The 72,089-nt window shown below is 46.3% G+C and overlaps 2 protein-coding genes across 2 annotated transcripts; both read right to left on the reverse strand.

Annotated features, from left to right (window-relative positions):
* Positions 1–10,345: 10,345 nt before the first annotated feature.
* On the reverse strand, positions 10,346–45,117 carry LOC146190373 (sialin-like). Its single transcript, XM_084600853.1, has 10 exons — positions 44,731–45,117; positions 37,088–37,344; positions 31,635–31,868; positions 30,570–30,753; positions 26,817–26,947; positions 25,069–25,218; positions 21,062–21,194; positions 20,255–20,413; positions 14,316–14,401; positions 10,346–12,477 (listed from the first exon to the last, which is right to left on the reverse strand). The coding sequence occupies exons 1-10, from the start codon at positions 44,900–44,902 to the stop codon at positions 12,232–12,234; spliced, it is 1,752 nt and encodes a 583-aa protein (XP_084456979.1). The 5' UTR covers positions 44,903–45,117; the 3' UTR covers positions 10,346–12,231.
* Positions 15,967–17,825, reverse strand: LOC146190374 (clathrin light chain-like). Its single transcript, XM_084599791.1, has 2 exons — positions 17,563–17,825; positions 15,967–16,333 (listed from the first exon to the last, which is right to left on the reverse strand). Exons 1-2 carry the CDS (start codon positions 17,823–17,825, stop codon positions 15,967–15,969), a joined length of 630 nt encoding a protein of 209 aa, XP_084455917.1.
* Positions 45,118–72,089: the final 26,972 nt, after the last annotated feature.

Consider the following 72,089-nt stretch of genomic DNA (forward strand, 5'->3'; position numbering starts at 1 on the left):
CCAAAACTAATCCCTAGATAACGCGTAAAATCTTGCATGTAAAACGAAAGCTAAAGCGATTAAAACGAACACGTGCCTTCCGATACGCTATTGAAGCTGTTCAAGGTGCTCTACAACAAGCTCTGCATCAATCAAAACGTTATTACTTTGAGCACACGCTACCAAGCTTCATTCAGAATGCTCCGCACAAGTTTTGGAAACACTTGTGCAGGAAAAACAAACGACCAAATTCTGCACAATGTTGTGAAGAGAATTTATTGGGTACATACATACATACATACAAAAACGCAAATTACTCACAGACCAAATCACTATACTCTATGATACATACTGTGCCGTACGCTGGAGCATCTAGATGGACGCCCATTGACTGAAATTAAGATTTTAGGTCCCTAGCCACGGCGATCGTCTGCGGTGAAGGCCTCCCAGGCACTGCTCCGCTTTATGAAAAGCACAGGCCTAATCGAAAGACTATGACTTTGCTTTTATGTTAAGTGATATGACTGTGACGTGATGTCATGTGGCATGTCTGTGATGTGACTGTACTAACTTCAACCACCCTCTCTCACAACTTTTATATCCACTCACCCCCTTCCCCCAGTACAGGGTAGCAAACCGGTTGCTGTAATGGGTTAACCTCCCTGCCTTTCCTCCTCATCTTACTCCTCCTCCTCCTCCTTTGATACATATACATAATAAACTGAAAAACATGATTTCCCAGAGAGGGGAAAACAATAGAAGGGGGGAGGGGGAGGGGTTTTAATAAAGGACGACAGGCATCTCAAGTCTGCTCCCCCGTACAACATAGAATCGCGTGTGCCAACGCCGCAGAAACCACGTCTCGCCGTCCGTTTCTAACTGTCCAGACAGATACTTCCAGACGACGAGGCGCAGCCTCTACAAGTCAGTCGATTAGGGTGACGTCGAGATGTTTCAAATACTAAATAGTTAATTAAATCAGTCAATTATGCTGACGTCGAGCAACCTGAAGTCGAGGCAAAAAAGCCATAGGAAGGGATTGGCGCGCAATTTGAAAGTACCAAATACTAAAATGAATGAGCAAGAAGTGAATTAATATGACGTAGAGGATGTGACGTCACGCAACCGGAAGTAGAGCCGAAAAAGGGCATATGAAGGGATTGGCGCGCAATTTGAAAGTACCAAAAACTAAAATGGGTAAACAAGAAGTGAATTAAGGAACAATAAGCAACCAAAAGCAACCAACAGCAGCATCCGTGCTTTCGCATTACTCCAATGCAGATATATATACTGCAGTGCACTTTAAATTTTTCCGTGGCGGCGGTGACGGCGTTCTTCGGTTGCCGAAGCACCGGCTCGGCATCAGCGAATTATGGCGCGTGCGTACTAAGCAGAAACGCAGGGCCACGTAGACTTGACTCGCTAGCGGCGTCAGCGGCATCAGTTGATCGCTGCCATCTCTTCGCCGCGCCACGTTCTTATGGGCTCACGCTCTGCCTCCCGTGATCTCCCGATAACTTAATTGCTCTCTTCGCTCCTCCTCCCATGTCACCCATGTGCGGCGGCAATCAAAGCGCCGGATCGGTGGCGGCAGAGGTCGATATGTGCACCACTCGAGCCGAAACGCACGGCCGCCGCCATTCGCTAGTCCGAACCGCCTGTATAAATGTTGTCAGTAATTGTACGTACATGTCTTGCTCGAATGCCTCAATCTATCGAAAAGCTGGAACAGCTGATGACCTGCGCTCAAATTTCGCATTAGGAAGTAAGGTAATCGTCGGCAATATAGGACCTCAGCGAAAAAGCAGTTGCACACTACATGAGAGTCCCGAGGTTCCCCGCATACATCAGCAGGAAAAAGTTCAGCAGGAAGCTACTTTACATGGGACACAATAAAGACATAAACACAGGCATAAAATTGCAAGTGTTACGCAGATGAGCAGCATCATAGGCAAAAAAAAAAAGAGACGCAAAATATACTTTATAAACGCCTGTCTTATTCTGAATCAAAGAGTGAAACGAGCCCTCCGCTACTCTCTGTGGGATCTCTTCACAAATACTCGCCCATTCCAGTTACTTGAGAGGACGCCAACTATAACGCTGCTAGATGCATCAGTGAGGCTTAGCACACCGGCCTACCACGCATTCAAGGGAAAAAACGATTACAGCGAATCCCAGCAGCATGCAGTACTGTCTGAAGAACGATAGCAGCTCGACAGGATGTGTCGCTGGAGCGGGCGGTTGCCTGTATTTGCAGTCTGGCCCGGCCTCCGTTTCGAGTGAACCCTCGCTCACCCTCAGCATCAGGTCCCTTAACGCCGCTCTCAGAGGCAGACCGTGACGGAGAGACACCGCAGTCAAGGTGGTGCTCAGGTGCTCCCGGAAGGGCAGCGCCTCAGGGCTCTCCTCTCGGACGACGCAAGGCGGCTGCAGGATCGTGATGCACACCCGGTCACTTCTGCGGGTGCAACGAAGACAGTGGCGAGTGTGCGGTGAGAGCAGAGATTGCTGCCCACCGTGGCGTCTGTAGGAGACCTGAAGCTTTCTCATGACAGAGCTGGACCTCTCATCCGGTCCGGAGAGGGCGGCAGCTTGCGATGTATCCCGGGCTGCGCAGGGTGCCACGGTACCGGAATCCAGAGCGCGTTCCAGCTCGTCTAGGGTGTCCAAGTGATTGGCCGGACGGATGACAGTGATCCATGAGGTCAATTCGCTGCGGACGTACACGGACAGCGGGAGGAGGGCCAGGAGTAAGGAGACGTACATCATCCGGCGGCTTCCAGCGCTTCTTCGATGGCGTGGTACAGGGGAACACTGGGCGAACAAGATGGCGACGAGAAAGGTCGCTTCGACGACGGCGCTTCTCAAGAAGATCGACAGAGCGCAGCCGCTGTTCATGATTGCTAACAGAGCAGCACAAAGGGCAACGGTGGTCACTGTGAGTGCAACGCCCGGAACGGAACTGGACAAGATCTCGAAGAAGGATATTACCCGCGTTCCATTCGCTCTCGCGTAGAAGATCTCGGACTGAACTTCTGCGTAAGCGAATACCAACGAACAGTCTTTACCAAGAGCCATGTGTGCAAGAAGCACATCCACGTGTCCGCGTAGCAACGACAGACAGCCCTCTCCAAGTGAGGCTAAGTGCGAAAATGACAAGGATACGTTTTTAAGTAACAAGAGTCTGATGAGAAATTTGTATTGGCGTTTTTCGCAGAAATTGGGCTTCTTTTGGTGTGACACGGCATGCAGACATCCAGCTTTCAATGACTGACCTGAAAGATGCTTCTGTGATACCGGGCTTAGCGGAAAGGTCTGATGGGTACGGTATTCATCCCTAATAGAAATGTTCTTGACGAAATTTATCAGATTTGAGGCTGCTTCACTCTCGCCCAACTTGCAGATTCGAATAACGGATACCTCGGCGAAAGACCTGATGTTCTCGTAGAGAATATTTCCGGACTTGATTTCTTCGTGTTCTTCTATAAGCAGCCAGTGCACGTCGCGGAAGACACCTATCCCGAATTCAACGAAATTTAGAAAAGATTGAATGTTCATTGGATAATTTGGAACAACAGCGACGAATTGCTTTCGAAGTTTCTTACTTAGTTGCAAGTAACGAGAAAGAGCGGGTGCAGTCGTAGTCCACGACAGCTCGGTCCGTAACGTCCTTGCCCAGAAGTTGTCTCGTTCGTTCCAGTATGCATTCAAGGACACGACCATAACTTCCGTGCTTTCGGGGATCAGCAAATGAAGCGCCACTCTTTGCTTTGGGCAACATACATGTTGCTCTACAGCTATCCCAATCACCAAGAGCACCAGCCCAATAACTATCATGGTGGTAACACGCGAAATTTAGGATAACGCTGAGATCTAACAAGGAAGAAGCTACAAGGCTGAATAAAGCGTCCAACGCGGAAAGAGAAACAAAGTGCAATTTCAGTAACGCTATGATTTGTTTACGAATAATGGCTGAGCTAGAAACACTCAGCACTCACTATATAGGAATTGTCGGAGCAGAAGCACCGCCTGGGGACGACGTTTACGTCGAAGAAACGCTACATGGAGATATTTTCACGTCGTGAACGATGTACAGGAGCGTTTTTAAGAGCTACCCTGCCGTAATGTCTGCTTTTAGTATGCCCGAGATGCAACGAAACAGCCTGTTTTTCACGAGCGACAAACGGAAAGGGAAAACGAGAGAGGTAAAAGGAACACCTCTAATATTTCTTTTCTTCGTCTTTTTATTCTGTTTTTTCATCGCAATGCCGACACATGTCACGGATCTTTCAAATCGAGCTGTTGAAAACAGCGCACCTAGAAAACGTGTGATCACTGAAAAGTGTTGCGACCTTAAGGGGAACCGCAAATGCAATCTAATTTACATAATTGAAAATGGAACGAGTGCGCATTCAACGGATCAATAAATCCGTGAGCCCATAAGGCCTCATCACATAGAGTGCACCTGAGGCTACTGTATCACGACAAGATAATTCCCTTAATGCGTGGGCAGCTGATACAGAGAATAGGCTGCTTGTTATATCACCCGCCAAGCATTCAGCGCATTCTCCACAGAAAATCAATAGTATTCGTTCATCAGTCAACTCGTTCGAGGCGCTCGCCGTTGTTTTCGCTGGATGTCCCTGCTAGAGTTCCGATCACACGACCGATTTAGTGACGAGCTTATGGTCTCGGTAACATTTCTTGGCGGCATCGTTGACCTCACGTGTAGCTTTCATTTAACTTTTGTTTCATATTCGGTTTCACGCCATCGCTCGAAAGTGTGGTTTTAAAAACGAACGAACGAGCGGAAGGAATAGATTGGAACGGAGCGAAACGAAACGAAACATATCGAAGTGAAGCGAAGCAAAACGAAAAGAAACGAAACGAGAAGGCAGCCAGGGGCCCTTTGGTTCCCAGCGGCCTCTTAGGATAGTTTGATTAGCTGTCTGGATTTCAAGGTTTGAATCAAGCAGGCTGATCTCCCAGGCTATTTTGTCTAATTCCGTCCCGTTTAGTTCTTTGCACGTTGACGGAAGGCGTCTCAAGTCCGCTGCTTCTTGGTATTCCCCTCCCCACGTGTAGGGTATACATTACTGAGATCGCTTAGTTAACCCCGCTGCTTTTCTATTCTATTCTCTCTCTGGAGCGCAGCTCTTTGGCGACCGTTCCTGTTGCCACGCAACCAGCTCAATAAATAAATAAATAAATAAATAAATAAATAAATAAATAAATAAATAAATAAATAAATAAATAAATAAATAAATAAATAAATAAATAAATAAATCGCGTCTCCTTCTGGAATCGAACCTCGATCTCTTGTATCCCTAACCGAGCGCCTTAACCAACAGCACCACTCTTTTTTTTTTCTTTATTGCATGGAAAAACTTCCGTAAAAGAACGAAAAACTCCACTTAAACTTGTCCATATCTGAAGTTACCGGGCTGCTTAATACAAACCCGCGCGGCTTTGCACCATGATCAAAACATCCAAATTCTGGGAGGCACACACATGCATCTAAGTACAGCATCCAGTTTGGAGGTTCTTCGCGTGAAGCCTATACACTCCTCACCAAAGCATACTGCTCCCGAAACACGGATTTGGATAATCTTGGTGGCTCAGCATGCCTGCCCATCATGCGGCTTTTCCGAAGACTGAGCAGTCCCATCAACACAAATAGATCATAAGGAACAACAGAGTTTTGTCAAGAGGCAAAAATCTAATATTATATGGTGTAATTTCAATGTCCTTTTTAAGAGTTCTTTTATTGCATTTAACATATACAATGTTTACACATGAACCGTCAGCCGTATTTGACTGACGTACCAGGGTTAAAATTATTTTAAATATTTCAAAATTTTAATGTGCGGGAGCCAGTCAGGTGCTGGATGCACAAGTTTTCTAAGTTCGCAATATCTTGCAACACTTTCCTTAAAGTGTTCTATAACTGGCCGTGAGTCAAGATCTGCATGACGCACTGCCATCCTGCTTCTCCTTATACTGTGCATTCCCAACTGCGCCACGTCCGCGATTGTGAAACGCACATCATAATTCCCCTTGTCTACATGATTGTAGCGATGGAAATGAGGCTGTAGTTAATGATAATGACAATGATGACATTAGCAATGTTAATGAAGGTGCATTTAGTTGATAATGATAATGAAAGAAATGTGATGCACCCTGTGCACCATCAACGCTTAAGGCTTTCACATTTCTGCAGTGTAGATTCCATAATTCTGTAGGAATTTTAGAGCGCAGCTCTTTGGCACCCGTTTGCTGTTTCTGCATTTCGCAGTAACTAGTAACTAGTAAAGTAACAGCCACGCCGGGCACGTACGTGAGAAACGTATCTTAGTTCTTCTCGTTCTCAGGCCGATCGAGAAGGAGAACTAAGATACGTTTTTCACGTGCCCGGCGTCCTAGACGGTGAATCGATCTCAGCGTTGACAAAATACATGGGTGAAGTATGGGAAACCGGAAGCCTTACACAAGCATGGAAGAGAGCGAATGAAGTTCTTATACCCAAGCCATGTAAACCACCGAAATTGAAAAGCCTGAGACCCATCTCGCTAACCTCGTGCGTGGGTAAACTAATGGAACACGTGGTGCAGACAAGACTCACCAAATACATGGAACAACAGAACCTCCGGCCACATGAAATGGTGGGCTTTAGGCCGGGCCTCAGCACACAGGACGTTATGCTCAGACTTAAGTATGACATTCTAAACCAACATACTCTGGACACGAAGGCTATCCTCGGTCTGGGCCTAACCAAAGCTTTTGACAATTTCAAACACGGAGCAATGCTGACTGGACATCAAGAAATCGGAGTTAGCGAGAAAACATACAACTACATTAGAGACTTTCTCTAGCTAGTCTTGAACTTCCAAAACATCAAATCCCCTACAAACACACTTGGGAGAAAGGGACCTCCTCAAGGCTCTGTCCTGTCCCCAATTTTGTTCAACATAGCAATGAGAGGACTTACCCTATATTTAACCAAATCCAAGACCTTAAATTTAGCATGTACGCGAATGACATACATCTCTGGATAAATAGGGGCAGTGACGCGGAGATAGAGTGGAAGCTGCAGACTGCCGCAGATGCGGTAGTCAAATACGAAGCCGACAGAGGCCTATAATGCTCTCCACAGAAATCAGAGCTGTTTATCTACAACTCAAGAAACAGGAAAAAGAAAGAGGCAGAGATAAAAATCAAATTCGCAGATTCTCTTGTCCCTCGAGTAGATGAAATCAGAATAAAACGAATGGCCAAAATACAAACACCTTAAGGAAACTGGAAAATTACGCGGCGCAGGTTACGGGCTTTTTTTAGGAGAGTTGTGCTCAGAGGCCGCGGCCTCAAAAAACGCAGCCTCTTAAAGATGACGCAGGCTTACATCATCAGCCGCATATGTTACGCTACACCCTTCCTCGATATTAAGAAAGTTGAACGCGACAGAATCGACACCATAACTAGAAAATGCACCAAGCGGGCCCTAGGACTCCTTATATCTTCTTCGACAGAGAAGCTGGAAAAGATGGGGATTCACAATGCATGGCAGGAACTTACTGAGGCGGTCCGAATCGCGCAGCTAGAAAGATTAAGCCTGACAAAAACGGGGAGAGCCATCTTAGAGTGGATAGGCCTCCAACCAGATAGAGTTCTCAGTTCAGGCGTTCAGTCGTGTCCGACTCTTCGTGACCCTATGGACCATGTCACGCCACGCTTTGCGGTCTCTCACTATCTTCTTAACATCACATAGCTTCATCTGCAATGCCTCTAGAATGCCATCTAACCATCGCGTTCGCTGCCTACCCCTTCTCCGGCGACCCTCAACCAGATAGAGGCCTACAAGAAAAAAACAGACATTCCTTTCGACACGCAGAAATACTTATTTGTCCCACCCTTTCCGAGGAACATGCACCCAGTACATAATATAGAACGCAGAGAACACAGAGTAAAAACCGTTGCAAAGAGAATGAGAAACAAGATAGCCGAAGACATTCCATGCAAGCACTGAGGGCGTATGCAACTTCACATATTATTCAGCAGGCACCTGCGCCTGTTTTCCCTCCCTGGAAGTTTGTAACAGTTAGGCGACAATAAGCCAACAGATAACCGCAGACCAACGTCTGGCAACTCGGCATCGTCCCTTCGCCAGAGATTTCTAGAGCAAGACGCTCACCTGCTTCAAGGATCCATTGTAATGTACGTGGATGCAAGCATACAAGGCTGTGAAGCAAAGACAGCAATCTACTGTCCGTTGCGACCTATACCTGAATCAGACATCTACGTTTAAACTTTCGGAACAATCTACATCTTTCTGCGCTGAGCTCGTAGCGATTCAGGAGGCGCTCTGCTCCGTGGCCACCATTACTATGCTCCCTACGGCCCAAGTTCTGATCCGCACTGACGCACTTCAAGCGGTACGTTTGCTCCGACGTGTCAGCCGTTGCCCAAAAATATGTCAAGACATTCACCAGCTTGCGGCGCGCATCCGGCAATCAGTACGTATTGAGCTGCGGCCTTGAAGAAACAATGTAACGTCACTGGTCCTTAGTCCGCGGGGTATTTCCTGAACCGCGCCTCCGGCCTGCATGCCGGGGCCGGAGAATAGGAGGCCCCTTTTCGGTGGAAGTTTTCATACATACATTAGTTCTCCTTGTCTAGCGTCATGCCAGCGCGGTTGCTATGGAGACCGCCACTGCTAGTTAGTGGTAGATAGTGACCGATAATGATAGTTAGTGATAGTGATAGCGATGATAATGACAGAGATGAGTGACTATATGACGCCATCACCTGATGACGTCATAATCAGATATAACGTCATCATGACGTCACATACGACCATGTCTAATAACCGGAACTGTCGTCATGATGACGTCACATCCGGTCATGAAATCACTACTGGCCATGACGTCACCAGGTTATTCACGCATATACGAGCAGAAGCAGACACAATACAGCAGGCATCAGCGACGTTTCGGATTGGTTTACAGCAGCAACTATCTAGTAAAGTTGGTTTACAGGAAAGAAAAGGCACAGTATATGTCACAATTCACCGAGCCGTAAGGAAAAGGAGGAAGGTGGGAGTGAAAAAAAGAGACAAAGAGGCGCCGGACCACCACGCAATAGCGGCTTTCGCTTGGTACAATATGCCCCCTAGATTTTTGTTTTACATAATCAATATGGCCGTGGTCTTTATCCCTGCCCATCTAAAGGCCTCTCAAAAATGGAGGAGTGGCTTCTGCTCCTCCTTTACACTAATACTTTGCTGTACTCGGCAGCTCTCAAACATTTTACCATTCTCGGCCGCGGCAGCTGTCCGCACTGTGCGAAGAAGTCCTCGAACGTCTACCACATGGTGTGGGCCTGCCCATCCAACTCTGCTATACCCCCAAACCCCAACCACATCCGGGAGGACCGGGAGGCGACCCTGCTCGGCTGTTCTGACCTACAAGCCCACAATGCCTTAGTCGAGCATGCCCGGGCAGCTACCGACGTCCACTGGTGTCGCGTACTAGGGACCCCACCTAGTGCTTGTGAGACCAGTCCCTCAAGGGTCGGTCCAATCATACCTCGATATGCATACTCCTTTCGAGTGATTAAGTCTTTCACCACCACCACCAACGTTGTATAGGTCTTTTCCAAGCGTTATTTGCAGCTCTGCTTGCGAGAAGCGGAGCTTCGCTTCAAACAAAAGCCCTGCTTCACGATCTCCGTTTATGCGCATCCGCCAGCCACCGTATATATATATATATATATATATATATATATATATATATATATATATATATATATATATATATATATATATATATATATATATATATATATTGTCGGAAAAAAGGGAGGGAGAAGAAAACTTACTGGATGTCGCCTTATTCCTCGATGAACTGTCGTGTGCACCTGACACAGTAGCAGATCCGGTTAGCAACAGTAAAGCGAGAAGAGGGACACCTATTTCGTCCGATAGAAGGACCCATATACGCACAAGCATTTATTCGTGTAAGTTTGTGCACCAGTGCTGGTGTTTCTCGATTCACCATGCATGGTGATATCTATGCTTCTTTGAGAAGCACATATCAATACTTGCGCCGACGAAATTGCGCCGCTGATTAAACGACGATTACTTTACGGAAATTATCACCTATGCCCTAATGAAAATTGATTTTGATTTTCAGTATATTTTGAAGTGGATCCGCCCTCTGTAGAACACAAGATGAACTATTGTCTCCCTGCAACAGGAAATGTTTAGGTTTATGTTTAAGGGGTTTCACATCTCAAAGCAACTCAGGTTATGAGAGACACTGTAATAATAATAATAACAATAATAATAATAATAATTGGTTCACAGGAAGGGAAAGGCGCAGAATTTGTCACACATACTCTGTGGACACCTGAACCGCGCCGTAAGGGAAGGGATGATAGTGGGAGTGAAAGTGGAGAGAAAGGGGAGCCGTAGTGGAGGGCTATGGAGTACTTTCGACCACCTGGGGATCTTTAACGTGCGCTGACATCGCACAGCACACTGGCGCCTTACTTTTCGCCTCCATCGAAAAGCGGCCGCCTCGGCATGGATACCATTCCGTATCCTTGGGCGTAGCAGTCGAACGCTCTAACCACTGAACCGCTGTGGCGGGGTTAAAAATCGAAAAGATGGAAATGCAGAAAAAATAACTTTCAAGCCCACAAAGTCAGACAAGCCATCATAGCATAAACACATATTTCCTTCTGTATTTGACAAAAATTGCTCGTAGTATCATGGTAAAAATTTAAACGCTCACCGCATACACATATGACTGTCGCGTCATGAACGCTTTGCGACATTGTTCCTTTTCTTCAACGCTTAATATGTCTATTTCCGCGCACGAGAAAATGCTTTGACTGTAAATAATAACTTGATCTTTGTTCATTTTTTATGGGCTCTACACGGCTATGCGCACACGAGGGGTACATCACATTGGCCCGAAAACCCTCTGGCGCGCCACGTACTGGCGGCGAGTACAGGTGACATGTTTGTCAACCTCTGCCTCACTCACAGGTTCAGCTGCACTGAATATTGTAACCAGTTTCGATACAAGCACACAGTACATGTTGTCCGTCGTGTCCAATGCGCGTCAACACCTTGGCTTAGCCGCATATGTATGGTACCTAAGGCATACATACGGCTACGCCTATATTCACGCGCACATTTTTTTCACAATGGCACCGTCTACCTCGCACACTTGCGTATGACGCCCAACAGTCTTCATGCGGTCACAACGGTCCGGAGTTCCGAAAGGAATACGACAGACATTTTGAGATTTCCATGGACAGGTGATCGCCCAATATACGCTGCGTAAACGTTGACGTGCTGTAGGTGGCGCCACGAGCCCAAGCCAAGCAGTGGACATTCTTCCGAAGCTTGCCGATTGCAGATTCGAGGGCAGACGTGCTGTAGGTGGCGCCACGATCACAAGCCAAGCAGTGGGCATTCTTCCGAAGCTTGCCGATTGCAGATTCGAGGGCAGACGTGCTGTAGGTGGCGCCACGATCACAAGCCAAGCAGTGGGCATTCTTCCGAAGCTTTCCGATTGCAGATTCGAGGGCAGACGTGCTGTAGGTGGCGCCACGATCACAAGCCAAGCAGTGGGCATTCTTCCGAAGCTTGCCGATTGCAGATTCAAGGGCAGACGTGCTGTAGGTGGCGCCACGATCACAAGCCAAGCAGTGGGCATTCTTCCGAAGCTTGTCGATTGCAGATTAAAGGGCAGACGTGCTGTAGGTGGCGCCACGATCACAAGCCAAGCAGTGGGCATTCTTCCGAAGCTTGCCGATTGCAGATTCGAGGGCAGACGTGCTGTAGGTGGCGCCACGATCACAAGCCAAGCAGTGGGCATTCTTCCGGCGCTTGCCGATTGCAGATTCGAGGGCAGAAGGACGTTGTTGCTGTTCACAGGTGATCGGTGGTCTTCAGAAACGCATTCAAAAGGTGAAAGAAGCTATACGATCATGATGCCCATGTGTGTAAGCGAAGTGGCCGCGCTTTCCTTTATGTGGTACAAGAACGGCACGTTAAAAAGATGCCTCCTTAGTGTCACAGATAAAGGCATCACTATCCGAAAAGCACTTCACACCAATCCTGTAGCACATGTGCACAAACCTCTCGTTGTTTCACCATGTCAATTTTTTCAGACTTGGGAGTAGACGGATGGTGACGGCGCTATGTACACTGGTATACCTTTTGGGCATGGTGCCTGTTTTTCGTCATAGCTCGGTCCGGACTTCCTTCCCATCACGGATTGACTCTACCGTGCCGTTTGTGCTCGATGCTGGCGCTCCTGGCGCGCTCTTTAGCGCCGTCTTCTCGTTGAAGGGCAACGGCTTATCCGCTGTTGCTGCGAGACCCCAACTCTGCACCTCGGCCGAGGCGAAGAGTTGGAAGAAGAGGCCTGTCACCAGACCCACGATGCCGGCCAGGTAGAAGGAGTAGCTCCACTGCTCCAGCGTGTTCTGCGTCATGGGCAATTAAAGATGACCGTATACAATCCAGGAAGCTTTGTTCTTATATAAAACTATAGGTAATATCGAGCAGTTACTACAGAAAGGCAATTCCAAGTCATGAGTTACGAGAGACGCAGTAGAAGAAAAGGAGGAACCTGCATAATTTAAACCCATTGGTTTGCGAAGCATGGTGACAAATCTCGGCACAGAGTTGTTTGCATAGTGATTTAAAAAAAAATGCGGCCCTCAAGGACCAGAGACAATTCTTGCTCAGAGAGTACGAAAACAAGCTACCCAACAAAACCGAGTTATCCACTTTGCGGTAAGAAAAAAAAAATAATTAACATTTTCACGAACGTGGGGTCAATAAATCTGCAAACTTCCAGAATCGAACACTTTGAGGTTTTCAGAAAGATTACAGCGATGCTCGTGCTGTACCTATGACGACTTACAGAAACCAGCTCGGGCAGAGTCGGCTGCCGCTTACTATAGGGAGCTGACCATTTCTGGTTGAATTTACCCAAGAGGCATTCGCATTTGCTTAAAATTCAGAGCCGCTCAGTTGTGTTAGGTTTAGGACAGTGCAGTGCTATGGAAAGCTGTAAAATCCTCGGGTCGCACCACGCAGTGCTACTGTCATGCAGTGACCGCGCTGAAATGAATGCATGGAAATATAATAAGAGATAATAGCCATTCTCTTTGGAAGCTCACGTATAAATTTAGCCCATGTATTTATATCTCGTATTACAGCTTATTATAGCGATATCTGTTAACTATCAGTCTCCTAGGTTTAGCGCCTTATGCAATGTATACATGAATTCGACAAAGTGCACATTGAGTCAATTAGTCAAGAGAAACAGTGAATTTTTCTCTTGACTAATTGACGCTTTAATTTCTCTCTCGATGTTCTAGCCGCTAAGATCAGAGACGCGCCCCTCTTGAAGACAATGCAACCTGAGCTCCACACTCGCCGTAGTACAGCCAATGTTAAGACCCCTCTGCGCCAATATAGCTCTGACTAAAATGCCCTATATATGTCGACGCAACAAAATGCCTGTGCAGCGATATGATGCCAGCCCCAACGGCTCAGTTAGGGTTTAGGGCTTTGTTCGGACATGAGCTCGAGCACGACGGCTTAGGAGACCGCCACAGCCGCAGCACTTGCTTTCGCAGATCACATGAACGCAGACGACGAACGCCACATCAGTCCAACATACACAATAATTGCAGATTCACAAGTTGTGCGCCATGCCTTTGCGAAAAATACGTTATCTCTGCAGGCTGCGCGCGTGCCCTCGCCAATATACTCTGATACATTCCCCGCCGTTCTTCACATATTTTTACACTTTCTTTTTTTCGAAAAGTGGACTTGACTCTACATTGATCCAGTTCATGTAAACGCTGCTGTAGTAGAAATTGATGTAATTTGAGGGTTGTAACGAATGAGAAGGTGGACGAGGACTGTTATACCACGGAAGGAGGAGTGTTTGGAAATAGCGGAGAAATGAACAACCGGTTACAGTCCGAAGTCGCCAAGCGACAAGGAGTAATAGTTAAACATTTATATATGCATGTGGAAACAAGTATGTGTAGAAATATACGCAGCGCTCTAAGCAAGAGCGGTCCATGGGCGTACATATAGTATTCATATCGCTATCAGTATCTTTACTTAATCTCGAAATAAAATCTTTCCACAGCGTAGTTCAATCTCGTGTTACACAGTGGTCATCGCACTGTGAGTTTTTTGAGCGATCGATGTGTACTTCATCATCAAAGCTCTTATTGCAAAGTTATTGCAAAGTTAAACTGTATTTGTAATGACTGTTGTGCGTTATAGACATACGTACCATGGTTTCTGTCAGAACACCAGTGATGTAGGGAACCAAGATGCCTGTCGTGTTGCCAATGCTGACGCAGATTCCGAGTATGGTTCCTAAAGAGAGCAAGAAGAAAACGAATAGAGAGAAGATGAAAGTAGGGCGTTACTTTCCCCCGCAATAGTTTTCAACATAAAATAATGACTGTGCCTTCCGTCAAAAAGGTTTTTAAAGCAACACGGCCAGTCAGTTTTGCCGTTATGCATCTGCTTTTCGGGGAATATAATTGATCATCACATGCGCACACGTACGACAGCTGCCAGAACTAGCTCCGCCAAGTTTAGTGGTTTTAAAATATCTCTAGTAAGAAGATGATTATTCATCGAAATTTTTTATAACCGTGCAGGACATGATTTCAATCAGAATTCAGTTATTCTGCTCGAATATTTGACGACTGCAAGCAGCAGCGGAAGTGAATTATTTATTAGTGAGCAAGTGTATGCCCCGCACGTCGGCGTTACACTCCTTGTGGGCTCTACAGCACTGTATGCTGTATGTATAGACTTCTGAAATAATGCCAAATAACAGGCACGACGGCCACGGAAACCATTTTTTTTTTTTACCATAATGCGTAAACCTCTGACCATAACCATCGTGGCTGGTTTAAATTTAAGGAACCAGCGCTTGCTTAGCCGGTGATGGCCTACGGCCTGCTTAAGAAAACGGAGCAATGTGACAAAGGAATTATACTAATCCGGGTGCAATACGTTACTATCTGGCCCTCGCTTTCCCTTATATAGGCCTCGTACTAATGGAAATAGGTTACGACGACAAAGTTAAACGTCCCCCCCCCCCCCCCCCTTCCTTTATCGGAGGTGCTAATAGTGCCTTTTCTGCTTGGCGCCTCTATAGTTCTCGACCCCTCCCAGCTTCCACCGTCGCTCTCATCCGCAGACAGCGTTCCGTGCTGTATACCCCACATAGCATTTTTGGAGTGCCTTGAGGCACTATATCGACAAGGTTTCTACAGTACGGTTCGCCAACAATTCCGGATGTTGGTGCTAGAGCTCTATGGCCCGCATATAGTTACACTTAATGGCGCTTCTTTGTAGTTATACAACTACACTGATACACTGATACAACTTAATTCGAATGCCCCTTTTTTATAGGCCTTACTTGATACAGCATATTCAAAGGAAGACTGCAGGCTACAGATACGAAATTGAAGGGATATCAGATGAGGCAGCGCCTTGGTAAACAAGCGTCGAATGCCGAGGAAGTGCAGTTCCCATGCCGCAGTTCAGCCACGTGTAATGTTAATGGATTGCTTCTTACAAGCTGTAGTTTCTTGACGCTGATATGTACGACTGGCGTTACAAACGTCAACAGGTTTTGTACTTGACATTCTCGTTTGGTTATCGTGTGCTTCGCTCAGTTAAACGGCAAATGATAACAGTTTGAACCGAAAGAAGACACCTCGTAACGTACGCCTCTAGAACACCTTTATTTCACCAAATGGCAATGACAAAAGAAAAAAAAAAACGAGAGAGCTGCCGCCACACCACTATCATCGAATGCAGCTGAAAGAAAACGGAAGAGTTGTTTCAAAAAGGGCCGGCTCAAGCTGTTGTGCTCGCTTCTTTCCCAGGGAGGCTGGTCGACACTGCTTTTTTTCTCCTCGTCACATGGAGATGGCCGGCGAGAGGACTCCGCCCAGCGTCCCGTGGTGCGTCGGGCTCTGCTGCTTGAGTTGCAAGATGATGGCACGCATACGCGACACGTCTTTGGCGTTGCGCGCCGCCTTGGCGTTGAAGTCGCAGAGGCGCGCGATGTTCTCCCACTCGGGCGTGCGGTCGGCGGGCGCGTCCCTCCCCGCCCAGTCGCTCATCACAGTCGATCGGTTGGCGGCGCGGCACTTGGCCACGGACTCGTTGTACCGCGCGTACCAGTCGGCCAACTCGCGCTGCGCGTTCTGGCGAAGCTCCTCTTTCTTCACCTCCTCCAGGGCGTCCTTCTCCTCTAGATGTCGTTGCATCTCCTCGCGCCACCTGCGCCAAACGTACAGAGGCATTCAGATGTGCACAGGTTTGCAGCAAGGGACGTTAATACATGGCAGTCGGGAACGAAAATAGCTGTAGATTGGTGAAAGTCAAGATTGCATGCATGCCATAAGTCTCACACACATGTGATGAGTCCACCAGTGTAACCATGCATGAAAAGACGTGTACAGAGTCATCTTTATTACTCCATTTAGAACCTATAGCGAGCCTGAAGAGTCCCCTTTATTGAGTAGTGTCGAAGGGGCAGTCTGTTCATCTGTGGAGTAAGCTGAAGTAGAATGATGCGGTTGCATAACAGCTTCCTCTAAGCACATCGCGTTTCTGTGAAGTGATTCCTGTGACGCCCGGGGCTGCCGTAACGGAGGAAACCGAGACTGAATTTGGAGTGACCATAATCAGGCTCGAGTATGACATTTATTCGACGAGCACAGGTATTTATAGCTTTGGGACACGACCGAAATTCACGATATACGAACAAAAAATTTGAAGACGTTGCGTATTGGCTTACTTTGCTATCTTTAGCGTGGCCACATTCTAGTGCACTTTGATCTGAAACCCAAATTTCGACCACACCTAATGGCTTGGCAGGATACGCTCAGTGCAAATATTTTGAAGCAAGCGCTTGAAATGGTCCTCTTGCGGCGTACTTTAGTGAATAAATACTCCCATGATGCATGCGGACGGTGCGAATGCATCAAGAGGAATGCATTTTACAGACCACAAGTGCAACGTGCCAAAACTCGATATTAGGCGCATTTTAGAATAGGGGGGCCCCTATCGGTTAAGGACGTTAATAGCCTGCAGCGAGTGAGCATACCCAGACAGGAAGCCGCATCCCTCACCCTTTCAGCGCAGCATTTTGCGCATGCGCACTCGCGCCCCGCTTTTTCCTTATCCACTTAACGAATGAGGCCCTTAACTTCGCTAATACTAAATTCACAACTCGTGCTCTTCAGCTCAACGTAGACGCAAAAATAATGCCGATCTAATATCTCGCGTTATGTCAGTGGCCTAAATTTTGCAGCGGTCTGTGTATGAGGGCCTACAGCTTACACAAATCACGCAGTGTCTGCCCATTAGTTCAGTCTCGTGACTTAGCGGAAAGGAGCAATCGAGGACACATTCCGCTTGACCACTATATACGCGCCTCGTTCCCCTCAGCTGGCCACCTCCAAATCGGCGAATTCTGGCAAAGGTGAATAAAATGGCGCCCTTACCTGCGAATCGTCTCCGGCTCCTCGCGAGGTACAGCCGGAGGCCTAGTCGGGGTTTCGGGGCCCAGAATCTCGTCCAGCGAGAAGCTGCTCTGCGGCAGATCAGCGGGGAACTGGCTCAAGTGCATATCTAAGACGCTGATATCCCCTTCGGTCGAGGTGGTGACGCCGCTTGTGTCCGGCCCGCTCATCAGCTCGTCCATGTTGCGGCTCAGCTGCTGCTGCTGCATGTCGTAGTGCGTCCCGAAAGGCGTGAACTCGTCCATCATAGTTGAGCAGAGGCGGCGGCGGCAGCGGCGGCGGGACTAGTGTAAACTAGTTAGCAATCTTCAGGAATCGTTTCCTGCGAGCTTCGTCGGAATTCGGCTCTGTCAACGACGCTTTGGAACTGAATATTGCTGCTGGGACCCTCAAGGTACGGCCCCTGCGCTGTCAGCGTTCGAGGCGGCGTCTCGCGCTCGTACGTGGGCCCGTTTCGCGAGGCGACTAGGAGCGCGAGGAGCCCACGCGTCTTCCCCGTAGGTTTTCGTCGTCTTCGAACTCAGATGATTGATTTTGAAGCGAAACCATTCACTACGCTACCTCGGGTCAAGATCAGCATGGGCTTCCATTTGACCTTCAAGGAGCAGTTGTTGTTGCGACTGTAGGAAGAAGGAAAAAAGCTGCACGGGCCTGCTACTGTAGCTGAGCCACTTCCGCTGCCTCGTGCCGATAGAAGAGAAAATAAAGATAGAAAAAGAAGACAAAGATGCGCGTCGCAACAGCCGTCGTCCACCACCGAAGCGGTGGCGGGTGCAATGACGGCCTACAACAAATAAATATTCGGTGGCTGGCTAGCCCCCGCCGCGAGCGGCGTTGGCCCACCGTCCCAGCCCCGTAGGGCCAGGTTAAAGATCCCCAGGTGGTCGAAATTACTCCGCAGTCCTCCACTATGGCTCCTATTTCTCGCTTTCCACTTTCTCTCCCGCCTTCCTCCCTTCCCTTACGGCGCGGTTCAGGTGCCCACAAAAACAAGTGTGACAGATACTGCGCCTTTCCCTTCCTGTTAACTAATAATATTTCACTCCCACAAGCTTCCTCCCTTCCCTTACGGCGCGGATCAGGTGTCCACAGAAACAAGTGTGACAGATACTGCGCGTTTCCCTTCCTGTGAGCCAACTATTATTATTATTATTATTATTATTATTATTATTATTATTATTATTATTATTATTATTATTATTATTATTATTATTATTATTGGAAAAATATGTGCCCAACCATGGTGGCGTGGCACAGGTTAAGAGACGCCAGACCACAGTTCCGGAGTAACCGGGTTTGAACGCGTCCATTGGCTCAGCTACAGAGCCAGTAGCAGGCCCGTGCATTTTTTTTTTCCTTCTTCCTACAGCCACAACAACAACCACCGGCGGCTGCTTGATGTATGGTTTGGTTAATGGAGTTTAACGTCCAAAAGTTACTCAGGCTATCAGACGCCGCAGTGGAGGGCTCCGGAAATGTCGACCACCTGGGGTTCTTTAACATGCACTGACATCGCACAGCACACGGGCGCCTTATTTATGGCCTGCACTGAAAAGCGGCCGCAGCGGCTATGGTTCGCTACCGCATCCTTGGACACAGCACTCGAGAACTCGAGATGAATGAACTTTATTTGTGTATGCAGAGTATGAACTGGAGCTTCACACAGCTATTTTTCCGTCTAGAGCGGCGTGGCAGTATCGAAGGTCGATCGCTGCAAAACTGCTTGCCGCTGCTTTTGCGGAGGTATAAGTCCTTTTCGACCAATTAAATATCGTTATAGGTGTTGCATATCATGCTCCACCTCGGAATTGTCAACCTCGCATCCGCACCTTTGTCTTCCTCGCTGCGCTGAGGCGATGGAAGCACTGCAGCGTCGCTATGCAGCTACTCCACAATCAAGGCAAGAGTTGCTCGGGGTAATAGCCACGGAATTAGTGCTTTCGCACCAAACGCGCTCTAGCAGGCGGCTTAGCTAGTTCAGAGGCCGAATGATGCTAGCGTCACATCACAAAAACTTTTACAAACCTTTCAATCAGCCCCCACTCTTATTGGTCGACAGGTCCAGTGGTCAGAATTGACCAATAAGAGCGAGGCTAGACGGTCGGTTTGGGACAGATTTGTGACAGTTTCGTTATGTGATAGTAGCTTAATTCGGGCCCTGACATTGGTGATGAACTGACTAATGTAATAGCCACCAAAAGCAGCCGTCAGATTGAGAAACAACAACTAATGCTGCTACGGTCACTATAGGCTGAAGGCGTTCGGCGCGTATTGGGAGTCGATCCAGCTCCTCTCTGCCTGAAGTAGCGCTAAACGCGCTCAAACACCGCTTTCGGACCGGCCGACCAAAGGAAACATTTCAACCTCAAGTCACGATCCCTCCGAAAAAAGTGGGTGTGAATGACGCACGAATGAAGGAGCCGTCCAATCTCATGCACTTCGTTCTGTAATCTTGCAAAACTCCAGTAGAGCTCTTTCTCTGGCTAGACTTGTCCTGAAGTGATCACCTTCGTACTGACTCCGACGAATTGCAATCGCGAACGTGGCGTACTGCGCTCAAGTGCCTTAAGCGAAGCTAATGGTAAATTAACGACACGCTTGTGAAGAGGGTATCGTTCAATAATCGGCAAATTTAAGAAACAGGCGGGAACGAGAGAAAAGGGAGATGCCTTGCCTGCGTAGTCTGGCGCCATGTCGACGGGGATAGCCATGTAGCCGGCCTCGCTGACTCCGCGCACTGTTCCGGCCACTACGAAGAGCACCAGGCTGAGAGGGCCGTTGCAGCCGCCCACCGCGGGCACGATCATCAGCATCACCGAGGGCACTAGGTGAGCTGCACCCCGGTGAGAGAAAGGAAAGCCTACATTTGCAGTAGTTTCCACTCAACTTACAGGGAATACGCAACACGCTGTACTGGGCAAGTTGGGAGTAGTTCATGTGAATACCAGCGAAAAACAGACAAAGGACAAAGGAAAGGGAAGACGCGCAAGCGTTGTCTTCCTTTCTTTGGCCATTTCTCTCTTTTGCGCTGGTCCTCAATATGCATGGTCCTCGCAAAAGCGAGAGCATGAGTACTCGACGAACGGAGAATGCACACTCAATATGAGTGTGCATTCTCCGTTCGTCGAGTACTCATGCTCTCGCTTTCTGATTATTCCACACAGTTCACAGAAGCATACGAACTCCTCTTTTTCGTTACTTAACTGAGTGCAAGAAGAGCGCAGAGTGATAAACTGGCTACTCTCGGCGCGGTCCGCAAACGCGGCGACGGATAGTTTTACGATGTTGACCGCTGTCACCCAATATAAACAAAAAAAGCCCCTAAATCTGCCCCTAAACCTCCAAATGGCTGCGAGGCGAGTTCTGCAGTTGGCAAGGTTCTGACCACTGTTATGTACGAGGGGTTCGACTGACAGTAGAAGCCTTTCACCGGCAGAACGCATATTAAAAAGCAAAAAGTGGCGGTACTACGGCCACTCACCGAGACCGTTGAAGAGCTTCCGGATATGGGTTGGCGTCATGAGTGCCCGGCTACGCAGAAGGTCGGCTACGATTCCAGACAGGGCGCCGGACACGATGGCGCCGATGTATGGCAGTGCCGAGTACAGGCCATTCTGCGTGAAGCACAAATGGGAGTTCTACGCGCATCGGGCAAACCGGCATTTTGTCGAGCCGCTGTACTCTAGTCAGATACAGGTAAAGAAAAAAGCGGCATCCCTATCAAAGGACCCCCCTCCAAACAATAGCTGCCGAGCAATACCATGACGTCACGGCCGACCGCCTTGCACAGCGCTTGAAAGGTGGTTTCTTCGAGTGAGTCCATGCTGGCAAATAGTTCCTAATTGCTTCGTGAGTTCCAGCAAAAATACATGCATTTACTCAATTCGATCAATAATCGTTTGCTCATCAGACTACAACAGGTAAAGACGAATTCTGATGGTGAATTTCAGCACTGTCGAGTTTTCACGAAACCGCTTCGTTATTCTGCGCTTCACTGCATCTCTTCTTCCACCATGGAGCCCTACGAGGTGACACCGCTGACGACACCGACCAGCGCCTGCACTAACGGACGGACGCGACTACCGGAGGCGGCCGTTTTGGTAAAAGTCCGCGAGCCCGTGAGCGCTGAAGAACATATTTTTCTGGTTTTTTTTTTTTCTTTTCCCGTGTGTGGCGCGACGTTAGACATTTGGAGCGATGCACTAGCTGGAGGGGGGTCTTTTTAGGGCTGTTTCCCGATTTTTTCTTGGCCTCTCCTTGTTAGCTTGTACACGAGGTGGGAGTTTCGAAAGTGACCTATCCGAGTATGCAGAGATGGTCGTCAAAATGCATGCGTTACGACAAATATGGAATTTTGATTAGCTGACAATGCTTTAGGTTTCTCTTAGCTTAAAGAAAAAAATTAATGTCGCACCAGTGTCAGAGTTAAATGAGAGACCGTTTCGAAAGAAAGGTCCACAATTCCTGCTGCTAAGTGAGCGTCATATGGTAGGCTGTTCTGGCTGATGTGAAGCAACCCCTGCCGATCACCGGCTGGAGGGGAGCGCCACGAAGAATCATGCATAGGTTACGCCCTGAGAAATTGCTACGGATTGTTTTTATCCGCTGGATATAGTGCTAATGATACGAAGAACACATTTGCGATGCACATCCGAGCATGCCCATAAAATATGTTACAACTGTTATACTTATCGAAAAACTAATTGCAGAAGACCCTCGGTATAGACGAAATAATTTAGTTATGAGGGAGTGATTGCTTATTAGCATCCGCGCAAGCTCAGATATATGTGAAATCTATACTGCTTTCACATATATTCATACAAATTTTTGCACAACAAGCATTCGTTCTTATAATGGGTTCGAACCTGGGATCACCCGAGATCGGGGCAGTCGTTCTGTCAACTAAACCAACCAGGAAGGCTAGCAGAACAGATAATGTTTCGAGACCAAAACTCGCAGTAGGAACGGGGTTGTTCCGAAGTTTAGAAGAATTCAGCAAGGTGGAGTAGATTTGTAATGAGGGAGTAAGTGATTAGCATTAATTGAAACGAACGCTCTGGGGACGCTACCAGCAAACGCAATCGAGGCCTATACCGTCGTGCTTGGAACGGTACCCGTTTGCACAAACCAATAGCCATAAGCACGCAGATGTAGCCGAAGGGAAATCTCTCAGATCTAGGCGGTAAAACATTCTTTGGGAAGGACCGCCAAGCCCACAACGCTCACTCTAGCAGCATGACCGATGAGCATATGCTCATTCCTTTTGATTTCCGCCCCACTCCGCTTCGGCACACCTACACTTCATTTTTTTTTTTTTATGGTTAGTAACTGCTGGGAATAGAAAGATGCGCTAACGCTGTTAGTCTTTGCATACGATAAAGCTTATAATGTAAGCCGAAGGAACATCTATTCAACTATGTAAACAAAATATGTTCGCAGTGCAGTCGCGCGCGTTCTATAAACATCTGCGATGAAATCACGGTGTCGTTAGAGTGTGGGTGTTAGCAGTCCCTACGCCCTTCTCTGTGTATGTTCTGAGAACATTAACAAAATGCTGTTTCGACCCATAGCGATATGCCATATATCTTTAGCTCCTTAGTGACAATTTGGAAAAAGCTGGCGGCAAAATCACTACGTAAGTGCAATCACTTGTGCACATCAAAAATTACGCGTGCCAAAACCCACATGGAGATCATCAGTAAGAAAATGATTTAGGAAATAGAACTAAAACTACAGTGCACTTTGCGCACCCATAAAAGAACGAAAAGGCCTTAGCTATAATAACAGATGCCCGAAAGTTATAATACTAAAATGCCTTCACAGAAATTATTTTGTGGAACTGACGTACATATATTAAGCCAGCTATAATAACATTACAATGATCAGAGTGAAGCTGGGCTATTTAGTTCGGAAACAAAATTTTTTATCTTTTAAGTGAAATCGAAATATTCGCCTCTTATAAGCACTGCTGATTACAGGTAAGTTAAAACTCTCTGACCAGATGCTTCGAGTCTGCCAGGAATACACTGATGCATCAGTCCATTCTTTTGGTGCATCAGTCTTCACATTAGTGAAGACTGATGCACCAAAAGGGATGGTTGTGCACAGGGGAGCGTTGTGCACAACGACAGCAGTCCATTGCGGGTACAGAAGGTTAAATGGCGGTATTTCCATTTTATGGAAGAGTGATTGATTAGGACACTCATTTTGCATTTTTTTTTTCTCAGCGCTTGGTTGTGCCGCTAATGATATTAATTACGTAGGTTCTGCGAGTCCATTCTCATGAACTGATACAATAAAACAAATTGCACTGAATGAACGCCAAGTAAAGAATACGTTATTATGAGTAAAGCAAACCCTGGCTTGCAGTAATATAGAGACACAAAAAGAAAATTTAGTGCATACAGAGTAGATTTGCTAACTAAAATGCTATAGCGCGAAAAAAAGCAGATAAGCACGCACAGACAGGGTGACGACGCACAACACACCCTGTCTTTGTGTGATTGTCCTTTCTTTCGCACTATAACGTTTTAGCCAAAAATTATACAGCAATTTACCGAATAAGAAATTTTAATCAAGTGTTTATTTGTTCTTGCCGCTGCAGTGTTTTCAGGGGCATCTAAATACAAACGCGTTTTCCAGCAAACACCCTGTCCTGATTGCCTTAAAAGACATTGGATTGACATGTTCGATAGGTAAAGTAAATATCGTACACTTGATTATTAGATACATATAAGGAAAATAAGCCTCGCTATGCATTTCACAACATATTCGTTGCGTTGACTTACGGCGTGTGAAAATATTAGGTCAACGTAAGAATTGTATAATTTGATCCAGAATTAATCATTTTACAGTCTATGCTAAAACTATGACTGCAGCCATGCTTTTTAAACATTCTACCATGTTCTTTGCGTACAGCGTTAGAACTCTGGAGCCATTCAGTCACCCTGACCTATAGATGTATTGAGAAATGCTGCGATCTTTTTGTCTTTTTCTACCTGTGTTGTAACGCAATGCTAAATTTCTTAGATAGCTAAGACCGCAGCGCTGCCCGCATTTATATCTATAGTGCATAAACGGTGCATTGATCGTAGTGATTAGGCTTCATTGAAAAACGTCCTGGAGCTCGACGGTATGATCAACCGTTAGTGGTACTTTCCAGGGGATTGGGGATTAATTTACCTGCCTCAGAAAGCTAGACTTAACTCATAATACTGCGGGAAATGTCACCATCGCGCTCCGGAGCATCTCGTTTGAGCACCGTATTCGAGCAGTTGTGCGCAAGGTTGTATTGAATTTGAACTGTAGTGGAAGAGGAACAGAGCCAACGCAGTTCTTCGGAGTAAGGCACGCGCTCCGGAGCGTGTCGCTTGTGCACCCTATTAGATCAAGTGTGCGCAGCCTTGCACTCAAATGCGAGCCACTGGCAGAGAGGCGCATGTATACCAACGCAGATCTTTGGAATCAGGCGCGCGTCCGACAACTCACATCGTCGATCTCGTAGTGCAGAACTGTGCCCAGGTAGGTCGGCAGCTCGCTGACCAGCACGTACTGAAGCCAGTGGGTGCCAAAGTGGGCCATCACCACGCCCAGCACGGCCGGCGAGGTGAACATCTTGCTCCACGGAGTCCTGCGAGCCTGCGGCGGCCGAATTTCGGAAGTTATCGCAGTATGCCACGGAAATCACCAGGGTTACACCGTACGGCTTGTTTAGCTACGACGAAGATGAAACGGCAATTCTTAAAAAAAAAAAAAAAAAAAAAAGAAATGAATTGCTTGCTTGGCATAGTTTTGTTTTCCTGAAAATTCGGACAGTTTTTTTTTTAATTATTTGAATCTAAACAAAAAACTCAAATGTGCCCAGGTTGCATTGTATATTACAACGTGAATTTTTATATTACTGCGAATGATGATTACTTAGTTCTAACGTTATTTCTGTGCGTGTAACCTTGTTTTTGTCATTGTATAATTCGTGACGCGATTATAACTATCATGGGGCACCCCGATCCTGCAACAGCCTCAAATGCAGCTGGCAGTGTGTTCGAAATAAATAAATTAAAAATACTTCGCCTGTTACGCATGCGATTGCATCTGTAAATAATAACCGTACGCACTGCTGCCACTGCTGGAAGGGACAAATACAACAAGCCTTGGACAATTGTGATTTCAAGCACTTAGGGCAGCAGGCACTTATATACGGGTATATGTCCCAGATGAATGTAACCAAGCTTCTTTAAATCTGACACTGTCATATCCTAATGTGTAGCCAATTGAAAACTTTGTGGCTAAAAATATCCAGTTACATTCAATGGCAGAAATATAATAGCTAAGAAATAAATTATTAGAGCTTAGTTCAACAGCCCTCCGGCCAGCATGATTCGATGGTTTTTCGATGTCAGCCAACATCAGCATTATAATAACTATGAAGCCATATCCATATTTTAAAAACCAATTTTTCAGAAAATTCTGTATAACTTCTTCCTGGGCTAGTTGGTGCATATTGTGCATTATAAAGTAGAACGCAAAAAAACAACCACACATAATCATACGTGCTGTGTCCTTAGTCTGTCTGTATGTGGTTGTTTTTTTGAGCTCTACTTTATAATGCATAAGAAAATTCTGCCTCACCTTCGCTGAAACTCCCGGTGTAGTGTGCACAAGTCGAGCCCACTTATAGAAACCTGGCGTTCACGAAATTAAATATTTCTATCCGGTGTTCGTATTAAACGAAGTTGCGCTATTACAGCTAAAAGATACAAAATCTAAAAAAAAAGCGTTTGTTTACCTAAAAAGCCACTACGTGCATCCGTTTCTTCAAAGCAGATTACTCGAAGCTCATTTTCAAGCTCTATAGCGCAGTCATGTGTTTCTGTCATACGGTGTGCGTCATGCTTGTGTCAAACGATCCAGGGCTCTAAATATAGCGGCACCTCATTGCGGCTACCAAGTTCCTGAAACAAAGTTTGCGAGGAAGTGCACCTACAAAACAGGTTACGAACAGCACTTTCCCCGGAAATGATCAGCTACTGGCTGATTTCATTCATTCCTGCGCTGCTCGACCACTCACACAATGTCGGCGCAAACTGCCTGCAGGTGGTGCAGCGCAGAAGGCCAAGTTCTGGCTCTGCAGGCGAAGGTTGCCACATTACAGGGCTTAATTCGTGACTGGTATATTGAAACTTCTCAAATCACGGCCATTTGGTGCCTGTGCACATTTTGGATAGAGGCAAACCTACCAGCGTGGGCTTCTGCTCTCCCAGGTCGGACTCGATCATATGCACCTCCCGAGCGCTGGCCCACCGGTGGTCGGCTGGCCGGTTAGACGTAAACAGGCCCCAAAACACGAACCACACGCAGGTCCACAGGCCTGCGTTGGACAAGAGGGCAGCCGCCACTCAGCGTGTGCAACGCCAGCGAGCGAACGCTGCTGTAGCGCAGGTGCGTATAGATACTGGACATGAAAGCACCCAGAGCGTCGTGCTATAGCTTTCGCCTCGTGCGCAGAATAGCATTGTGAGCTGGTGCAATTCTCGCACGCTTCTGCGGGTTATTATAAATGGAGCTGTGGTTACAGCCCTGTTCGGAGACACGGAGCCCACCAAAAAGCACTATGCAAAATGTGGCCCACTGGGGGCCACATTTTGCATGGATTCTCTTGCCGCTCCATTGTTGCGCCTCTTAGTTACCGGTCAGTGCCCCGCCTTTCATGCGGAAGAGGAAAATTACATTGCTGTCCCGAAACCTGATGCCGCAGGCGGCAGTTGCTAATGATAAAGAATGAGAAGAGTGGCGATGAAAACACGTCGTTACAAAGTGCAGAATATCCTGAATTGATTCTGAAGAAAGTCGTGCGTTGTAGCTCGTAATGCATCATCATGTCTGCGAATAAATATATCAAGCGTGAGATAGAACTATTGCCATCACTCCTCCATAGTTCAGTGGTTCTTGGGGGCCGCATAAGGGCCCCAATTCAGGACTCGGCAGGAAGATTCGTGGCATGCGTACTTTTTAAAGGGTTGCATGGGATTTTTAGTATATTGCTTCTGGGAGCAGTCATTCACAGCTAACGTTACCGCTTACTTAGAGTTTTGCTGCAGTAAAAACAGATTCATTGTAATATTTAATCAGGCTGCTGCCGTTCTGTCATCTATCCTACGCTGCGATGGCAGTAAAAGTAATCGCGCATGTAGAAATCAGCGAAAACACTCGGATTGCGTTTTACGTCTTGTTGTTTGAATCAAATGGGAAATTTCGGGCTACATGTGCAGAGGAAAGCACTGATTTGCACTTGAAATTGATTTTCAACCCTCGTGCCCCTCACGTCTGTGTCACGCATATGAGCTAAGGAACGCATTTGGGCTTGACTCAGAAGCTGTCTTAGGCGTGCCTCCTCTACTACGAATACCGTATTTATTAAAATCTAAGCCGCTAACTTTTTTTTTTGTTTTGTTTCTTGAGAACACGATGTACGAAACTCTTATAGGTTTACATTCGAGGATATACAAGCATAATTTTATATATACGACGAAATATTGAAATCTTGGAACGTGAAGCCCCAATGATACTTCACGAGAAGACAGCACTGCAGCCATTACGGCGCCTATCCTCAGCCGAAGGGAGCAGTTCAGATATGGTAGCTTGGTTGAGAGGGTGCTTCTCAATTCACGCATTAATTCCTCGGATCATAAGGCATCGCCCCACGAAAGATCATCGTACCCTGCACGCTGGATATGAAAATTCTGAGGGATTCTATACTTAGTTTATATGTAACTGCGATGTCGTTGGCATTTATCACTAATAATTGCTGATGGCACGCGCAGCGATAAATACTTTTCGCCCACGCCTCTCCTCGTCCTCGGTTCCTTGCGTAAGCAGCGGAGCAATAGAGCTGCGCTCGCCAAAGCTTGGTACGGACGTCGCGATCAAGACAGGCAAGCTACGGGTTTTCGGCGTTTGCATCTAACCGATTTTTAGAGACTGGCCGCGAAAGTTTTCTGCAGACTTACAGACTGAAGCGCGCGAGCTCACCCAAACGGACAACAATGGTCACTTTCAAGTTTCTTAATTATTTTTTGTCAGTCTACATTCGAAGAAAGGTGAGTTTGTGTAAGTCTATCTTTCGGGTTTGTATCTAGGCCGGCCTAAATTCGATTAAGTACAACATCTCAGAGTCCCAGTAGGACGAGCATTCGAGTGCAGATCCAGCAACTGGATAGAGAGTGGAGAAAGCCAACCCATGCCCGCCTCCCCTCCCCATCCCGTCACCAAAAATAGAACAACTTTCAAAACGGCGAGGAACTTCACAGGAATGGCGAATAAAACTTGCTTGTGTGCCTACATGATTTTGAAATGAGCACCGCGGGAACATGACCATAAACAAAGAAAGAAAAAGTACGAACGAAGCGTAGTTAGATAGAGGAAATGTACAGGTAAACTTTTGTCGCCTCCGATCCCGCAGGGCTGATGCAGGCGCTCGAACTATATAGGCACGCAGAAAGAGAATTAAAAGTCCACGGCACAACGATGAACTCTGAGTTCGATCAATGCGTCTTTGTATGGATCTGCTAAAAATGCAAGGGGACAGGATGCTGAAAATGGTTCGGAAACAAATCGTTGCATTGCGTTAATGCCTTCCTTTCGGTGTTTCCATTCGGCAAATCTCTTACAAATCTTTTTTCAACAACAGCAGCAAAAAAGGGCCGTATCATTTGGAAAAGAACGACAAACAAGTCTGTGAGGTTGACACGTGCTCCCGCCGTACTGAGTTTGCCGTATGTTCCCAGGTCTCCTTTCGAGCAGTTAGTCGCGCATTTACGACACTTTCGGAGCTCGAGAGATCTGTAAAATGAAGCAGAAGTGTCGTACGAGAGCCTTGCTAGCTTTATTAACGTATTGAAACCGGCGTATACACCTCTGAGGAGAAGATATCTTGTTGTATGGGAACTATTCAGCAAACCCGCAAATTATTTTCAATAATTATTCCGTATTCTATAGCCCGTTTACCTACGGCACAGTTCGATTTTGACTACAAGATAAATAGAATACTTTGCTTTATAGCGCATTCATATGGGTCCAAGCTTGAAAATGCAGCAGATAAATTTACCTTACGTTCTACTATGCATTGACTACCAGATATCATATATCGAGAGCAGTATGAACAGCTTGCAATAAAGCTTTTTTTTTTTTTTTAACGCGAAAGCGCTATTTCGTTATGTTCACAGATTTCTGTCCACAGACAGTGTCCGCAGACTGCGTCCGCAAAATCGTGTGCGCGGCAGTTGCGTGTAATTGAGAAGTGGTAGAGGTTAATGAGTGGTGTGAATCGATAGAATCTGACGTATTGTTGATGCAGAACAAATAATTAGGCCAATAAGTTATTTAGGTAATTAATTAGAATAACTGCTTCACAGGAAAGGAAAGACGCAGTATCTACCACATTTGTTCTGTGGACACTTGAACCGCGCCGTAAGGGAAGGGAGGAAAGTGGGAGTGAAAGCGGAAAGAGAGAAATAGGTGCCGTAGTGGATATGACGTCAAGGATGTGACGTCACGCAACCGGAAGTAGAGCCGAAAAAAGGGCATAGGAAGAGATTGGCGCGCAATGGAAAGCGCCAGACTAAAATGGGCAAGCAAGAAGTGAATTAAGCTACTAGAAGCAACCAGAAGCAATCAACAGCAGCATCCGTGCTTTCGCATTACCCCAATGTAGATTCTGCAATGCTCTTTAATTTTTGTTATCGCCAATTCATCATCAACATCCCCTTGACACATTGTCACCATCCTGCCACCTTTGCAGTAATATAATGTACATTCAGTACAACAGTGACGTCTTTATCGGATAATGAATGCCGCCTCGTCTCTTTCCGCAAACGTTTTCTCGGGAATGAAGACTTAATTCTGCGAAGTTCACAAAGAAACGGCATCTCTACGTTATCCACAGGAATAAACTAAGCGAGGAGGGAAGTATAGAGAAAAAGTGAGGTGCCCACCGAACACATAGAAGACCGACGGCCAGCCGCCCCAGAAACTCGAGCCGGCCAGCAAGCCAGAGATGTACATGCCCATGGCCACGCCGAAGAAGCCGCCTGTGTGGATCAACGACACGGCCGTGGCCCGCTGGTTGACAGGGATCCAGTGCGCCACCTGAGCCTCGATGGCGGGGTACGTCACGCCCTGCACCATGATGACAACCAAGTGGTAGAGGCTAAACACACGGAGTACTGAAAAGCCATCTAGGACCTAGCTCACGTGGCACTCCTAAAGATCTAGACACAAATAATAAAGTGTGCAAGCTTGGCATAGAAAGAAAACGCATCAAACGTAGTAAGCCGCTAATTATTGTTTAAAGTTAAACTTGTAGGGTGTTTTGGAGCTTTATTCTTGCTGCAAGCAACAGTGCAGAATGCCGCTACTTGGGGCACTTCTTCGGACAAAAACCGAAACTGTGCAGATGTTTTCGCCGGCCTAACTATTGTGCATGAGACGTGACAGTGGAAAGAATGGCGAACATGTGCATCCAACGTTGTCTACAATGTCTATATTAATCATTTGTGTCCAAGAAATGTCATACGAAATAGAATAAATGGCTAACGCGGGTGCTTTCGGAGCATTTTTTTTTTTTACTTCACGCGCTTAAGAACTCAAGCCCGTTGTATCTGTTCATTTTTGTTCTGTGTGCTAGAATATCCTTGGAGCCTCACTTTTATTGCCACGCATGTATCGAATGCCCATCGAGTTCTCTCCTTGAGTTATCCACGTCTGCGCTGACTTCCAAGCACCGCAGCAGAGCCCTGCGACTGCTCCTCAGATGTCTGCCTTGAATTCGGTGTTGCGGGCCCGGTCTGTGATCAAACTGGATGGCCTATTTCATAGTTTAGATCTACAGGCGCGCACGCCCAAGATACTGACCCTTTATTGCTCCACTTACAATTTGGTGTATCGCGTTCTACTATGTTTGCGCACCACAAGAATTTACTATGCAAGTTTCTCACTTTTACTTCTGCTTCCTATGAGCTCATTATGAACCCAAGTGGTGTTTCAGTGGATGAGCATACCTCTCCGATACCCTGGAGAACCCTGACGGCGACCAGGTAGGAGACGCCTGCGCGCGCCGCCACCGGAATGAGCAGCGAAAGAATGCCGGTGATCAGGGTGCCCAGGCCGAAGAGCCACTTTGCGCCGCAGCGCTCGGCTAGCCTTCCTCCGGGAATGGGCGTCACAATGTAGCCGTAGTAGAAGGCGCCCAGGATGACGCCCTGCGTCACCGGGTCCCACACGAACGGGCCGTCCTGAGTAAGAGGAAGAGATTGGTGAGAAAGGGTGCACAAAAGGGCTGTCATGAATAACTTCGCTCGCGGACCTCCGGCAAACAAACTGGCTGATCTCTAAAATCGAAGCCGATGCTCAAATCTTATCGTATAAGGTATAGATGAGCCTTCCGATGAAAACGAAGACACGTTAAGAAATGCAGCTATAGCTGGAATCTTTGAAGAAACAACTTGGCTTAAAATGCAGATCTGTTGCGCGTGTACATCGTCTTGGACGACAAGGCAGCCGAAGACCCGCGATCCCATATTTTCAAGATTTCGCGGAAAAACAGGCTGTGTTACAAAATTCAAAAAAAAAAAAAATCAAATGGTCGAATACTTATGTCCAAAATGAATACAGCCAATACACGCTGCGCAACCTAAATTGTTTTGGGAAAGTTCAGAGATAGAACGAGATGCCAAGAAACGCGTGAGCCTTGTTCATGATAATCGGAAAGTTGACGGCGTTTTGTATGTATGGGATGACGCAAATGGCAGCATAAAACGCCGAAAAGCGGCAGAATCGATTCCGACAACTCTAGCATCATTTTGTTAAGTGGGCCTGGTATCGGCGGCGCTCGACACGTTTCGCGGGCATCACGGGAGCTCGTTGCTCGGTTTGGTGTCAGTTGTTAAAGAAACGTAACGGAGGAAAAGGAGGACACAACATTTATTGACGCAAGGGTATTCAGAGCCCCTCGGCCACCTAGGTCCCCGCAAGGCCCCACCGCACTCAAACGTTCATGTTCAATCTGTCCATGACGTCGGCAGCCCGGCGAACTGCGACCGTTTGCTTCGCCGGGTCCTTGGAGCGTAGTGTGGCCTTCTAGTCTTCTTAAGTCCGGAGTGGCACCGATCCGCCGGGAGGAGGAGACGCCGGGCAGGTTAACAGGATGGTCAGTGTCGCTTTAGGGGCTTGGCAGAGGGGGCACGTTGGCGTGACTGATTGATAGTGAGATAATAGGGATGGAGTGGGCAGGGTCATCGTTAGTAATCGTCGCCAGCGATGCTGTTCCTCGGTGGAGGAGTGTGGTGGTGGGTATTGTTGCCGTTCGGCGTGGAAGTGTGCAGTGAGCTCAGCGAAGACATGCATGAGCTCCTTGGAGAATGGAGTAAATACGGTATTAGTCCGCCGATTGTGAAGCTCGTTCAACATTGCTCATTTCTCTGAAAGTTTGCTGCTTTCTCTTTCAGAACAGAAATGCAATCTATGATTCGCACGCCGACTTCTCGCTGCAATGCTGTAGCCTTAAACTCTATTTCGCATTTGTCACAAGCCCGACCAGCCAACGATTAATCATATTGACATCTCACTCATACATGACTGCACAAGTTGGAGGATATATTGTTCATTATAACCAAGCGAGGAGCTTGCAGTAACAGACACGCGAAAAATGTGGCGGAGTATAATAGAACAGAAGAAGGTAGTACCGATCGAACTTTAGTTTTTATAATCAGTTGTTAGGAATGCATTTCCATATCAAGCATTTTACTGCATATCTGCAATTCAGTTGCTCGGATTTGCTTGTTTTACTTGGCCGTAGCGTGTAAACTTCGAAACCTGGTTTTAGCTACATGTACGTCAACCTCCTACAAACGCAATGCTTTCTTTAATTCCCAATAGCCCGTGTCCTCCCACGCATAAATGAAAATAACGATTAAAAATTAAAATGCGGTTACCGCTCCTCTACGCGAAGTGCAACGTAGATACTTAACGATTATAAATATTATATCAAATATTCCTTATATTTGTGGCCTATTGTGTGCGGCGGCACAAATATGTTACTCACGGGGTAATATTGTTAGTACCAGTCACTGGGGCGTGGGAAACACCCCTTTATCAGCTATCACTATACTGTTCAGCCAACAGCCACCCTCCTTGGATGCTGGGTCAGGGAAGCACACTTGCCGGTGCATCATTTAATGGACTTTAGCATAACAGGCGCATCTCAGTGCTGCTTGATGCTGTAAAAGAAGAGACATCTGGGCGATTTGGTATGGTGACATGATAGAAAAACAGCGCAAAAGACGTGCACGGAGGTGAAGGACAGACACGGGTTATATATCTGTGTGTTTTTTGCAATAAACTTCAGTTGTGAGTCAGCGCCCGTCCTGTCTGTTCTTCACCTCCGTGCACGTCTTTTGGGCTGTTTTTCTATCATGGCTGCTTGATGCGCAGAGGGCTGTAACCTTTGGACCACCTGTCCCGGATATGCATCAGTAGCATCCAGCACATCGCCAGTGCCCCAAGAAAAAAATAAGACATCCGAAAGAAATAACGAGAATTTTCAAATCTCGCGTCTACAGCACCGCGTGCAGACGCACGCGATCAAAACACTGCTGCGCATTTGAAGTCAAGCGAATTCACCATTCTGTAGAACCACAGCTTTGGAGCGGTGTTTATCGGCACGCGCAGGCATTCGCATGGAATATAGAAACAGGAAAAAAATACCCTGCACTTGACGTCCAACATCGCATCTGCCGGATGCCGAGCTCTACAGCGAATTATTGCACATTCTCCCGCGAAACAGCTGTTGTTTTGGCTTTTGCACTGTCACGTGGTTTTCGGGAACGTTTATTGCAGTCTCTCGGAAAGAGGCCTTCAGCCCAAGTTTTGGCGAAGGCTTGTTACATACTCTGAAGCGAACGCCAATGAGAAACAACACTTAGCAAGAAACTGGCGCGTCCACATCGTTCAACTTTAACAATTTTAATTTGGAGAACAGACATCTATACAAGCAATATAAAGACTGTGAAAGGTTAAAATGATACTGGCACAAGAGATAAAAAAATGGGGCAAAGGGGTTAATACCTGTTCAAGAATGCCTTAACTCGCTCCCTATTATATCACATAAGGGGCGCTAACGCACGCACCACCGACGTAGAGGTAGTTATTTTCATATACCCTATTCTTTTCCGCACTAGCTGATTCTTATGAACTGCACTCTCTCAATGACAAAAAGCCGCGGAGGAACATACCACTCTTAAACTTAACGGCTTGGTGGGGCAGCGCTTGTGCTTCAAGAAGGAAGCTGGCTTCTCCAACTTCATCTTTAAATTCTAACGCGTCATCGCTTGTTCGGTTGAGCGGAGGTGTCGACGAAGGTGGAGGTAGGTGGTTGGCGGTCAGTGGCGGTTATGGAAAGTAGTGTTTGGCGGGTGGCTCGTGGATGGCGCCTCTCGACGCGGAGGACTGGGACTGAAGTTTTCACAAAGTGACATAAGCACTGCCTGCGCAGTAATAATTAAAGGCTTGCTTAGAATTAAAGGCATTTCTTCAGTTGTATTTTTATTACTACATGAACGCACCGTGAACCTGTCTGAGACATATATGTTTCACTCCAAACTATACCACGTTCCTTCACTCTCTCTCTGAGGCTATATAGCCCTGCAAGATCATATCTAAGCACCAACTATGAGCTACTTTCTTTGAATTATATTTCAAAATGGGCCAGAATAGAGTACACACTGTCCAGCAGCATTTTACATAGTCATCATCATCATCAGCAGCCTGACTATACCCACTGCAGGGCGAAGGCCTCTTCCATATTTCGCCAATTAACCCGGTTCTGTGCTAGCTGCATCCACTTGACCCCTGCGACCTTCTTAATCTCATCCGCCCACCTAACTTTCTGCCGCCCCCTGGCACGCTTTCCTTCCCTTGGAATCCAGTTTGTTATCCCAAGCGACCATCGGTTATACTCTCTTCGCAATTACATGTCCTGCCCATGCCCGTTTTTTCTTCTTGATTTCCACTAGAATGTCAGTAACTTGAGTTATTCATCTGACCCACTCTGCACGCTTCCTATCTCTTAATGGTACCCTTACCATTTTTCGTTCCATAGACCTCTGCATTGTCCTGAACTTTACACAGTAAATGCCAATAAACCTGAAGCCACTACTCACACGTGGAGACAAAATACCTTTTCATAACTATTAGGGACTTTTGCAACACCTTACGGATAGGTGATATGCATTTTCCCGGCCCTTACAGCGACACATTAGAAAGTGGCAAACAAAATGACACTCACTGTCTATAGGGCTGACACATAACTTGCATTTGGAAGACTGGTTTTCTCCACAGGCCGATAATACGAAATTATACGTTTCCTGAGCTGAAGTACCGCCAGAAGCAACGGCGAGTTGTATAAGAAGTGACAAAGCGCGGTGCTCCTAACAGAAGGACACACCCTCTTTAGCAGTCCACTTTGAAGGAAGGATAAAGTCCAAATGCAATAGGGATCACCACGTCGTTGATCGCGCACATGAAGCACCGCAGCCAGCAAGATCATAACGCTTGGAGCGCCGTACTTCGAGGAAAAATGTTTCCTTCCTTTATACCACCGCCGTTCCGTCGAATGAATAACAGAAGCCCGTTTACACCTATGGAACAATCTTCTGGAGTGGTCATAAAGCCGCGTTTGCCCCGCCATTGAAACTGCTGGTCTGCGGGCCGTTTCACCCCCAGAAAAAGCGAGGACGGCCCTGTCGTCATTTTCACTTTTGTCGCTGCCGCGAAATACGTGCCCGAATTCAGTTCCATGAGAGCGCCTTTGGCTGACGGCATCATTGTTAACCGCGAGGGCACGGAAGACGCCATGGGGTATTAGTCTCGTACAAAACGAAGCTTCCAATCTCAACAGCGGTGAATGTATTGATGAGAAGGCCAACCTAATATTATTCCATTAGTAAAGTTTTATTATTAAATGCGTTATCCGGGCAAACTAGTGTTTCAGTGCTACGTTACAACGTTGCCTATTGCGTCCTGTTCAGGTTAGTGCGCCTTTTAATATAAATTTAAATTTTTATCTCACAGCGCGAGCTCTGCAATAGAACTGTGCAGATACTGCAGTTTATGCACAGTGTCCTAAGATTAGTAACCAAAGAACTCATAATTTCTCTGTCTGCGTGCTTTCCCCTCCCTATCGTCCTCACTGCCAGGCGGACCAGTTCCCTTGCAAAACAAATATTGTTATGATCTCATCCCTGGACTTCGTGGAAAAGCAGGAAAGCACAATGATTTCAGCTAATTGTCTTCTCGTGGCTGGTATCGACATTGAACCCTTTTTCATGTCGCACACGCCCGTCGATGTGGCTGAGTCGTTACGAAACTCGTATGCTGAGGTATAGTTTTCTCAGCTTCTGGCCCAGTCGTTTGAAGAGAAGTGAGAGGAATACGCACTAGGGGGAGCAATGCTTACGCGGTTGTTTGGTTGCGTCGCGTTTGCAGGCGTCATGGCTCCTCCGCCGTGCAGGTGGCTGCTGGGCAGGGGACAGTCGCTTGGTTTCGTGATCTCTTGGACGGCCGTGTGGTTGACCATGGCGACCAGCGCCACGTTGAGGTTGACCCGCATGCCGTACACGTTGGCCAGCCCAAGGAAGCCCAGCACGATGAGTACGTAACGGCACTGCACCGAGCAGCCGTCTGGCCCATTGCAGCTGCTGGTCATGCTCGGCCCTGCAACCAGTCAAGAGCAAAGGTTTAGCATACATTCTGCACCAGGCGAAGGAGAGCGCTGCTTAATGCTGTATCATGCAGACTAGAATAAGCGAAACTCCTGATCGGCTTTGTATCATACCGATGAAAGTATGGGAGCCGGGATATCCTGTTTAGCTTCGTGTCATGTAGAGAACGCGGGAGAGCCTTGCTTAGCCTTGTGTGATGCGTACTATAGTGCACACAAAAATCTTATTACCTTTCTGCTGTGCTGAGGAGAGTGTAGGGGAGTCATTCTCAGCCTTGTGCGTCGCAGATTGAATAGAGTACAGGAAAATCCTGCTGAGCTTTGTGTCATGCAGACGAGAGAACGGGAGAGTCCTGCTTAGGCATGTGCGATGCAGACGATTAGTACGAAGAAGCCCTTCTTAGTGTTATATCCATGATTGACGAACTCTGATGTCCCTTCACAGCAATACGCGGAGAATCGGCAGGGCAGGGCCACTATTCCAGAAATCAAGGCCACACCCCTCCTTTCCCTCCCGCCAACATCAGTTCTCACACTACGGTTAGTAATGGGAAATTGACCAGAAAAGTAAATAGCGGAAAAGCGCAGGAAAAAGGCGAATAATACGGGTTTTAGAGATGCGATTTGATGCGCCGGTGTTGGCAATTCACCCAATTTGTGGTGGAAAGAAATATTTAATTGAAGCGTAAATAAATTAGCTAACTTAAACTAAATATCTCATTCCCTCGTAGATTTCACGTCGCTACCACGCTGGCGCATGCACTATTATTACTTGACTCTCGGCCGCTTGGATGTTTGTGTCATGAGCAGACTTGTCGTGAAATACAGGGCCGAAGCACGCTGTGCGCGGTTGTGGTTGTCCCTAGGAGGCGAAGGCAGGCCGTAAAAACGAGGCACGACACCGCAGAGAACATCGCACTATGGAGGCTACTCCTCTGTTCATCGACATCGAAGACATCATACTGTCCGTAATTCGCACTGTTTTAAGTGTTAGCTTTTTGGCCCTTCCAAATAGGAGGCAGTAGCACATCGGAGGTCCAAAAACCAATATACGAATTGACGGAAATGGGCGCTGTGCATTTTCATTTTTCTTCGGCAGCTGACCCTGGCCTTTCAAAGTGGGTCTTGCGTAGGACGCGTTTCTTTAGTTTTCTATCTTTAGTGCTTTTGAGTAGCCCTTCAAGTTAAAAAAAAAAAAGAAAATGAAAAGAAGAAACGTGTTCGGGACACGATTACGCCCTTCACGCTCCCTAGCGGATGCCGGCGTGAAGAAGCCACTGCGCAAGGAGAGTACTAATCAGCTGTCGTCGTTCAAACACCGCTGAGCAAAGCTGCTTGCGTCTTTCAACGAGAAGAAAAACTGAAGAAAAACGACCCTGCGCATGTAAACGGGCTCCTCAGACACTGAACCGAGGAAATGTGCTTTCTGGTACACATCGCTCAAAGTCAGGCCTATGGTAGAGGTTCCAATATGTAGAATTCGACAGGAGCCGGATAAAGCCTTTTCGAGGCCTACTAATAGGCCCAGACATTGTCACCACAAGGACCGTCGGCCTTCGCATCCCCGTTCCCGTCTGTGGCATCTTCACCGCTTTTATGCATTGGGGCACAAAGCAAAAGGACTCCGAATCGACTACTTTATGTTTCGGGAAGAACCGGAAGAGGGGTCGATAAAATGGATGCGCGAGAGTCACCGACGGAGAGCTCGGAAGGCTGGCTTGCGCAGGCGGCGCTGATCGATGATGGTGGACTTTTGCAGAGAGGTTAACCGTGTGTTGTGCAATGTCAATGCGCTTTGAAGACCTCCAGATGATTGCAATTTTCGGAGCTCTCTAACACGGGGCGCCTCATAGCCTGGGTAGGTTTGGGACGTTAAATTCTAGAAGTCAAACCAAATCAAATCATTTTAAAGCTATCGAAGTGGCAGAGGCGTTCAAGTTTATTCAAGAAGTTATAAAGATACTTTTTAAATGCAAACCATTTCTAATTCGAAAACATTTCTTGGCCTCACGGGTGGTGTGACCATGAGCTGTCGGTTATTAATAAGGAAAAAAATCGCTTCCACGAAAGCACTAGAAGCACCATCCTTCAGTGTCCTAGCCTAGCGTGCTAGCCACTACTCTACTCATAGTTCCTTTGAACGTGTCCATAATTCTTCTTGTCTAGGTTAGGGCTCGCTCGAGGGCGTGGAGTGAAATGAAAAAAAAAAAAAAAAAAAAAAAAAAGAAAAAGAGAGAGAGAGAGAGATAAAAAAAATAAAAGCAAGATATAAGTAAAAATAAAGAAATACAAATGCAAACTAAAATGAACAAATAGCATAAATAAAACAAAAGTCAAGAAGAAAAAAACTAAAATAAAAGCACTTACTAAACAGTAAAGTAAAAGTGAACTTGCACACGTCTGAAGCTTAATAATATGCTCTGGGGGGCTAGTTGGTGCATGATTTCAAAAAAATACAGTGCGCAAACCAGACGACACGGAGGGAAGAAAGACGAACACATTCGCATGACGAACACATGTCGGAAAACTAATGAAATGCAGAACGAGCTCATAACGGAAGTATAGGCCCGGAACTAACAATACTTCCGCATTTACGCACCTAAGGAGAATTAAGTACACGCCTGGAATTCTTACATGTATTTTAGAGGAAACACTTTGGATCGAATCACCTACGAGAAACCTAGCGCTGCAATGTGTCGACGCCCTCAGTCGCAAAGCACGCCCCCGAGCTTCATCGCGAGCTTCACACTGTACACATGCTGTTGAATATCTGATGAAATCATTAATGGAGATGGCGTAAAATTGTCACAAGTGAAGTATTATCGTAATTCATACAGGCCACGGGATCGAGACGTGAAAAATCTCTGCTTTGCGACTGGTTTTTAAGAGGAGGTGACATCCATCGTGCTACGCAAGGTGAATACGCGTCGAGCAAGCGAGCTGACAAGAAGCAATTGCTTCGGCAGTGAAAGGAAGATGAACGAACGCTGGGAAGAAGGTGGTGCACTTAGAAAAAACAAATGAAGAATAAGAAACCGAAGCCTGTCGTGAGCAGGACCAGTTGAAGACTGAGAAGCAAAGAGTGATGCATGAGTCACCGGACGGATACGGTAATGATCGCCTATAATCATCGCAGCTTCCAGGAGACGACGCTGTGAAAAGCCTGCTTACTGTGGGGCTTGAGGAAACATTACCACGGACGCGCCGAAATATATAGCAGACTAGGGCTGTGGATTAGGCAGGAGGTTCAAATTGACTGCAAATCATCCTGAGAAAACATGGAAATACCAGACTGCCTAACCTTCTGGGGAGTAGCAACCCGAAACGCGATGAGCGAACAGGGTTCTTCTCTGGTTTCTTTCATTTATGCTAACCAGTGCGTAGAAAATGTTACTCGGGCCAAAATTGTACAAGATCATTACCGGAAATATGAGCGATGATACCAGGAATGCGGATCACTCTTAAAAAACGGTGCTCATAGGAAAGGAAATGTCAAACCGTAAAGGGCAGAATCTTAAATGGAAACACACACGCTGCGTGCACTAGGCACATTTAATTTTTCAAGAAGTGCACGCTAGTCCTCTCCTCGCCCATGCCGGAAATAGAAGTAAATTGCCCATCTCTGAAAAAAAAGAAAGAAAATCATGTATGCGTGCCTGCATTGCGCAGCCTTGTTTCTGTCCTTTGTAATGACACATTAGCGGTAGGAAAATGTTTCCTCAGAAGAAATATTTTTATTACTCTGGAACACCGATACCGCTTTCGTTATCCCTCTTTTGTGACTCCGCTTTTGTGTCCTGGAACTAAAATAATTTCGTGGAAACAGCGTTTCCTACCTGCGCTGTCTCCGCACCTCGGTACTTTTTTCTTTCTTTGTCCCTCACTGCGTGTCATAATAGAATAAAACAAACTCTGGAGGCCGCGACTACGTTCTTCAATAAAGTATACCACAGTAAAAAACATAATACCTTCTGGTCAGAAGAAAGAGACAGCTCATTTTGCCTAGTAGAGCACATACACTCCGCTGTAAATGTGAGTGAACGTCATCGTCATCTACGCGTGTCGTTCACTGCTCTCCCTCACCTTCGTCTAACTCGTTATTCATGTAGCAGACAGAGAACGAACTGTCGAGCGTGTCTCCGCTGCCATTGTCTGGATGGCACTGGCTGGAAAGATGGGGTAGAGCGCATAGTATGATTGAGTTGCATTCTGAAAGGTTACAATCAGATGCCCGAAAAAGACACCTGATGTTCTGCCTGCATGCGTCCATTCTGTTTGTCTTCCAGGATTCAGACGTGCCCTGACTATATTCCTGTATGAGCGCACGTGTCGTCTCGCCATCACAGGATATCGCAAAGCGCACTGAACCTCCGACGGTTTCCGGCGGACCAGCACGCGTTTGTTTTGCAACTGCCTGGACGTCATGTCCTTACTGTTTTTCTTGTGCTGAACCCGCCGTGGCTTCTCGAACGAGCATAATGCGGTGTGGAAGAAAGTCGTGTGGATACTACGAAGAGTGAGCTACATAAGTGTGGCTGACTACTAGAACAAACCAGCATTGACTGCATCCCTGCACAGTCAGTGATGATAGCCTCTATAGCTACAGATAGGCCGTAGACTTCCATATGTATGTCCCAGAGGAAAATCAGATGATGTCTCCCGGCGTTTATTTACTTCTGGAAGGTCGGTTTTTTTTTTTTTTTTTTTGCCCATAATGACTTGCAAACTTTATAAGCGGTGATTATAGGCAAAACGAAACTCAGTTTTCGAAAGAATCAGCAGACACAAATTGAAGAGCGTCAACTTTTTAGGCTCGATGGTGCACACGCTATGCATAACTGGTGGCAGCAGCAGTATTTGCATGCTTGTAGCGACAGCCATGAACTTCAAACATGTTCATTCAGCGCAGCGCTTGAGGTGCTAAAAGGCGCTCGAGAAAATATCGGGCAATCACACACATTTAGGTTTCACATTAATAGAGCAATGTGATGGCAGAACTGACCCCATTACGGCGGCTATTGTTTCGACCTCCGGTTGGGAGCTCATCAAGCTGCATTCTCCCCTAGATGTGAGTGTTTGGGACTTTTCGTAGTGTGTAAAATCCTCTGGCAGCTCATTGTTCCACATTGATCAACAATTTGGGCATCTGTCTAGAGGTTCGTTGTGAGCTACAAGAGTCGAATCTCAGGAATGTTTTTTCATCTTCAGAACCAGAAATAACGATGCAGGCATTTCGTGCATAGGAAGGCCATTCTCGGAAATTTTTGCGAACATTCCAGTCTAGGCCAATGCATTGAGCTTCTGGCTCCAACATTGATAATGATCGCCGAAAAGGTTCATGTCACCGGCGATCGACCGACACGAAACCACAGCGGAGCTCTTTTCTTCAAGACGTAATAATGGACAGCACTCACCTTAAAGCAGCCGTTCCTGAAAGTTTTTCATAGAACAATGATCCCCGAATTCTCCTTATTGAAGAATATCAGGAGAGGTGTTTATGCGCTTATGTTATACTTTAGTTCCTTGAACTAGTGCATTTATTTGATTGCTCACCACATCAACGTCGAGAACCCACTTGTCTAGTGGTATAAAAATACTTGCACACGCCCAAAAAGGGCTGCTACAACGATGACAGTAAAATGACTGGTTTATCATTCATGTTATTTTACTAAACTGTATTTGGTTGAAAATTGCCACATACGCATTGCGAACGATGAAACATATTCGCATTTTATTGGCACAACCATCTAAATATCAACGGAGAAAGATATGCCTTTAGCTGTCGAGTGAAATGTATAGACGCTGAAATGTGTAACTACTGAACAATACGAACCAAATTATTCTACAACAAAGTAGGTAGTACCCGTTGTTTTACACAATCTCAATGGTTACTCTATCTGCAACCTCCTCTCGTAAACGCCCTTCAATGCGGTGTTGGTGTATAATAGTTTGAATAAAAGAAAAACCTGATTAGCTCTAATTCTCACCACATTGCCCCGCGAACTGTACGGCCCACTAGAGATATGAACTGTCCTCTTTTGGCTCAATTCATAGGGTGCAGGATCGCCTTTGTCAGAAATGCATTGACCTCAACGTTTGCTTCTGCCCAGCGCAAGTCGGCTAAGTTCGCATTGCTAGGACTCCACATCACTCAACGGAAAGGAGCAGCTTCCATCAAAATGTCCAGGAGCTCAGAAGCTCCAAAATACTTCTGGAGTCCCTCTGCAATGCGCAGTTGAACACGTGGCTATTTGTACGTTTTTAACAAAAATCATATGAGTGCTTTGATGTAGTCGTTTACACAGGCCTTGGCAATTTGTTAAACGATAAACAAATTTTGCGATTTTATCAGAGAACTAGACAAACCGATGCGTCAATGGTCTTATCTACGATTATGTAAATAACACTACGCAAGCCGACGCCAAATAAGGATCACTGTGTTTGCGCTTTCGCCTTCTTATTTCTTATTCGCGATTTTGTAAGGAATGCTAGGCAAGCCAATGCGCCAAATGAGGATCACGGTGCGTTTGCGCGTTCGAGCTCTTATTGCTTGACGGCCGCCATATTTGAAGCGGCCATTCACAAAGACAAATCCACTTGTCGAAACGTTGGCTCGACCTGTGAACTGAGGCTTCCCCCTTTACCCTTGTTCAGTGCTCTTTCATACCGTGTACCCCGCTGGGGTGGCGCAGTGGTTACGGCGCTCGACTACTGTTCCCAAGGACGCGGGATCGAATCCCGGCCTCGGCGGCCGCTTTTCGATGGAGGCGAAAAGCAAGGCGCCCGTGTGTTGTGCAATGTCAGTGCACGTTAAAGAACCCCACGTGGTCGAAATTTCCGGAGTCCTCCACTACGGCGTCTCTCATAGCCGGAGTTGCTTTGGGACGTTAAACCCACAAACCAACCACAAACCAAACCAACCTTTCATACCGTGTAGCCATCTTCTTCCTGTTGTTCTACACGAATATTTGAGGCACACGTAATGAAGCTCTGTGAACACAGGTGCCCTTGTCTAGACTGCGGTACTGTCCAGGCTTTATAAGGCGCAGGCTATAGACTTTTGCATCCGGCAAGGAGAAGGTTTGTTGTTAAGCTACCTTCGGTCAATGCAATTGAAGAGCAACACAGTGCGTATAATTGTTTTGTTTGTTTTAGCCACCGGTTCACATTGTATATTTAAATGCAGCGCATATTTTAAGCTCTAAAACGTGGTACGTTAAGGTCAAGCTACCGCACTGCAATCCCCGCGACAATTCAAAATTTAAGAAGTATATTTAGAGGTACGGACGTAAGTTATTCATCTCATTGTTTCGATCCTCTTCGTGAGTTCGCAGGCGTTTCAGCAAGCTGTATACAGAAAAAAAAAAAGTGCCACTCACGTCGATCATCATTCTTTAGGTTGTTTGCTGCTCTGTTTTCCGCCGCTCCAATCGTCAGGCCCTCCTTCGAGATGACCGCCACCGTCATGGCGCCGCTGCTACTTGGAGAGCAGACGACTTTGTCGCTTGGCGTCTGCTCCGGTCGGGTCCTGCCACCTGACGACAAAGACATTGTCCGTTGAGTAAAAGTCGGTTCTAACCTCAACGACTGAAATGTAGTCTAGTAATTAGACGGCGTCCTCCCTGCCGTTTTGCACGACACGAATGCAGCGCACAGGATCACTATGGAACGGAGCCGCAATTTGCTGCATTACAGAAACGAACATAAGTGAAAACGCGAACGGAGCAGACGATGCGTAACGGTTGGTGGTCGAATTGACTAGCGCGACTCATCCGTTCGACACTCGCCCAGAGAACGTTGGCGCAACCGATACTAGAGCTGCTTCCCGCGTCGCACGTGTTTTGTCGTCCCTGCTGTGACGTACGGAGCCCACATTTAGCTCTTGATGCAGTGCCGAACACCTGCTCCGATACTGATTTCCACCCTGCGAACAACGTTCGCAGAAACAAAAGAAGCCTCGACTAGGAGCTCGCATGCGAACATTCTCTCACAGACAGCTCTCGGCTGCATTAAAATGCACCAGATGTACTCGAAGGCAGATTAGATCCAGTGTTTTGTTTGCGTTGATTTCGTCACTGTTTCAACTGTTCGAGCAATGCCACAGCTGAACTTCCTGAAAAGTGGCGTTCGTACCGCATGTGCGACCTTGTTTCCATCAGTAAAATGTGATGCGTGATGAAGTAGCAGTAGACTATGTGCCGTGACGATCAATTAAACTAAACAATAGCAATTAATATGCGAACACAAAGCCAAATAAATAGAGTAACATTACCTGGTGAAGAGTATATGCGAGATGATTGATTAAATAAAAAAAAAAAGAGCCTTTTTAACCTTTTTCGAAGTCAATATCAACTGCACAAGTACTTAGTTCTTATATAGCAATGCAATTTCGATTTGATGTTCCCGTTTCTTTTCACTGATAGTTCGTCCCAAACTCGTACACCTCTCTCTAAAGATTTGTCTATCTCGCATTCGTTTTACAGGCAGCTCGTATATGAGTCACAATTAATAGCTCACACAGTCAGAGGCAACTAGACACACAGCTGCCGGTAACACATTCCTTTTCTCTTCGCGAGCATTCTGCAACCACTCATTACTGCGCTGCCGGCATTCTTTCATCCTGGAAAGTGCATACCTCCATCGTGACTGCAAGATACACCGAATAGCTCACAGCCACAGCCATCTGGTCGAGCAAGCGCTTTCACGTCAGTCGATGCTCCGTCACCAGTCAAAATCGCGCTCTGATCACCTGCGTTCACGCGGCCGCTGAAGCACTCTCCAACCGATACCAACCATGGGGGTTTCAGGACATGATCAGGGTTTAAATCTCACATAGAGCGGCAGCACGCGCCGTGAATTGTGCGGGACATGTAACCATGTGCAGGGTAGTGAGCACCTGAATGTGTGGCAGAGCTCTCTGGAGCGTCCGTCCGGACCACGCATCAAAGCGAAGTGGCAGATGACGCGATCCATTGCCTCCAAGTTCTTCTACACGTGTGAAACTCATCTCCGATGCGGGGCCTTATTTCCACTAAAAGTGGATCACCTTTTACCTTTCCCCTAATATGCTTTTTAAATATAGTCAGGCCTCGAGCCGCCGTCAGCTATCCCAATGAAATGTCTTGCTTTAGAGACGTTGATTAAACGTTTCTTTTTTTCGTTTATACTGTTGACATTTACAGAAATTTTGTCTTATGGTGATTATTTGGAGTAAAGAGCATTAAATGCAAAGCGGAAGGAAAACCAACGCGCCAATGGTGGGAGTCGAACCCACGGCCTCCGAATGTCGCGCTCAGTGCTCTGCAGTGCTTTTAAAAAACCAGTTAGTGAACATATATACCCAAGCAAGTGGAAGGGGGGACAGCCGTCGATGTAGCTTATATATATATATATATATATATATATATATATATATATCCTGTAAGAGCAGCGTAGTAAAGTCAGGGCCGCGCATAAGGCAGGTCACATCGCTACATTACAGAAATATATATGACAACGCCGTCGAAGGACGGCGGCTTGAAACGCTCAGTTAAAGCAACATAAATACTGTACACGGAAAGTACTCTCAAACAATCGCTTATCAAAGAGCATGCTCCAGAAACACGAACCGCACCTAACCCACAGTGATTATTTGTGCATTTGTGTGCTTTTGCGTTTTTACTGCTAACAGTACTTGGGTAGTGTAAGTGCTTTTATTTCGCGTAAAAAAAAAAGAAGAAAGAAAGAAAAAAAAAGGGGCCCGTCCGTATCCTGCTGAGGGCAGCAGTATGAAGTATAAAGACGCGCAAGCCTTCAATGAAGTTTTCAGATAAGCACGAAACCTAGCACCAAAGCAGTGACCCACAGTTTAGAATTTCTAGTTCGGTGAACGTTTTAAAGAGCCTTAACTCACCACTACTTTGTGTAAATACCTCATCTTGGCAGGAATGGTGATATTTTTTTTTCGGGTAACTGAGAATACTGATTTTTTGCAGGTGTACACTTTCTTAAACTTCGTGAAGCCATTTACCTGTTTTTTTTTTTTGTTGTTGTTTTCGATGCCTGAGTTTAGCTGTACGAAAGCTGACACGAGAGTTTAAGATAGTTGTGTACTGATGCGTGTCGAGAAGCTGAAATAATTTGGCACTCAGTCTTAAAAATGTACTGGTCAGAAAAAGTACTTGTGAGAGCCCCGATACGAAATTGTTCACTCCACGACGGTGGCATATTGAATGTCGAAGTTTAGCATGAATTTACTGCTTGCCATCAGAGAATTCAATATATTCTTTCCCTTATCAGGGCTGAGAATAAATGCCCCCCCCCCCCCCCCCCCTCCCCCTTCCGTTCGTGGCAATGATGCCGCTTAGACTTCCGGCTTGCGTCTGTGTTGAAATGTCTGACACCTAAAATGAAATTTAAATACTACTGAGACCAACCATGCCACGGATAACACGTGTTAAAACAGGTTGATAATCATCGGCAAGTTCAGAAACATTTTTAAAACAAGTACAATACACCAGGTGGTTTCCGTGCGGTGCCATCCGTTCAGTTAATTGAGGGTGAACTTTAGGGTAAGTATAGGGCCTAACCCGAAATCACACACACACACAAAAAAAAAAAAAAGGTTTCTGGGCGCAAGAATCGGCTGACGTTAAGTTTTGCTGTATTCTTACCAGGTTCCACGAGCATACTTTGCAAGTTCTGGGAGTAAGTGTGCGACAAAAGTGCCAAAAAATTTGCAGTCGCCCATTCGTAACCAATTAGTGTTGCTGGCTCTAGGCAGTGCCGGTTACAGTGGATGTCAATGTGTGTGCATGCCAGAAAGTGTCAGCTACAATTCGAGTGCCACTGAGCGTAGGAGCCTACGAGCGAAAGGCACATGAGAATAACTGAATTAGCTTGTGCTTGTGTGCCTAATCATAAATGGAGCAGGGAAACGAGTGGTTGTGACCAATTCCTTAAAAATTTCCTCCTTTAAGAATCAATGCGACTACCACAGGTCGCTGCTAAGTAAGTCTTGCTGCGTTTGTCTACGCACGTCGAAAATCTCCCATAGCTCACGCGTTTGGTTAAGTCAGTGAGCGAGCACTGAGTCGTATGTATTTATTGAGCGAGCACTAACCTCTCTTGCTATCCCCTCTCTCATCTCCTGTGCGTCGCTCAAGTCACGAAAGCTGCAGTGTCTCGTTTTATATTCTTTGCCGCGCGTTACTTTTACGCGCCTCCACTAACGCCTAAGTGGCGTCCTGTGCTGGTCACTGGCCGACTTCCAAGATGATGAACTGTAGGCCAGAATCCTGGTCGCCTAGAACGAATGACTTTCGGTTACAGCCTGATATTGAAAGCACACATCGTGCAATCTCTTTAAGCGAACAGCATAGCATAATCAATGCGAAACGCAGTGCCTCACACCGTAAGTGAATTCCGGCAGGGAAAATGCGGCATTTTCGCAGCTGCACGCGCAACCGACGCAACGAAACAAATCCAGCCCAGTGACTGACCTGCGAGTCAAGGACAGCTGTTCGTAACTGCCTGCTGTGATGCGTCTGCATCTGCGGTTCACGATGTATCCCTAATGGCAAGTTAGCGCTCTCGCCGCGGTGAGAGAACAGCTGCAATGTTCTCCTCTCTCAAACAATATAATTCTCCCTCTTCTCTGGTTATAAACCAAAAAATATGACTTAAAAGCTCGTGTATTGCAAAGGGCTGCATGGAGATGCCCATCCTTGGGAGCTGTTTTATTCTATGCGAAGAGAAAATTGCTTCTTTACTATGAAACATTAGTCAGGAGCACATGTCGGCCTACAGTCAACAATGTTAGTTGGCGAGTGTACAGTTTAATTAAAAGAGAGAAAACGCGCTCAGCGCGACGCTCTTCCGGAGGTCGAGTAGTTCTTGATGCAACAGGGAGCGAACCCAGGTGACTATTTCTCCTAATTCCTATGCAACGAATGGGCAGACAGCGCACCAAAACCAAAGTAGTCCTCGCCAAAGTACCATGTTAGATACGCTGCAGACTTACATGTCAGACTTACATGTCATCTGAATCGTCGGGCGTATACGGCTCCGACGGGAGAATTCGTACAGCTAAACCCATGGCGTACAAGCAAAGACATCAGCTGATCTAGCTGAAATATACCACGTATAGCGTACGCGTAGCGCAAAACTTCACAAATGCAACCTAACTGTCTTGCCAGCTTTGCAAGTAGAAGGAAGACATGCCACGAGCACCGAGAATGACATATCGGACTTTCTATAGCGTCTTCACGATTGAGAATCGATGTTTCATTTTTAAGTCAAATTTCGTGACGAACCAATCATGAATAACCGCTTTAATTATAGATCGTTTTTCTTTTTTATTGCAGCCATGACCACTGGACCAGCAGGGAATTTCACAGACAAAAGAGGGGTTATAGAGTGGGAACGTTAGCCGTTCATCATCATCATCATCATCAGCAGCCTGACTATACCCACTGCAGGGCGAAGGCCTCTCCCATATTAGCCGCTGGCTGGTTTTAAATTCATTTACCCAGAGTAGATAACTTTGCCGTGCAATCGCTTCCTCTGTTTGCATTCTCTGCAATCTGTTCATCGAAGTTATCGGGCGCCCGTTTGCCGTCACTGTGACGAGCATGAGACACGCCATCGTGTGTTGATCCTTTTGCTGTATGTGACGAAGAAGGCATGTGGCGTTGTAGAGGTAGGTCGCGAAGGTTGGAGCACAGGGGACGGCTGTGTAGGACAACAGCATTATAAGCAATAGAGAACATCAGTACATGGCAGGAGATAGACGTTTCACTGCGCAACCAAAAAGGAAAATAGCTGTAGGATTATGGATACTGGCTTGACCTTGGCACTTGAAACAGCGAAAGCCGTTGCAGCGTTGGTTTTGTCATTTCTTTGCGCTGAGTTCGCAACAGCATGTCTGCCGATGTATGTCGCGCTCCCCGTCTAGGTCGTTCAATGTGCTGATAAGAACCTCACCGTGCTTTGCTCAACGGTCGGTTCATGCATGTGGTCAGCGCAGTCAGAACCATGTATCCTACAGAGAGAAACTTCAATGCCACATTTCTGAATACCTTTAAGTAAAAATTCAGACATTAGAAATGAAGCACCAACCGCCGCGCATGTAGGTAGTAGGCAGTACGATAACATGAGTGTGTGACTCTTCCAATGCCTCCTGTCTTCGTCACGATGCATATACTGCTGTCGACATTAACCACAGACTTTACTGATATAAATCAAGGCATCGTCATTCCTGTAACGACCTCAAGTTTGTAATCTTGCACTCCAGGACCCCGATATCAGACAGGTGTCACAGCCCGGACATATCTTTACATCTTCCGCTCAAACTGACCAGGGGCCAGAAAGAGTCCATTTCGCCCAAAGGATATCGAAATATGCCATCCCACGAGAACCTACAACCTGCATTCGTATCAGTGACTGAGTAGAACGACGATAATTTTGCACTATATATCACTATATACGCCGCATACGCAAGCCAGTGCGTACATAGTGTGCGCATATGCAGTACTAAATGGTTCCATCGCAGCAGAGGTGTGACGCGCCATATTCTAACTAGCATGCGCCAATCTAAGTGAAAGCATTATATAGCGCGATCCGTGCGCTGCCCAAAAGATGGTTGAATGAGCGCCTCAAATGCGCGTGGCCAGTGCGGCTCTTGATAGAGATCTAGCCGCATCTCGAAGTATCAAATTACAAGCAGCTCTGCATTTTCAGCTTCCTGACACTTTGAGAGACGTTCGCGAACATCTAAGCAACCCGCATCTGAGAACTGCGGATGTACACATAGTGAATCACATATATATGATCAGTGAGATTCATGTAGCATATACACGACAGCGTTACGTTTGTACAGCATGCTACGTGATTGTTGTTATCGCGTATTTGAAGGAATTACAGGGAATTGCTGGCTCCTGAATCACTTATCACGGAGTAATAACTTCGTCTTAGACGACCAAGAGCATGTGTGATAACGACATTTCTTTCTCGTGGCGGAACTCAGGGGATCCATAATTTAATCATTTGGTATGAGAAGTGGACCCTCCCCTGCCAACTCCCGAAGGCATGCTCGTGATCTCTCAAGGCTGCCAGACTTTAAACGGGGTCTCATGCGTTCGATTACCAAAACAACCCGTCGACTAGCATGAACAAAAGAGAACTGAGCGCAGCGCGCCATCTCACCTCCGAAGTGTTACTGCTCCGCTTATGTCACCTGTCAGCTATAGTCTGCCAGAGGCGTGCTCATAACTCTTCTGAACTGCGATGCCTCAACCAGTCAACGCCAATGCTAACGTACGCGATAGCGTTAAAGGCCCCGTTAACCCGAAAATACGGCGTCGGCGTTGGCGTTGTGAGCTAAAAATGGAAAAAAAAAATAGCTTAGCTTTCCATGCCTGGATATAAGCAGCGAAAAGCAGTGACTACCTCGGGATCAGAAGTAGTTAATTTCTCTAGTCTTCTGCGCCGTTCGCCAGCAGCTAAACTCTCCTTGGCTTCCATGTCGAGCGCTTCTAAGTTCACCGGCGTTCTGTAATTCGTTTACAGGAAAGAAAAGGCGCAACAAGAAGCGCCACTCGGCGGCGTTGGAGCGCACTCTTTCCCGCTTGGTCCTCATAGCTGACGGCAGATGGGTGACGTCACATCCTTGACGTCACCCTAATTGAGTGACTTAACTATTTTTTAGTCCATTTCTATATATGCTCTGTAGTACGGCGTTCGAGGAAGCGCCAAATGAAAGACGTCGCACGGACACGGCGATGGAACGCCCGGCGGGGTCAGCTTCGTATTTGCGTTAATCTGCTGGCGACCTAGAATAGCAGCTTGGGCATGTTGGTTATGCATCTTGAGGTAACAGCGCGGAACACAGGACGGGAGCACAAGATTAGAGGACGACACAACGAAAATGGACGTCACCACCATTCATGAAGTCATGACCGGCTGTGAAGTCATTATCACTTCCGGTTATTATACATGACCGAATGTGACGTAATGATGACGTCACCATATAACGGCTATGGGCGTCTCGAAACGTCTAACCATTACTATTGATTATATATAGTTAACCATGACTTGCATTTTCTGAGTACTAGTTGATATCTGATTAGTCTTGAACACCCCTTAACTAGCAAGTGATGGTTAGTGATAGTTACGATGACCTCCAAATGCATGGGTTCCCATGGGCATCTGCAACGCCGGCGGAGCTTGGTGAAGGGGCTGCGCAGCTGGCCTTGGCTGTGACGTCACTCGATCGCGGCATTCCTCATACCGCACACGGCATACGCGAAGCGCGGCTCTGAGCCTCGTAGTGAAAATAATCGCTTCAAAAAACACGAACACGGCATTCGCAGGCGGTCGGTGACAGCTGACGTGACGGCGCACTGGATGTATAGAAGATTGCTTGACATTACATTTGACACGAGCTGCCAACTTGGACCTCTCATATTGGAGGATGATATCAGACCCTTCCATTCACGTTACTCATAGGCCACGCAGGAACATTCATACGGATTGGTTAAAGCGGGCTTTAGACGTCGGGTGGTCGGCAACGAAATAGCGTCATAGCGGGGTAATGTTACTTGCCGCATGCCTCCCAAGTCCAGCACATTTAAAGCCGTGGCCTTTCATGCATGCATCTGTCTGCTCTCTTCGATATGCGTTGCGACATTCCTGATAGTACTCAGCTCATTTAAATAAATAAATACATAACTACAATACCGTTAACAATGTGGCGGCACATTGTGCAAATAAACAGCCAGGGCCGTGGAACAATCCACTGCCACATTTTCGATGCTCTTAACAGCTGCCCGCCTCAGTTGTACCGTCGCCTTTTAGACCTAATTTCTGCGAGCTCTTCCGGTTCCGCGGTGGAGGCATTAGCATTGGTTGTTTGCTCAAGTTGCATTGAGCCACTCTTTTCAACAGCCCTGACTTTTCCATGTTTTCCTTAACTATATTAGGCAAAATACTTGATCGCTGGGAATCATTTCGCCTCATGGCATCGGACAGTATTAAATGATCCGTTTTGAAGTAAAAAATACACTCCTCAAACTATATACTCAAAATGTCAATGACGCATTAAAACCTGCTACGTTCGATTCCCACTTTACGAAGCTATTTCTGAAAATCCAGATTCAGGCAGAGAAGTATGAAACAACCACTTCTTTTTCTTGCGCTTTAAGGAGAGCCAGAGGACACATTCAGGTATACCTCAATAGAGTACCATGTTCTCATGATAACGAAGATATTTTCACTGGAAACGAAGATATTTTTATTCTCAATTATTCAATTCAATTTCTATTCAATTCAACTGAATTCAAAAATTCAACTTTTCAGAGAAAGAGTTTGGTGCTTCCGAAAAAGAAATTGACATAGCGGGTCCGTAGAATTGATTTTTAGTTGCCTTTGGTGTTTGTTTAATAACAGTGGCTACCTTTTTTTTTTCTTTTTTCAGCATCAGATATCTGTAGCCAGGATAAAAACCCGAAAGTTACTTTTGCTCACCGCATATTGGAAGGAAAGCTGGAAAGGGATGATTGCTTAATGCAATGAGCTGCATGAATAAAGCCGAAGAAAGAGTTCACACGTGCCCAAACAAAGCACACAAAAGCAATTCATCACACAAATCCTTGATATACACTTCTAAGACAGGTGTCCAGCAGACAGATCTTGAAAGAGCAAGTTTCCTTTGTTGGGTCATTTTATGCCGCACTGAACGGGTACGAGAGGAAACGCAAGAGCCCGTTGGTGGTATGCATCCCTGAACACCCGTCATAGAGGTTTGCAAAACAAAATGGTGGCGACAATTGTGTGAACACCACAAATAGTGCATAGCATTAATGCAACTGCGGCGAATGCGGAAGGCGAAGTGAATACGGCCACAGAAAATGGAGAGAAACAAAAAAAATAAAAGAACCGATTTCGAGGGTACTGGGCGAGAAGACCAGCTGCGTTTGCTTCGTTCCCGTCTCACAGCTGCGAGAGCCCGGGGCTTGGATGAGCGCAGCAGAGAAGAGTGGCCGAGGTGTCGAGGGCCGGTTTTGACGACGACTGCAAGCGCACACGCCTGCTGCACATATACCAAAACGCGCGCCTCTCTGTGGTGAAAATGAATGCTATGGGAACGGCTTTATGCGTCCGCACAGTTAGAGACACACGTCAACTCAGAGTGAATGAACTTCTCCGGCTGTCAACGCCTGCACGAGCCGACGTTACCACAGAGAGTCTACGCTCCAGGCTAGCTACGTCGGGCGATTTTCGCGGTCTTGCAAGCGTATATACTCCGGCCCGCCATGAAACCGTTCCGCGGAGCCCACCGCCATTTATGTCGCACAAAGTGGGCATGCTTTAAAATGTCGGTGTTGTCGCGTGTCACTCCAGTGTGAGTTGTGAGCTCCGAATCAAAGCGACTACGTCCCGCTTTTGAGAGTATAAGGTACGAATATTTCATATTGAAGCAAGAAGTAAGTGAAACGCAGTTTTGTAGCTGGCGATACAAGGAAGACCTTTTGTGACTGCAGCAGAGATAATGCCGTTGACCATGCTCCTTGATAATGATGGTAGTCGTACATATGCAGTGATGATAGTTTCGACGCAGATCATGATCTCTCTGTAGTGCCCAGCATAAAGCCGTCTACAAACATGTGAACAGTTTTCGTTCTCTCTTTTCTTTTTCACAGATTCGCATCACTTTTTCACATGAAGAAACGGCCTCATATTGAGCAATTAACACGGTCATAGTGCCAATCAACCAAAGAAGCAGGAGCACCGCCGGAAAACTAATGGATGTAAGAGTTACACCTTATGGCAAAAATGCCTGAAATTCCTATGGTTGTACTACTACATTGCCAAGCGATGAAACAGTTCGGGATTTCAGTTTTGGTTTAGAGTAAGTGCCTCAGTACGTATATGAAGTTTTGTGGTCAAAACTGACCGAATTTAACCATGTAAAATCAGAATTTTTATATTTTCTAATTTTATGAGATTTAGAGACAGCTAGCGACACAGCACATAAAATTCTTCATTTTACGTGTCATTTTTCAAATCACACTAAACTTAAGTGCTTACAAAATCAGATATAAGAGTATATATTACATGGACGAGTGGAACTAAGAGCAGATGGAATACAGCGAAGATTTCCAAGAGAACAGCATAAATAACAGGCAATAGAGTAATCGTATAAATTGCATGAATAACTTTAGCAAAAGACAACAAAAAAACCTACATGTGGTCACGATCAAGCAGGAAACCTTTAAGGGCATTTTTAAAACTGCACACGCGTCGAATGAAATTCAGATCTTAAAGAGAGTGGCATGAAAATTCAAAATAAAATGGCCACAAATGCCGTTTTACTATACTTGATGCGGGCTTTTGGAAGAGAGAGAGAGAGACAAACATTTATTCAGAGTAGGTGTGAAATATTCGCCCTGGGTATGGGCAGCCTCCTCAGTCCAGGAAGCCGTGGACCCGAGCCATCTCCCGAGTCCGGTCGACTAGACTACTCTTATAATCCAGGCTGGGACTTGACAGCTGAGTCTACCACTGCTCTTCGATTAAGTCCTTGGTGGTTATGGTACCATATGGTATCTTGCATCCCCACACCATATGTTGTATGTGTTTGGTACGTTACAAAATGCGCATTCATATTTGAAGGTGGTGAGCGAGATCCTATGTAGTAAGGTGCCGTGGGCGTGGCTGTTGGTTTAAATATTTCGGAGGATGACTGCTTCTTCTCTGGTTAGTTTCTTGTGTGGTGGGGAATGTTTTCTTCTGTCAAGTCTGTAATGCAGGAGGATGTCAGTATATTTCTTGGGCACATCCTGTGGTTTCCGAAATCTCCCTGGAAGTGGTGCCCGGTTAGCATATCCTCGGGCTGAGTCGTTGGCGGCCTCGTTTCCTTCCGAGTGGGTGTGCCCCGGAGTCGATATGATGTGGGTGTCTGGGAGGTGGTGAGCTTTGGTGCGGCTGAGCATTTGAAGTGCTATGCTGGAAATTCTTCACTTTTGGTAGTTTCTGCATGCAGACTGTGAATCAGTGAGAATGACGACGTGTTCTTTGCTCGTCGAGATTGCTAAGGCAATTGCGACCTCTTCGGCTGCGTCAGTGTCATTTGTTGGAATAGTTGCAGATGTCTTTTCTGTGTCTTTTCTGTAAATGTGGAATCCATGATGCTATGAAGTGAGCTTGTCTTCCCGGTTATTTTGGTGCATCAGTGTATCTAGTTTCCGGATTTGTTCCGTGAGCTTTGCTCAGGGCCCGAACTCTTGCCTGGCGCCGGTCTTTGTTGTATGCAGGATGCATATTTCGCGGAAAGGGGGCTACGGTGATGTATGAGCAGATTTCGTCCGGGACGCGTTGCTTGGTGTTTTTAGGTTCTAAGCCTTCTCTGTATCACAGAGTTGCATGTCCAGTTTCTGTTAATTTTAAGCGCTCCAATTGGTCTATAACGTTGTGGGCCTCGGCAAGCTCCTCCCACGTGTTGTGAAGGCCGATTTGGAGGAGGCGTTGCGCAGAGGCACGTTCGGATATAGCGGTGGTGATTTTGATGGCTTTGCGGATGAGAGTGTTAAGTTTTTCCACTTCTGCTTTTTTTAGACCCAAATATGTTATTCCGTATGTTATGCGGCTTATGATGAGAGCCTGGATGATGCGGACGGTATCTTGTTCTTTCGTACCGTGTCTTCTGCTGGCCACGCGGGGGACCAGGTGCGCCACTTGAGTAACAGCATAGCCTCCTTTATACACTCTATAAAGGAGGCTGTGGTAACAGTAGCCTGAAGTTTCGGGAGTGTTGTGGACCCTGAGCCATCTTTCTGGATGTTTAGGCCAAGAATGCGGAGAGGGTCGGCTTGAGGGATAGGGGTTCCGTCAAGAAAGATTTCCAGATCAGCAATGTCATGTTGTGGTGGGCTTTGTTGCGTTGGTACTGCTCCGGTAGCGGACCAACGGGTAGCGAAAAGCCGAGTCAGACGTCGGGCTGCATGCACTTCAATATTGGGCGGTGGTCACCCAAGCAGAGACTGGCCGAGAGTTAGAGAGAACTTAACGAAGGTTTATTTACATGGTGAATCTGAGAAGGTACACACTGGAGAGCACTCGTGCTCTCGTTTTTAACAACTTTTTTGTCCCCAAGTACCTAGTTGGGGAATTTTCTATTTTGTCAAAGTCCAATCACATTTGAGTTCCTGATCTGCTGGCATTCGGGAACCGCCCACTAGAACGTCCTCCCAGCGCACTCTTTCCACTTTAGCGGCACGATGGCGACTCCGCCGGGGGAAGTCAGGCATGGGGGTCCCAAGGAGGCTTGCTGGCTGTCCAAGGTCGGAACCGCGCGCCACCCACGCGGACCCCTCGCGCGGGAGCACTCCGCGGGAAAGGAATGCGGTGACCGTTCTTCTCCACGGGGGGGAGATGACCCGCTCTCTCTCCTCGGTGCTAACACGCAGGCGCCGCGGCTCTCTGTTTCCAAACACAGGCGCGCCCGCTCTTCGGCGAATTCGTTAGCGCCTCTGCGCACAGTCCTCCGGACACAAACTGGGGCAACTGCTGCCGTCGCTGCCGATATGCGACACCGTGTTGCTGCGTCCTGGGTGGTTCTGGTCCACGAACTCCGAGGTGGTCGCGTGCAGTCTTCTTAGAAAAACGGACGCCCATCTCGACACGTGCACCGTCTCGTTACTCGGGAAGTTCGAAACGTAACAGCTTCCTCGTGCTATGGCTTTAAGAATCAGGAGTGCAGATTTCTCTGGGGCGCAGATGAGTCCGCAATTTTTAGGTAGTTGTTGGTGCAGTCGACGGCTTCATGAAGGGCGTCTTGCTGCTCTCCTGGGCAGCCGCCTCGAATTTAGATTGTTATAACATCGGCATATAGAGCATGCCGTATGACGTTGATTTTATCTAGAACCTTCGGGAGTTTCGGCATAGCGATATTAAACAAGAGGGGCGATATATTAGAACCAATTGTGGGGTGCCTTTGTCCGCTACCAGGAATTTGTCCGTCTTGAGGTGGTGGCCGTACGATTCGTCAAGAATGTATGAACATAGTTATATGCTCACTGTCAGCAATTGGTGTCCTGTAAGTTGCGAAGAATTGCGGCGTGTGAGACGTTGTCAAGCGCTCCCTTAATATCCATCGCAAGAATGACACTCTTACCGTATTTGTCAAGATGGTCAATAATATCCTCTTTGAGTTGGAGTAGGATATCTTGTGCAGATAGGTGTTGTCTGAATCCATAGAACGTATTAACGATGTGCCCTTGATCTCCAAATGGTTGTGAGGCGGTTCAGGACCATGTGCTCGTAGAGCTTCCCTGCGCATGAAGTGAGAGATATAGGTCGCAGGTTCCTAAGTCTTGGTGGCTTGTTGGGCTTTGGAATCATGATCACCTCAGCGTGCTTCCACGTTTCTGGTATGTCCCCTGTCTCCCAGCTGCTGTTGACTTTCTCAAGGAGGTACGTAGTTGCTTCTTGGTTAAGGTTGCGTAAGATTTTGTTGGCTATTCGGTCCTTGCCAGGGATGGCATTCCGGGTGAGCTTCGCCAGGACCGTCAGTAGTTCCTTTACCGAGGCCAATATGTGTACACGATACTGTACGTTAGAAACTGGTGTTGTTTCCCTGAAGAGTGCAGTCATCTGCAAATAAGTGAATGTTAGAAAAAACACAGAAAGTTAAATCATTAATGTAAATAAGAAAAAGGAGAGGACCAAGCACGGACCCTTGAGACACGTCGGACTCTGCTTGACTGGGTTTTGAGTTTGAATTGTTAGCTGAAAGAAATTGTGAGCGGTTGAAGAGAAAACTCCTGAGCCATGCAAGCAGTTTCACATGAATGTTCAGTCTATGCGATTTAAAAATTAATGAATTATGGCATACTTTATCGAATGATTTCAAAAAACCTAAGAATATGCAGTCGGCGAATGAAGAACGGTAAAGGATGATATTTAGCTCATGCGTGAATGATACTAGCTGTGTTTCGCTCGAGTATGTTTTGCGAAAGCCATATTGCGATGCTGAACAAATGAATTGGCTTCAAGAAAGCTAGCAAGATTTGAGGCAAGTACACGTTCCTGAATTTTACACGTGATGCAAAGGACAGTAGTCTTATTTCTGTTACGGTATATCTCTTATGGTATAGTCCTATTTCTCTATTTCTAATGCCATCATTGTAATTATCACTAATTGCAGCGTCATATTGTCATCGCTATCCTCGCAGTAGACAAGGAGAATTATGATGTGTATTTCACGATCACGGGCGTGGCGTGGACAAAGACGAAGACATTATTCCAAGCGGTTACGAAGGCGTAGGGTGCCGACGGTTACCCTGTGCCGGTGCGCCGCGCGGAACGTTAGGGCACCGCTACGAGCAGAAGGCGTGATTCGGCTAAGTATTGGGCGGCTAGTCCTCTTTTTCTGTTTTCCCCTGCGCATTTGCGCTTTTCACCGTGTTGATAACGCTCGCAGAGAGATTGTAACTGTAAAGTGATGTCTACGCAGTCTCCCGGCCAGGGGCGCTCCCCCTGGTCGGCTTTCATTACTCCTCAAGATCTACCTCTGGAAGCGTTCCAACGATCTGGCGTTCCAAACATTCCTGTGGCGCTAGTGCCCAAGGATGGCGGGTTTATTAAAATGAATAACCCTGGGACTGTTCGAGCTGCTCTCCAGGCAGCCTCTACCCTGTATGACTCAATCACAGAAGTGAGGCAGTTTGGGCGCGGCGGGATACTGTGCCGATCTCCAGATCTCAATTGCGTGAAGGATCTGCTTAAATGCAATTCATTTGGATCGCTTCAGGTGAGCAGCTTTATCCCTACTCATCTTGCATGCACAAAGGGATTAGTCCGAGGAGTAGACTCTTCTTTAACTCCAGCTGAGACCCTCGACCTTCTTTCGGCGGCTGGTGTGGTAGCGGTGTATCGTTGCAGCCGGGAGGTTAATAATACGCGGGTACCAACAGAGTCGGTGATTGCCACATTTGCGGGAACTTCATGCCCGTCAGAGATAAAAGCATGGCCATTGATCTTCCGTGTGGATCCTCTTAAATCTAAGCCACTGCAGTGCACTAATTGCTGGCGATATGGTCACAGTGCTCGTGGTTGTAAGTCCTCCGTGCGGTGTTCCAAATGTGGCGATGGTCATCATTCGTCATCTTGTTCACAACAAAACGATAAATGCTGCCTTTGCGGTGGAGCCCACGCTGAAAACTCCTTGGAGTGTCCATCTCGAAAACAGGAGCTGCAAATTCTAGAGGTAATAGATAGAAAACGCTGTTCGCGTCGTGACGCTTTAACAGAGGTTAAGGAACGATTACACGGTTATGCAGGTGTATCAGCCCGATCAGGTGTGCCTCTGGATGCATCAATCTCAAAGGCGATAATGACTGCAGTGGAATCATCAATGACTAAAATGGTCGACCGAATAGTTTCTACTGTCACAGAGTGTTTTTCTAACGTTCTGGCAGTTCAGCTAACGCAAGCCCTGCAATCAGGAACAGCCCCTTTCATAGCAAATATGCCCTCTGAAAGCTCTCAACCGCTTGAAAGCACTGCTGTTGCTTCGCCTAACAGCGCTGCTCCTCCAGATGACGATGAAAACATTAATGACGCAGAGATGGTAGAATCAGATGTAAGAATTTTAAAACGGTGTGGGTCTCCCATGTCCAATCATTCTTCTCCGCGGTCCCAACCAAAATCAAAGAAACATCAGCATACATTAAAGCCAAAGGATAATATTTTGGGGCAGGCAGTTGCGGCTGCCAAGATTCCACAATCATAGGGGCACTAAGAGTTATCCAGTGGAACTGTCGTTCAATTCTAACAGCTTCAACAGATTTAGTTTACATTTCTTCTCAATATAATCCACATATAATTATTTTGCAAGAAACTTGGCTAACAGCTGAAAAGCATTTCTATTTACAAAATTATAATTCATTCAGACAAGATCGCCAATCAAAAGGAGGAGGTTTAATTATATTTGTCTGTACAAAATTCTGTCACAGGGCTAGGATTTCTTTCCAGTTATCTTCTATAGATTGTGAGTTATTGGCCCTAGACTTTGAAATTCCAGGGCACTGTCCGTTTTCATTAGTGAATGCTTATTTCCCTAGCGGTGTACAAGATACAAAACCTCTAGATCTGCTATTAGTTAATTGTCGAAACTCAGTTCTTCTGGCTGGTGATTTTAATTCGCATCATGTGTCATGGGGCTACAAGACAGATAGTTGTGGCAAGCGTCTTTGGGATTGGGTAACAAATAATAACTTTTCCTGTAGAAATTCGGGTTCGGCCACTTTTATAAGAAAACACAGTCATTCTGTGTTAGATTTAACTTTTACCTCTCCCAGTCTCTTCGTTAATAATTGGTCAACACTTGATTGTGGCACCTCTAGTGACCACATACCGATTGCGTTTGAGGTTAATCACCCTGTAACTCCAGCGACTTCTCAGTTGAGGTCATTTATCAACTATAATAACTTTCAGTCAACGTTACGCTCTAATCTTGAATCATTGACTAACACGGATAAAGAACAAAAATCAAAACGCTTATGCTCGGTGATTGAGGATTGCCGTAAGAAGTCTGAGATCTTGGTACGGAGCTCAAAGGTGAATACTTCAGCTGTTTGGTGGAATGCTGATTGTTCCCGAGATTACAGACGTAGAAAGGCGGCATGGAAAAAGCTTCTCCACAACCAGTGCCCGAAAAATTGGCAGGATTACAAGTTCATTGCAGCTACATTTAAACGTACAGTTGCAAAAGCGAAGGACGAGTATGATGCAAAGCATTTTGATTTCCTCTCTAAATCAGGCAATCGAACTGCACTTTTTGGTTTTTTACGCTCGCGGAAAAAGATTCCGCAAGCACAAAATCTACATTCCTTTATTTTGACTCCCCATGAAGCAATAGACACAATTGAAAAAATTGCCAAAGGACTGGAGAAACGTTTCTCGTCTGCACTACCTTCGGGCTCGATATCTGTAATGCCAATGGAACCTGTTAATTATGATCCTCAAATTTCCGTTTCTGAGCTTACTCCAATAGTTATGAGATTACCAGCCGCTGCTCCCGGTCCTGATAAAGTAACTTCAAAAATGTTAAAAATTCTTTTTGACGAGTCACCTCAGACGTTATTAGAGCTAGTAAATTATTCCATTAAACATGCTTGGATACACCCAGAATGGAAACTTGCCAAAATAATTCCTTTACTTAAGAATAAAGGCGGTGCCTTGTCTATTGATAATATAAGACCAATTGCATTAACATCAAACATTGTAAAATTAATTGAAAGAGTCATACTTATACGTGTTTCGGAATTCATGAATAAAGAAAATATCCTCAGTCCTTGCCAAATTGGTTTCCGTCAAAAGTGTTCCATCTGGAATGCGCATGCTGATCTCGAGAGTCGAGTTCTTCTAGCGCGGCGCCAAAAAATGCACGCTGCCTTGATAACGCTAGATATAGCCAAGGCCTATGATAGCGTTGAGCATAGCATTCTATTGCAAAAATTAAAATCTCTTCAGTTTCCACATTATTTAGTAGCCTGGATATCCGAATTCCTCCAAAACCGAGAGTTTTACTGTGCATTAAATGGCGTCCATTCTGGCAGATATAAGCAAGCCAGGGGAGTGCCGCAAGGAGCAGTCCTTTCACCAGTCCTTTTCAATATACTACTCAGCTCAATACCTGTTAATCATGACGTTCGCACTTACGTATATGCTGATGATATTGCGTTTTTTGCAACTGCATCGGATATTCAATCCCTTTATCTCCACTTGCAAACGTACCTAAACTCTATTGAGAATTGGTTGTGTGGCTTGCATCTCACATTAAATGTCAACAAAAGCGCAGTCCTCGTATTTAATATAAAAGATTCTGTAAGTCTGTCTGTAATGTATCAGCAACAAATAATACCACAGGTTAAATCATTAAAGTATTTAGGGGTCACTTATGATGATAATCTTTCATGGCAGCCCCACATTAACCATATTGCTACGAAAGGGGCTCGGGCCGTGGGCATGTTGCGCCGAATTAGTCGTCCCAGGTCTGGAATGCGGAGAGATGTCCTTTTAATGATTTATGTTATGTATGTGCGTCCAATTTTAGAGTTCGGTTCAGTCTTGTTTTCTGGATCAGCAGCTTATAAAATTCGACCGCTTGTTCTTTTGGAGCGAGAAGCGCTTCGTTTGTGTATGGGACTTCCAAAATTTGTTGCCAACAATGTGCTCTACCTTGAAGCCCGGATTCCACCCTTGATATATAGATTACAAATTCTAACCGTTCAGACGTACTTAAGGATATATGAATCAGAGTTTCACCGATCTATGTCTATTTTTTGCTGTCAACCGACCTCCTTTTTCGGTGTCCATTGGTCTAAATTTCACACCCCGCAGGTTGTTATGGTCAAAAATTTGCTGGACCCCTTAAATGTTTCCCTTCCTAGTATTCTACCCATACAAACCATCGGTTCATCTATTAAAATTGTCTTTGACGACATATTCCCGAATAATGCTAAAAACTTATCATCCGTTATTCTAAACGGATTATTAGAAGATCATTTAAGAAGTCTTTCTGCTAGTTTAGTTGTAGCTACTGACGCATCTCAAAGTAATGAAAAGGCGGGAGTGGGTATATATTGTCCACATTTAGACTGGTCTTTTTCTGTCCGGCTTCCGGACTTCACCCCAATTTTTGAGGCGGAGTTTCTGGCGGTGGTACTCGCTCTACGTAAATTAGACTCCTCTTTTTCTAAAGTGGCAGTAATTTCCGACTCTCTATCATTGTGTTCATCTCTCTCTTCGTCGGTGGATTCTGCAATAGTAAAAACCTTTGTCTCCCTGATCCCAAAACATTTGAAAATTGTACATATGGTATGGGTACCAGGCCACAGCAATGTGGATTTAAATGAATATGCTGACAATTTAGCAAAAGAGTCCCTTAATGGCCCCGTATTATCTATCCTTCCGGCGACCGCGTACATCACCGCAGCGAGGTTTCGAAGAAACGTTCTATTAAATATGAAAAACGGACATCTTTTAAGATCTGAGGACTACCTGCATCTAAATTATTCTTGGAATAGAAAATTATGTCATTCACGGCAACTTGAGATTTCACTAACAAGGCTGCGATGCCGCATCCCACCTTTAAATTTCTATCTTCACAGGTCTGGTTTGGCAATGTCTCCCGTCTGCGCATTTTGCGGTGAACAAGAAACATTAGATCACTTTTTATTGTTTTGCCGCCGCTTTACTACGCTGAGAAAACAGTTGATGGAAAGGCCATTGCAACAGCTTGGCCTTAGTTTAAGCAGCCCGACATTGTTATCATTTGGCGCCACCATCCTTGGGCACAGTCACAGGTCTATTTTTACCGCCATGCAAAATTTTTTACTGCACTCAAATCGTTTTCCTTGCTAAATATTAAAACATCACTTGTCGTACAAATATAGTGTCAATCTCCCGTGAGTGTTACCACTTTTCATATTATATTTCACTTATTTCCCATTTTGTTTCGTTTCCTCTACCCCTCAAATTATTATTAATATATATATATATATATATATATATATATATATATATATATATATATATATATATATATATATATATATATATATATTTCTTTTTATGCAAGTATATTAAAAAAAAAATTCTTTGCTACCCAATTCTTGGCCGATCCCCCTCTGTGGGTATGTGCCATAAGTTATTTGGACAACAACAACAACAACAACGTTCCTCGATGCAACCCGCACAAAGGCTTCAATCGGCATCTGACCGAGGTACTGCTCAGGCTAATACCAGCAGTAATGACTACTGTATTGTTTTGCCCCGTCTCCCTAAGCTGGTAAGCTGGCCGCTAACCCCGTTTTCATACATGCGGACCTTGCCGGGCGCCCGTACTGGGCACAAGACTTTAGAGACTCCTTTCGGAATGTTGTGGACCTCAAGGAAATTACTTCAATTGACCAATTTCAAACGTCTCATATATGTATGGTCACCTGCAAATCGGCACATTCGAAAGAGAAACTGATGGCTTGCGGTGATCTCGTTAAGTGCCGTCGCTCTGTCGTCGTGGACTCAGAAGCAAAAGTGGTGAAATTGAAGCTTCTGTGCTTCCCGAGCGCTTGTAAAACACCTTAATACGAGAGGCACTACAGGCGTCCGGGAAGGTGACTTCGATATAGCCGGAAAACTGGAAAGTTGTGGAAATGGAAGATTTTAGAACGCTGAACCGGGATGTTGTCGCGTCTCTCGCTGAAAGAGTAGGCGCTGGAGACGTCTCACATCTGCTGACTATTAAGCTATAGCCTTTAGAGGCTCATGCTCGCGAATCGTGTCCGTCCATCCGTAACGGTTTCGTTGCGTGGGCGACGGTAGCTGGCAGCTAACATGGCCGAGCACTAACTGGACGTAGGGTTTCCTGGCATTACGTTTGGCAGGAGCTACCAACTCGGATCACTCCTTTCATATGGAAGGGTGATATTAGAATCAGCCTGACAAGGCCCTTACATTCACGTTATCCCTAGGCCACGCAGGCACGTTCATACGGGTGAATTAAAGCGGGGCTTTATATGTTGGCTGGTAGCTTACGCATCGTGAAGATGCCGTAGTGGAGCGCTTTGTCGCAATTTAGTGATCCAAAGTGCCCCCTAATTTTTTTTTTTTAATACAGAGCCTTGTTTCAATACCGGGCAGACTAACGCTATGCCTCCGACGCAACCGAGTGGGCTACATTCGCAGACACATGTCATACGCCGCGCTGTGAAGACTGCCGGCGCTTCGGTCACACCGCAGAAGAGTGCGTCGTTACTTATGCGGATAAGCTGCGGCATCGTGTGCGCCCCCTCCCCTTTCCCGACGACGCTGTACAAGAGTATGTAATAGACGCCACGGAAGTGCTTGACGCGACTGGTGTCCTTTCAACCGCTATTGTGGGCACGACTTCCGCAGCTAGAACATCTGTTGTTCCCCAGGGTTGCTCCAAGGAGAGGGAGGAGAAAGTGGAAGAACGCTAGACGCTGCCTCGATGCGAGACGCCGAATCCAATCCACGGTGTGGAGCCTGCCATCTGCTCTAATCCTACCAAAGATGCCACTCCAGTTACCCCAGCCCCTGAGGTCAATGCTGAGGAAGAGCTTCCAGGTCAGACCAATCTACCTGCAACTGAGGCCGTTCCTCCTGTTGAAAAGCATCTTCATGAGCTCCGGGCACATTGTGCATCTGACTCAAGTGAAGGTGGTGATCCGGTAAGTGTGAAGCATCGCCGTCATTGGTGCACGTTGAAACACAAGGGGAAGTGCCAACGTTCACGTTCCCGCAATCGTGGCGGATGTCCGGATCCAACGTCGCCGTCTCCGGACAGACAAAGGCAAGTTCAGTTAGCACTCACTGTGGCGACCTCTGAGGAGTTGATGTTTGCAACGCTGAATCTGCGAGGTCTTGAGTACAGTTCAGTTGTGTCCGACTCATCGTGACCCTATGGACCATATCACGCCAAGCTTTCCTGTCTCCCACTTTTTTCCTAATGTCACATAGCTTCATCTGCAGCGCCTCGAGGATGCCATATCTAACCATCGCGTTTGCTGCCTACCCTTTCTCCTGTGACCCTCAATCTTTCCCAGCATCAAAGTTTTCTCCATGCAACTCCTCTCTTCTCATCAGATGACTAAAGTAGCTGAACTTAAATTTAGAATTTGACCCTCCAATGAGCAGTCAGGGTTTATGGTCGACAATATTGACTGATTTGGTCCTCTGGCAGTCCAAGGAACTCTCAGGAGTCTCCGCCAGCACCACAATTCAAACGCGTCAATTCTTCGGCGGTCAGCCTTCTTCACATTTCAACTCTCGCATCCATACATCACAACTGGAAAACCATAGCACGAGTTATACGGATCTTGGTTGGAGACTTTTCTTCCTGCTTTTCCGTAGAGAAAAAAAATAGCTGGGGCTTAGCTTTAGCTAAGCACGGTAGGTTGCGAAAGCAATGTCTACACGATAGTTCCGTTGCCGTTCTTCTTCTGTTTCCTGAACGCATCGTTGCCGCCTAGTTGCATTCCTACGTTCTTGACTGTTGAGTGAACACGTCGACAAAGAGTCTTCACTGTTCAAAGCGTCCATTACATTCTATTCGGAGTCGTCACTGGTTGAGGACGAAGAGAAGCGCGACGCGCTCGTCTAGCTGCATCTTGAGCGCGCCGTCGAGCGAGACGCTGTTCCCGTTTTTCACCTGTCTCTGTAGCCCGCGTGAATTTTCTTTCTGTTTATCAGGATGCATAGCGAAAGCCTCAGCTGAGCAAGCGCGAGCATTTATATACCCATCGTTTTCCTCCTCCTCCTCCTATCAACTGCGAGCGAAGAGGTGACAGCAGCGCCTCCCCTCGGTAACAGCGCGGCTCCAGCTGCAGCGCGCCGTGCCTACCGACCGCCGCCACCCTACGACTCGACTTGGTAGTCATTTCTCGCAACTCGTGTGACGTCATCATCTCGTCCGCGGTGCGCCGTGCCTACCGACCGCCGCCACCCGACGACTCGACTTGGTAGTCATTTCTCGCAACTGGTGTGACGTCATCATCTCATCCGCGGTGCGCCGTGCCTACCGACCGGCGCCACCCGACGACTCGACTTGGTAGCCCATCTCTCGCAGCTGGTATGACGTCACAGCAATCTGGGATCATTAAAGGTCAAACGTGCCTACCGACCGTGGCTACGCGAAGGGCTGAAAATGGGAGTAGTATTGCTTTCGCAATAAAAAAAGAGATCCCGTGGTAACTGAGATTGCCATATCTGCCTTGTAGGTGCGCTTGCGCGTTGATGCCCTTCTGCCAAATATAAAGTGCGGATCAAAACATGTCGAAAATAAAGTTGAAAGTTCAGCGCAGGTGTGTGTGTTTGTCTCGTCCTTTTGTCCTCGTCTGCCAGCGCAGCGATACCATAATGCCTATACGGGACGACTTGCTTTGCTATTAACTTATGCCGCTCGGTTTGAGGAAAATGGATAACAAGCACTTTCTATGCGAAGGCCTCAGCATCTATAGATTTGGAAGGTCAGATTACAAGTGTTGCTACTTTGTGAGAGCGTGTTTTCCAAGTGAGCGATTAACTTTTCACTTTGCTTCGTTTGCCCTCGAGTATACAAATGTATCGTGCTGGCCCTTTTAAATGCTGTAAAGATTTGGGAACTTTTCTCAAAGACTAATGTAACAAATCTGCTAAAGGTACAAAATTAATAATGCCGAGCATTTCATTTATAACATATGTACTACGACTTCGCCTAGAGATGTTCCCAATAGAACTATCCTTTCTTCTTCAACACAGCTTAATGTTTGCTCATGACCAATTTCTTTTTATATAAACTGATAAGGTGAGTTGTTTGTAAAATTGGTATTTGAGGCACTATACTCTTTCGGGTGAGGCACTCGGCAAATGTTTTGTCTGCCAACAAGCCTTTTTACCTGGTGTAATATTTTTTTCAAGTCTATATTCGTTAGTCCCTCGCTCAACAGTCAACTGCAGTCATGAAAGTAACAATGTTATCTTATAGCACAGACACACAGACATTAACTTCGTTCTTACTAGTATTACAATGATACATGTTATTGTATTTTTGCAAATAATTTACTTCCTTGATGTGATGTTGTGTAATTTCTTTTTAGAAGTATTGTACGTATTGCCTCACCACTGTCCATCTTCTGGCACCACCAAGTGAAGAACAATGTCTTGGCACGTGGCTAAGCGTCGTTCTCTTCTCTCTCGAGCTTCGCTTCATTAAAAAGATCTGTTTGGTTGTTCTGTTGCTTGCCACGTGTGTCGGTGACAATATCTTCCTCTATGATAAGCAGGACGTGTGACTGAGCATTTCTTCTCACTTAAGGGGTATTACCTCCATCGAGCCTATTAGCGGTACATACCACAGTATTGTACTTTACGCTTGTATCATTCTGCTAATATTGCCTTGCGGCGATTGAGCTGTTTATAAACACCTATTGTTACGGACTTGAAGAGGTCTCAAGCAGAGCCAGGAGAAGAGAAGAAGGAAGAGAAGGAAGAAGTGTGTGCGCTCAGTTGGACCTTGTCTTGCCGCGCCTGTGTTGCTGCGCTCTCCGCTGACCGTGTCTGCCTGACCTGTCAAACCTGACAGAACGTCTCCGTCGCCACTTTACTGACGGGACAATATGAATAAAAAATAACTGCTTGGTGTACAAAATAACTGCTTGGTGTACAAAATCCTCCCACCACCACAACGCGAATCCAGTACATGCAGAAAAAAAAAAAACTTTCTCAGTGAGCTCCCATTTTTTTATTCCACAGCTACATTATTTACCCATTTTGCAAGCTTTTATCGCAATATCATTTTCTGTCGCTATTCATCACCAAAGCGAAAAAAACACAGACTGTTTAGAATGTTTTTAACGGTTCAGTTTCCGACATATTGCTTGCTATGCGTAGCGTAGCTATCGTGACGAGTAACGTCATTATCTTATATTAGTATTTTGATACATTTTATCTTTGAGGTTTTTTTAAGCTTCCAAACTATTTTAAAGGTATAATAGGCCTCGTAAGCCAAGTGCGGAGACCAGCTTCATTTGATTTCAGTCACTGTTTTCCTTTCCTTCAAAAAGACAGGCTATCGGCGCAGATTTGTCTCATGTTTGCCTTAATCACTTGCTTCGAAACTCTGCGCTTAGTCGCGGTAACGTGCCTCTGCGCATCGGGAGCGAGTAGGTAGTGAGCGCGCTCATTCTCATGTCCCCTGCTGTTCGCGACAAACCGAGCGCCTTGTGCGCGGTCACGAGGAGCACTTATTCGAAGAGCTGATTTGCGCATTTGTTTCTCGCTCGCAGCCGCTGTTGTCTCAAGCACGACAGCCGTCACCCGCTTAGCTGTGTAGCGTCGTGATTGGTACATAATGCCCGGTCCAATCTGCCTCTGCGTGTTATTGAAAAGCATCGTGACACGCGGGAGCTAGTGTGTCGTAACTTGCAAAATATAGCACTTTGCTCCGACGACTTGTATTTCGTTCCCTAGAATAAATGCGTTCAATATAGCTCTCAATATGCTGTCTTGTAATGTACTCGGTGACTGCAGTGGGCATTATAGTGTTTATTTTGCAGCAACAAGTAGCTGGCAGTCAAGTTTTCATCACCTCAGCCATCCTACTGACGAGTAACAATTAAGGTAAAAATAAAGGTCCATGTTATTTTTTTCTCCTTCGCAATTCAAAGCCACTTCAGCTGACAATAGCGTGCCATTAAAAACGAGACGAGCGAGTGATATGAGATGTGTTGACTTTGGCATGGTACACGTTCATCGAAGAAGTGTATATTAATAGCTAAAGTAGTTCATCTTCAACCTCTCTCGGCCGAAACCAATTTCGTGGGCTCGGATCACATCGGTTGGACGGAGGCTGGAGATTGACATCGTTTAAAATCGAGGAGTTAAAGAAATCTCAAAATATGTACAAATAAAAAATAAAGATGTTCCGTCCTTGGCCGATAAATGTAATATGCAGTGGTGTGCACAAATCATACAATTCAAAATCCACGAATAGCGTGGTCCTCTCCCCTATGTTATTCATGATTGCGGTTTTTTTCTGACAATTAGGAGCGTCCCGTTTGCGTTATACGCCTGCTCTTTTTTGCCGAAAAGACACTTGAAAGCCAAAATACCAGACTTTTTCTTATGAAAGAATGTGACAGTACTAGGCAAGCAGCACATCCATTATCCTTTTTTCTCGGTAGTTCCATAAATGCATGTAAAAAGTCGAATGTGAGTGTATTTCGTTTAAAAATTCAAGAATCGGCTTTTTTGGAACCTGTGTACACTTTTTTCGCGGAAGCTTTCTTTGACCTAAAATAATATATGGCGCATGAAAACGTTAAGCGCTTGGACAACAAACCAGCAAACCAAATGATAACAGTGGGGCTCACTCCCTGAACCACATTCAGCTGTTCTATGGGAGTGGCACAGGTCGAATATTTTTTTCTTGCTCTTTTAAGCCCCACTATGGTTGTTCTACTCTCTGGACCACATGTTATTTATGGCATCAGCGAAACCAGACAAAATATTTTTGGCCATTTGGAGAATGTAGGAACGTTCGGGAATTATAACCTGCTGTGGCAGCGATGTACGTCTCGGTTATCTCAGAAAAGTGCCCAAAGTAATGCAACCATTGCAGTAAGGAAAGGCTCTAATTTTTTTCCGAGACTGTATTCTATAAGTTTGTCCCGCCAATGGCATCTTTCCGCGGCGTTTCTTTACGGTGAAAGCAGTTTGCCGGCCCTGGAGACACCTGGGCCTGTTTGACGAAACAATTTCTCTCCTCTGAATAAACGTAATATCATCTCATCCGCTTTACAGAGAGCCTGATGACTGCGATATCGAAGATGAAACATCGCCTCAGTCATTGACAAAGGACGAAAAGAACTGAACGAGCGCAGTTTGAATGAAGCCGTTGTAAGTGCGTTCAAGCACTGATATAGCCATGAAGTACCTTTCTCCCAACGGCGAAATCAATCTCAATATAGTTCTAATTAAGGGCACTTGCTGCTGGGCTAGGTGATTTTGATTCATAATTAAATAGTTTTAAGGCGCAAAAAACAGACGAGACACATATAGGCAGGTAACAGGACGAAGCGCTTCGTCCTCTCACCCACCTAATGCCTTGTCTGTTTTTTGCGCCTAACTTTTCATGGTTCTAATCAAGTTCCAATCTAGTTCTAATCAATTTCCAATGCTCAGCTACTGGTCATCG

Source organism: Amblyomma maculatum, chromosome 4 (assembly GCF_055883805.1).
Source record: "Amblyomma maculatum isolate TAMU_Amacu chromosome 4, ASM5588380v1, whole genome shotgun sequence".
NCBI lineage: Eukaryota > Metazoa > Arthropoda > Arachnida > Ixodida > Ixodidae > Amblyomma > Amblyomma maculatum.

Bases quoted from the DNA above. Each gene is read 5' to 3' on its own strand.
- LOC146190374 (XM_084599791.1), bottom strand. From the start codon at position 17,825: ATGGACGAGTTCACGCCTTTCGGGACGCACTACGACATGCAGCAGCAG. The intron at 16,334-17,562 runs GTAAGGGCGCCA...CGTTTGGCGCAG, and splicing joins GAGCCGGAGACGATTCGCAG to GTGGCGCGAGGAGATGCAAC.
- LOC146190373 (XM_084600853.1), bottom strand. From the start codon at position 44,902: ATGTCTTTGTCGTCAGGTGGCAGGACCCGACCGGAGCAGACGCCAAGC. The intron at 25,219-26,816 runs GTAGGTTTGCCT...CGGCCGCCGCAG, and splicing joins GAGAGCAGAAGCCCACGCTG to GCTCGCAGGACTCCGTGGAG. The intron at 20,414-21,061 runs GTGAGTGGCCGT...ACCGGGGTGCAG, and splicing joins GAAGCTCTTCAACGGTCTCG to CTCACCTAGTGCCCTCGGTG.